This window comes from Phaeoacremonium minimum (assembly GCF_000392275.1).
Source record: "Phaeoacremonium minimum UCRPA7 unplaced genomic scaffold PA7_03_scaffold_154, whole genome shotgun sequence".
NCBI classification, from domain to species: domain Eukaryota; kingdom Fungi; phylum Ascomycota; class Sordariomycetes; order Togniniales; family Togniniaceae; genus Phaeoacremonium; species Phaeoacremonium minimum.
In genome coordinates this window covers 346-71,242 of record NW_006921061.1, presented here as the reverse complement: position 1 = coordinate 71,242, position 70,897 = coordinate 346, and the positions used below count along the sequence as shown (strand labels likewise).

General features: G+C 49.7%; 8 protein-coding genes across 8 annotated transcripts; 4 read left to right on the top strand and 4 right to left on the bottom strand.

The window, feature by feature from the left end:
• Positions 1–6,325: 6,325 nt before the first annotated feature.
• Positions 6,326–6,883, bottom strand: UCRPA7_2177 (putative bzip transcription factor protein; the record flags this gene model as incomplete). The annotated part of the gene is made up of 2 exons (XM_007914751.1): positions 6,326–6,494; positions 6,561–6,883. The coding sequence occupies 2 exons, from the start codon at positions 6,881–6,883 to the stop codon at positions 6,326–6,328; spliced, it is 492 nt and encodes a 163-aa protein (XP_007912942.1).
• Positions 6,884–14,047: 7,164 nt separating this feature from the next.
• UCRPA7_2176 (hypothetical protein) lies at positions 14,048–16,186 on the bottom strand (the record flags this gene model as incomplete). Its single annotated transcript, XM_007914750.1, has 7 exons — positions 14,048–14,422; positions 14,475–14,635; positions 14,698–15,203; positions 15,271–15,322; positions 15,378–15,424; positions 15,825–15,901; positions 16,151–16,186. The coding sequence occupies 7 exons, from the start codon at positions 16,184–16,186 to the stop codon at positions 14,048–14,050; spliced, it is 1,254 nt and encodes a 417-aa protein (XP_007912941.1).
• A 19,729-nt stretch (positions 16,187–35,915) lies between these two features.
• On the top strand, positions 35,916–37,210 carry UCRPA7_2175 (hypothetical protein; the record flags this gene model as incomplete). Its single annotated transcript, XM_007914749.1, has 2 exons — positions 35,916–36,902; positions 36,956–37,210. The coding sequence occupies 2 exons, from the start codon at positions 35,916–35,918 to the stop codon at positions 37,208–37,210; spliced, it is 1,242 nt and encodes a 413-aa protein (XP_007912940.1).
• Positions 37,211–43,622: 6,412 nt separating this feature from the next.
• UCRPA7_2174 (hypothetical protein) lies at positions 43,623–44,984 on the top strand (the record flags this gene model as incomplete). The annotated part of the gene is made up of 5 exons (XM_007914748.1): positions 43,623–43,703; positions 43,767–43,920; positions 43,974–44,494; positions 44,582–44,686; positions 44,742–44,984. The coding sequence occupies 5 exons, from the start codon at positions 43,623–43,625 to the stop codon at positions 44,982–44,984; spliced, it is 1,104 nt and encodes a 367-aa protein (XP_007912939.1).
• Positions 44,985–45,349: 365 nt separating this feature from the next.
• UCRPA7_2173 (hypothetical protein) lies at positions 45,350–45,857 on the bottom strand (the record flags this gene model as incomplete). The annotated part of the gene is made up of 3 exons (XM_007914747.1): positions 45,350–45,396; positions 45,461–45,567; positions 45,643–45,857. 3 exons carry the CDS (start codon positions 45,855–45,857, stop codon positions 45,350–45,352), a joined length of 369 nt encoding a protein of 122 aa, XP_007912938.1.
• A 547-nt stretch (positions 45,858–46,404) lies between these two features.
• On the bottom strand, positions 46,405–51,822 carry UCRPA7_2172 (putative helicase swr-1 protein; the record flags this gene model as incomplete). The annotated part of the gene is made up of 1 exon (XM_007914746.1): positions 46,405–51,822. The coding sequence occupies one exon, from the start codon at positions 51,820–51,822 to the stop codon at positions 46,405–46,407; it is 5,418 nt and encodes a 1,805-aa protein (XP_007912937.1).
• A 585-nt stretch (positions 51,823–52,407) lies between these two features.
• On the top strand, positions 52,408–53,084 carry UCRPA7_2171 (putative nadh:ubiquinone oxidoreductase subunit protein; the record flags this gene model as incomplete). Its single annotated transcript, XM_007914745.1, has 3 exons — positions 52,408–52,593; positions 52,661–52,972; positions 53,034–53,084. The coding sequence occupies 3 exons, from the start codon at positions 52,408–52,410 to the stop codon at positions 53,082–53,084; spliced, it is 549 nt and encodes a 182-aa protein (XP_007912936.1).
• An 815-nt stretch (positions 53,085–53,899) lies between these two features.
• UCRPA7_2170 (putative nadh dehydrogenase -like protein) lies at positions 53,900–54,585 on the top strand (the record flags this gene model as incomplete). Its single annotated transcript, XM_007914744.1, has 3 exons — positions 53,900–54,201; positions 54,275–54,312; positions 54,374–54,585. 3 exons carry the CDS (start codon positions 53,900–53,902, stop codon positions 54,583–54,585), a joined length of 552 nt encoding a protein of 183 aa, XP_007912935.1.
• Positions 54,586–70,897: the final 16,312 nt, after the last annotated feature.

Below are 70,897 nucleotides of genomic sequence, written 5' to 3'. Positions count from 1 at the left end.
GCTTTACAACGTGAGCTCGTACTTGCCCAAGCGGATGGCTGAGCACGGTATTCCTTTCGCTCTGACCCGGGATCATCCCGCTGAACATGGACAATGGCTAGCATATGAGGCCCAGATCGCACATCACTTTGGGCTTGATACCAACCACGCAATTTCTTCCGTCATCGGAGAACCGGCTCGGCTTATGGGACTTGATAACAGGTTCGTTCCGATACCACCAATATTGAAGCGTTGTAGTACAAGAGCTGACTGACCAACAGACTTGGATTCATACAGCCAGGTTATGATGCAGACCTCGTGGTTTGGGACCGACATCCCATGCGCGTTGGCGCCGCACCCCTGGAAGTGTACATTGACGGCAAAAGCGTGGTTCGTGCTTCTGATGACCTGTGGAACAAGTCGCGTGGAGAATTATATAGCAAACAAGCTCCCCCTTCGCGGTCAAGCACACAAATCGAGAACAGCTGCAGAGTCGGCCAGTCTGATGTAATCATTCGAGGGATCAAAAAGAGTTTCGTAGATTGTGATGGACTTCGAGGCGATGAGATTGAGGGAAAGAATCTGACAGCCGTTATACGGTCTGGACGAGTAGTATGTGTTGGGAGTGAGAAGTGTGAAACGGCTGCGAAAACGGCTGTCGCCGCTGGCGTAGCCTTGATAAATGTCAATGACGGATTTCTGGTCCCGGTAAGTTTGGGAATCGTCGCCACTTAGATATTCACCTCGCTAACAAAGATGCAAGGGTCTCACTATAGTGACGCGGCAACATGGTTTAGTCGAGATGCGCCAGGAGCCATCGACCACTGATGGAGCTTCGTCAGGCGACGTATACACTAAGCCGCTTGAAAGCAGATTTGGCATCAAATTCGACGGTGTCCATGTTCAAAGGGCATATCGCAGTGGTATCACTCGTATTGTAACACCTCCGATTACATCCGGATTCTTCCATGGCATCAGTACTAGGTTTCGGGCAGGAGCCACCAGTGGTATATGCACTTACTCTCAAATAAAAGCATGATTGACATGAGACTAATGTGACTTAGTGATCGATGATGGTGCCATTGCCGAGTTTAACGCAGCTATTCACTTTACAATCGGACACGACGGCAAAAGTAAGGTTGAATTGTATATTCACCGGCATAATCAAATTCTAATTGTCTTCCAATAGCGTCCCAAACACCTTCTATTACATCTCAGATAAGCGAATTACGCGATCTCCTTACGACGGAAAAGCATCTTCATCCGGTCTATCAGCGAGCTGCAGAAGGCGGGATTCCAGTCGTCGTTCATACTAACAACAAGGACGTCATTGCCCATATGATTGCACTCAAACGGGAAACTGGCGCACATATTGTTATCATGGGCGGTGCCGAAGCGCATCTTCTCGCAGTCGACCTCGCCACCGCTGAAATGCCTGTCATTGTCGCCCCTTTCTGGGGATGTGAGCCACTATTTTGGGACTCCCGCAACTGCCTCCCGGGCCCACCGCTTACGGATGCATTGGGGCCACAGGTTTTGATTGATGCGGGTGTCACTGTTGGAATTTCCAACTGGGATGACACGAACAACCACATTCGAAACAGTATATGGGAAGCGGCCTGGATATCCGGCCCCGGAAATCAGAGCCTGGCACTCGACTTGGTTTCCAAGAACATCGAGGACATACTAAAACTCTCACGTACAGAAGATATTGTTTTGTATGAAGGAAATCCATTTGAATTCGGTGCTCGAGTGGTTTTGAGTTTCGAAGAGGGCAAGGTGCGAAGCTGTAGTCCAGAGACTGACTAGGGTGTTGTGGCCTTTTCGTACCAATGACAGCAGACGTAGAGTATAAATAGCCTTGAGTTTAGAAAGCAAAACCGACAGTGAAAGTTGTCTGCATTTGTCTCCGTAGCACCTTTGAGCCGACCTTTTCCCAGTTCGCTCCGTGTCTATAATGAACCTGGGATATACTTGGAGCACTAGCAATCTAGCCTTCATGAGTCTGCTAGATTCCGGTTACGGATCTGAGCTACGTTTGATGTTGAAAATCGCAGCCGATTGAACCGAGTCAATTTTGTTGACACACACGTGCCTGAGAACATACTTATATTTCTTAAGTAGCCTGGATAAAGAGGAGAGGGCTGTTCAGTAGAGCAAAGATTTCAATATCATGCCATCGACTTTGAAGAAAGACACTTCATTTTTGTCTTGTTAGTCGCTGTGTTTCACCTTCTCGCTGCTTCCCCCAGTTGGTGGACACCATTTCAACGCAAGGCTAGTAATACACGATGGAGACTTGAAGAGCTCAAAAACTCTGACTCATCCTCCTCTGAAGTGTCCCCATCATCTGTATCATCATAGTCATCCTCGTCTGCATCTATAGAAACGCTCTGGATATAAGATATCCGCTGCTTCAGAGATTCTGTCTCCTCCTGAAGTTGATAACTCTCCACCTTCAGTTTGATATAAGAAAATGCGTGCTTCATCTGCCCAACCATCTCTCGCAGGCTATCAAAGTGCTTGACGGTGTCCTCGTTTTTACTCCTGAGCTGCCATAATTATCTACGGTCAGCATCCTCGACCATGGGGACCTAAGATGCAAATAAGAGTTATAATCTGTAGATGTCGATTATGGAATCAAATTCACAGCTCAGACTCACTTACCTGGGGTAATAGCTTCCGCGGGTGGCATCTTTGCGATTGACGAGGAGGTGCTACTGGCTCGACACTGCTAGTCATTGCTATGCAATCTTCAGAACTAGTCATGCCGCCGAGGATATTATCATGGTCTTCGTTGTCAGATGACTCCATGTTGTCGATTTCATTAGTATCAGCTTCACCATCAGAGTGAATGTTTGAACAGCGGGCTTTCCATCTTGTGAGGCCTAAAATAGATACCAAGAGTAGGATTACTCCAGCGATGACGACCAACATATAGCGGAAGCTCATATTGATCAAGTGACCTCCCTGCGAGCTGACCTTCTTCAACACTTTATGCATTGTAGTTTCCCTTCGGAATTGCTCATGTACAGGAAATACTGTCACGAACGGAGGTGGAGGTAACGGAACCGACAAGACTTGGTTGCATGATCTGGAGTCTATGCCTGTACCCTTCAAAAAGACAATCAGTATGCGAGCACCTATAGTCTGTCGGTACTTACTTCGACATCCCTACATTGTTCAATATAGTCCTTCAAAGTAGTCCATTCAGCCAGCCAGCTCAAGTGCCCTTTTGGACATGTCCTGGCCGCGAAAACCCGGTGCTAGGGAGACAATCGTGACCGCCAGTGTGATCACTCCCACCGCGCAGCCGATCACGCTCATCAGTCGTCTGTATCTCCTCTACTTCGCTTTCTCGGGTCTGCTAGAGACGACCCAGCAGCATTTCTTAACATTCCAGCCCCAGTCGTCGTCGTCGTCGTCGTCGTCGTCGTCCTAGATGATGATATTTTGCAATATCATGCATCTTGCAACATCCATACATCTCGTGGCCATCGTCAAAGAAGAAAAGTGAACAGAGAGACGAAACTATTATTTGCGAGTATTCGTCATCATTGTCCTTGATGGACAAGCCAAACGAAGCCTTACTGCGGGGTACGGAACGGCGCATAGTCTACAGCAAAACAGAAGTACAGAACATAGCTATTTGGCGTAGCACGACATCGCCAGATTTGGATGGTTACCTAGGTAGATTTGCTGTCTTCTGCTGCCTGATCTATATGGACAGTGGAGGTATGACTTTATAGTATATCTCAATGCTTGAGAACACCTGACTGTGTTAGATTGTCTACAGTGAACAGAGACAACGGCACTATGTTTCATTGTATATCTTAATTGTGCATGGGACAGAGTGATCTGGGTCGAATCTGGTTCAATAAAGAGTTTATTTCAAACAAGACACTGTACGAGCGAAGGTGCTGTTGCAAAGGTTTTGTGAACGGAGTTGCTGTGGCTTGAGTGGCTGGTTTGCGTTGGAGATTTGAAATCAGGGGTTGACGCTGCCCGGGGCATTCGGGGACTACTTTGCTGTCATATGGAGAACAGAGCCAATAATCCTGCTTCATTGACTTGTTTCGTTGATTGGTAGTCCCAAAAACTATAAAAACACTCATGTGATGTCAATTAGAAAAGCCGATTGATGGTAGACAACCTAAGGAAGCTTTGATTCATAATAACTGCAAGCTAACAAGACTACTCCTCTACTAGGACAGTAAATGTTAGTGCGGCAAGGATATCATTACCTTCCAACAGGGGATTACCATCTCGAGACAACTTGTTAGACCTGTACTAATAAACAGAACCTTCGAGATCTTAATAAGTATTAAACATTGAGCATATGCATCCTCCAAAAATCAATGTTTATCACCCTGGCTGAGAAGGTTGAAGCCTGTGGAGCACTAGAACTACAATACAGCAAGCTTGTATCTCTAGAAAGTACGATTCCTGAGGCATTCAGTGCCTGGGTGAGTGCCATTTGTGAAGCATGAATGCGCAGTCGTTGTGTGGTGTGAATCGTCCCAAAGAGGAAATGTGGATCCCTCCCTCCTGAGGCATGACAGGCCAGACAGACATTAACAGTTTGCAGCACCTGCAGCAATTAATCAACCAGCATTCAATCAATCAATCAGATCCAGGAATCCCAACTGCGAAGGAAAAAGGCCGCGCAGATCCCAAGATCCCAACAGGCGAACGGTGTGGTTCTTCCCTGCATCGAGTCTCGGCATAACCATGCACGTAACAGCGACCTAGCAAGTTTTCCACTGACGCAGCAGGGTCTTACTTTATTTTGCCCTGTCATGTTTTTGCCTCCGCCCCGTTTTACCTGACGGCGCTTGCTTGTCTGCCGGGTCTTGGTGTCTTGGTGTGTTGGGTATTGGTGTTGAGGCTGGTTTGATGCGCGCTTTGGCTGCCTGGGGGGCGGCGGCGGGCGTGCGCTGTGACGTCAGATGGGTTGGACCCTTTGTTTTTGCCCGCCTTGGCCCCTCACCTCTCCGTCCCTGCCGCCGTTGGACCCCCTTTTTCACTCATCCGTCTGAAGTACGAGTACGTAGCACAGAACTGTCATTTTGTCAGACACAAGATGCACTGTGACACTGCACTAATAGGTCCATAGTATAAGTCCGTCAGTCCGTCAGTCCGTCAGTTGGTGAAGGGCCGTTTGACAAAGTAGGTAGGTGGGTAGGTGGGTAGGTAGGTAGGTCGTCATCCCGCCTCCTTCCCTCGTATGAGCTCCGCTCTCCCCCAACAGCCACCGGTGTCCCGGAGGCGTCATTTGCAATAGCGTGTGTTCGATGGGGGGGTTGACTCGGTCCGGCGCACATGCGTCGTCATACCTTGGTCGTTGGTGCTTCACGCAGGTCGGTAGTGAAGCCTCTCACTCGGAAAGGGGGCAAATCTGAACATTCAGCACAAATCTCGACGTAATGCGATGTGCACGGTCACGAAACATCCGCTTTGCTTCCAGGTGATGTTTGTCTTAATTGTCATTTGAATTGTCCCTGGTAGGTAGAGGTAGAGGTAGTAGTAAGTAATAGCGAACCAATCCACGCCGGTCCCTATCCTATGTACACGTACACGTTGTTTGTCATCAGTAAAACAATGAAACGAAACGAAGCAGAGTGATAAAAAGAAATAGAGTATAGCACGCCGGAAACGCCAGGAGATGCCAGTGAGCTCGCCGGCCCAAGGTCCCGAATGCCTAGGCGTCAAAAAAAGGATTGCAAATGGAGAAGCCGACTCGATAGAGTATATGTGCTCCCCCCAGGTACCGAAATATCATAAACCGCAAAAGGTGTGCTACTGCTGATGACTTTGGTATAATGGAATTTTTTTCAGCCCCTAGAACACATGCCTCCGTACGCCGCCCATGATGATGGATGATGAGATTTGTTGATGAATGAGTCTCCGTGTCCGAAAGGACCCAGGTCGAGCCGAGGCTCGTATGTTCTGTAGTATTTTGTTGCTGTGTGTTTTGTATTGATTTTGTTGAGTGGACTGGGTGAAGCCAATGCGACTCGTCTTGGTATCGTATGGCGTTGCGGTCGTGAGCGAATGCTATTTTTGTTTCATGCCGCACCTTCACACCACCGTGATCCGTGAAAAGTATAATCGAAGGTGGTCCGACGAGATATCTTCTAAAGTTTCGGCCGTCATGCTAGATCCTCCCATGGCACGATGGTCCTCTTTGTTCGACAACAATGCAACTCAATGATGCCGTGAACCATCGTTAGCGAAGTGGAGGAGACCACGGCACAGCGTGTCGCAGTCCTCGTGAGGGCGCCAAATGGCGCCAACCACTGCTCTGACCAAACCACTAATCCCTGATTGTGGATGGTGCCGCGTTTCATTTCTTCCCCCTGCCTGACGTGGCCGTGATCTTGCTCGTGCTCATTAGGTCCCCGATATACTTCTGCAGGAACTTGTTGTTGCTGTCGAGCTTGTCATGCTCCTCCTTAACGGCCTCAATCCGGTTCAGAATAGTCAGGAGGGAGTCCTGAAGTGCTTTCGCGTGTCTTAGATGGAATGTTAGCATGGGATGTGTTCCCACATAATGGCACAATCGCGGCGGGAATGCTCACTTCTTCAGCTCGTCTCTGGCTTCCTTGCCAATCGCCTCGATGTCCTCGCTTGTCCTTCTCGGACTCATAGCGCGCACGTCGCCCGGTTCTATCCTCGTGTCGGCGGGTTCTGAGGCGGCGGCAGAGTCTCGAGGGACGATGATGGTGCCGCTGCTCTTGCGACTAGGTAGCCTAGGACGGCGGGGGACGGGTGCGTGAATCTGGATCTCGTGCTGGTCGTGCGGGTCTTGCTGCTGGTCGATGGAGGATGCGGATGACGAGTCTGAGCGCTCCATATGCGGCATCCTCGAGGGGATCTCTGAGTGGTGGTCGTCACCGTCCATACTGGGTGGGCGCGATGGTGTGGTGTGGTGTGGTGTGGGAATGGGAGAGGGTGGTATTGTTGTGTCGCAGCTGAACACAAACGAAGGCTCGAAGTGAAGTATTATGAGTTCAGGTAGGTTTGTATGATTAGGCAGGTATCGTAAAAGTAATACGTCGAAAGTGCAAGTCGTCAAGTCAGTTCAGTCAGTTTCAGCCAACTCCTCCGTCGCCTTGGCTCGTTCAAGACCCGAGAGTTGCCACCATTCACTGGTCCAGTGCTGTTGATGGTGGCGGCAGAAGGGAAACTGAAGAAGAGAAAGAAACTCGGTCGGCGGCGAGTCGGGCGGATGAACGGTGGGTGGTGGATGTGTGGTGGTTAAAAGAGGCGGTCGTGGGAAAGGAGAGCAAGACGAGCACGAGGAGAGGGAAGGCGTGTATATTTTGGGTGGGTGGTGGCAGGGAGGAGGGATGCGGTAGGTTAGCTAAGGTTGACGGCAGGTAGGGAAAGCCCAGGTAAATGGAAGGTACAACCCACAACACGGTGGGTGTGGGGGGCTGCTAGGTACTGACTGTCGTCTGTACTGGAAGGGAAATGGTCGTCGAGTCGAAATGTTAGGGGACCCACGGCCAGTGGAGGGGCTCCCAACGACTGTCCAAACAGTGGCTCGCACTCGCTGGCGGCTGCCCAGGTAGTTCGCACCAGAGGGGGTCTCAGCGATGTCAATCAGTGGCCGGGGGGGTGGTTCGTCATGTACGTACTCGAGTACTGCGTACTGTAGTGTACTCCTCCAAGTCACTGTGTATTGACCGGGCACTGCCTGTCTGCTGTCTGCAGGGGCAGCACTGACATGACATGAACGGGAAATCGACCCCACCGTACTCTACCGTACTGTACCGCCTCCCTGCTACGGAGTAGTGTACCTACTGTACTGTACTGTACTGTATGAAAGCACCGTATGACGAACGGTAACGGTGAGCTACTCTCGGTCCGGCAGTGTGCTACAGCGCCAGAATACAATACGGCAAGAACAGTGGAGCCGCCGCGACTTCAAAGAGGGAAAGGGCCATGGTGGCTCGGTGGGACTTGCAGATTGGGTCCCTTTCAATGCTGATTGATAGTCCTCGAAGAATCTGGGATATGGCAGATTTGCTGTGGATACTCCGTCAGTCAAGACTCAAAGACCAGCAAAGACTCACTCAGTCAATCAACACAAATCAATCAAAGCAGGCAGGCAGTTGGCGTCCTCGTCTGGGGCAACCGGGGGCTTCAACCAGTCCAGGCTACCTAAACCCGACACTGTCTCTCGAAATATCAAGAAATGCAGGGCGACAATCTGTCTATCAACTTGGTTTGCTTGCCTGTCAAACCGGTCCTGTCCTGCTCTATCCTGACTTTGCCTGTTTCGCAGCTTGTTATGATGAGCGTTATGGTGCCGTGATCGACAGACGACCTGCCTGCTAAATGGCAGTGACATTCTGGCAGACTAGCCGTCTCCGTAGGTCAGGGACACGGCTTGGTGAATCCCCAGAATTGAGAACCAACCCAGTGGCAGTTAGTGGACAGTTTGGCCCGGCTTGACCCCTAGGGTTACCACCAGAGCAGCGGTGGTGGATGACGATCCGAATGGACAGGGCATAGACAACAATTTTGCAATGCTTTTGTTGACGATGATAGGAGAATCGCTCTTGACCATTCAGCCGTCAATGGCACAGATTATCATAGCACAAGGCGGCAGTGAGCGGTCACAAGAGAGCTTTCAGGAATGCTAGCCTGGCCAGTATTGGCAAGGAGTGTCCCGACTACTTGGGCTTCGTCACTACTCATACTCGATGATGGTCAGTGGCTTGACAAACACGGGGCCTGGGACGGTGAGGCGTCCGTCTATAGACAACGATCAGAACGGACCGACAGTAAGATGCTGTAGCAAAAGCTCTGCCGATTTTTCCAGAAGCAACGCAGCAACGGCAGAGCTTCATTTCTCACATTCCTCGCGAACTTGAAACGGTCGGGCAGGTCTCTCTCCAGCCTGGCATCTCCCATCTGGCCCCAAGCTGTTCATGACCTGTCGAGATTGGGCCTAGTGTTGATCGCAATCACTCCAGTGCTTCCAGGCATTCTGCAGTCTAACCACGAAATTTCTACCGAATTACGCTATTCTGTCAATCTACCTTCATACAACAGAGAGACGCCAATAGACGCACGCCGCACGCCAGCCGAGAAGGACAAGCCACAAGCCAAACATCAAATAAGTCTAAATGAGAAAAGACGGCGATGGATGGGCATGTGTTACGCCGTGCCTTGCACAGGTCCTTCGCTCAGACAGTCGCTGAACCGTCTTCCATTGGCCAGCGTCCCGGTTTTGGTGGCCAGGGACGGAAGCTGGGTGGACAGGCGGACAGCGCTGTCTCGCTGTGTGGCAGGAGGCGAGCAGGGTTCTAGCAGGGGGTCACTTGATGATGAAATGCCATCCTGGCCATCCTGGCGCCCCAAATATGAAGGGGGAAGCAAAGCCGTCTCCAGCCTGAAAAGGGCAAAGCTCGGATGGGGATCCCAAGAAGGCCCGCCCTCTAGAAAGAAAGCCTACACGGCCTGCCGACCTCTGCCATGCTTTTTCTCCTCCAGTAAAAGGACAGATGCGCCGTTGCGACCTTATGCCCCCTCAAAGGAGCCCTCCTATCATAGTGAGCGTTTAAGGTGTCGTCTTACTCTCTGTGGCAGATGATGGCGTATATTTCTAGGACCCTGCATGGAAGGAGGTACCGCCCCAATCTGTGCTGCACTGTACACAGTGCTCTCCAAATAGGCTACGGCCCGAGATGACCCTCCCTACCGTCGAATCGCCTTCATTAGGTGATTAGGTGGCCTGCTCCTAAAAATCTCTTTTTCTAGATCTCACCTCCGTATGGGATTGTCTCAGGCGGTTGCCGTTTCTGCGAGTTGTGCCACCCCATGATGTGGTGGCCTCTTCAGCTTTTTCTCCTCTGACCAAAAATACGACTCGGGGCTTTCTGGCAGGAAGTACGCAGCCGCCCCCTCGAATCCAACGGAAGGGACATGACATCATCGGGCGCTTCCGCGCCGCGCCACGTGACGGGAGACGGCAAGGAAGAAATGGGGCTCATGTTCTCACAAATCAGGCTTTTGCTGGTCTACTCATTGTTAGCGAGTTCACTACAATGTAGTGTTGTGGTCACTGCAAATATGACGGAAATAACAACAGAGATGCGGGAAGTAGATACACGCATCCTTCAGCTAACCAACAAACGTCAAAAATTAAAACGGCCGTCGGTGGAACATTCCGTGTGCCCACGAGTAGAGTATGAGTCTACTTTCACGACGGGGCGCGACTTTGCTTGCTTGCTTGCTGCTGCTGCTGCTTGCATATGTATGCTCCAGGTTGAACAGGATTTCAAATCCCAGAGACCTGCTTGACAAGCAACCACTGTCCCCTCCCGTCCGCATCCCATAGGTCGCTTATCTCGAGCAGAAAATCTAAATGCATGCACGCGCTGCCACTGCGGGGAGGCTATCTTGTTGGATGTGGGTGGGCTTCACTCCTGCTGCACGACCCATTCTATTCGCGGTGTAGCGACTCATGATGCTCGAGTCCTATGCACTCCCGACCCTCTCAGGGTCCTGCGTCTCGTCTCGGAATGCCTACGGGATGCAACCCACTGCCGCCCGCCGTTGAAGCGAAGGCTTCTTCACTGCAGCATCCTGTGATAGTCGCTGACTCTAGTGTAGCGAAAGCAAAGATGCTTCTTGAAAACCCACACCCACCTGAACAATATGAAACTCGAACCATCTCACCGTTGTCTGTACTGAAATCACATCCGCTGCCTCCCTCGCTGCCAGGCTTGTGAGGGCTCGTCTTCTTTTGCCTTACGGCCCAGCATCGGTCACATACTGGTAAGTCCCTTCAGCTTTTCCTCCCGGGCTCCATCTGATACACCGGCGACCCACCGGCAAGCCGCCAGCATTATGTCATGATCTGCAGCCCGCCCCGACCTTCACCGTGCCAACTGCATTCCTGCACGTTCCCGGGGCCTCTGAAATCGTTGGTGATCTGTACTGTATACGGGCCCTGGGCATTATGACGATCCCCTCACATCCTCACACTTGCCAGAATTCCCACTCGCACCCCTTGACCGGCCAGATTTGATTCGGATGGTCCTCCCCGCTCATGGCCATTCATTCATTATTATCCCTCAACCCACACCCCTCACCGAGGGGCAATTGGGTTGGGTCAGGGAAAGAGAAAAAAAGGATGAACAAGAAACACAGACCAGGTGCAGGCTGAAATTACGAGACAAGACGCGCATCTTCTGACCGACACATCGTTACCCTCGACGGAAGGTGAGCAGCGCTTGACTGGGCACCAACCTGTCACGAAACTCTGTCACCTTGTCGCAGAGACTGGCCGCTCGTCATCCAAGCAGACTGGCTAGCCATCTGACTGGCGGGACGACTAGGAGGATCAGGTTCCGGTCGCGTTACTGCCTGGTGAAAGCCTCCAATCTGATGCGCTGGCCGTGAGGGCTCCGGAGCCGAGAGAGGCGCAAAAGAAAGGTTGTGGGACAGTTCCATCTGCTCTAGCTCACCGTGGATAGCAATAGCTGGGCAACGATGGGCAGGCAGACAAGAGTGGGCAACGGCGCGAATGAGATATGTCCTCCAAAAAGGCGGTGCTGCTCATATCCACGTACACGTACCGTACAGTAGAGAGAAGTAAGGTAGCTCGGTAGGTAGGGAGAAAGCGGGCGCGTTGCTCCTCCCAGTGAGAGCGACGACGATCCTCAGGCTCCGACGTCCGGAGAATGGGCGAGCGAAGATCACCATTCATGTGTGAGGTGTGTGTCGCGTATCACCGCACCGCTCCTCACTCACGACGATCTTGACAGATGCCACCAACCGAGGGATTCTCTTTCACACCATCTTTCTCTGCTTGTTCTGCGAGTCTCCTCCTCAACCCATACCAGCATCTGCACCTTTACCCGCAATGGCTGACGCCTTTTTCCAGAACCATAGAAGAAGGCACACCTCTCGAAAAGAGCGTCGCAGCCTCAATGAAGTTTAACTTTGTTTCATCTTGCGTGCAAAACGCCAGATCTGGTCGTCCCGGGTTCGATATGTGACGGGCGCTGTCTTTCGAGGAGGGGGACCACACGCCAGTGCGCAGAACAGAGTCATGAAACGGGGTGAGGGGGTACCCAGGAACCATTTACCTACGCCAAGACACCGCCAGAGATCGTCGGTAATGAAAGTACACACGCTTGACAAGGCATAATTTGCACTGTGTCGATCCCTTCTCAAGGGGTCCATCCAAGCCGACTTACCCGGCCAATGCCCTTCCGAGAATCAGTGGCCCACTGCGTAGTCGCGACTCCAGCCTTGATCATCAGGTCGCACAATGACAAGTCTCTCCTCAGCGCTGCTCAGCCGTAGCGCGATTGTCTCTCGTCGTCTGACACCTCCTGTTTTCCTCACCTTGCAAATCAGCCTGTCCGTTTCTGGTTCCCGTTGTTTGCCCGCCGCTGCTGTTGCGTCTTTGTTTTCCCAGCCGCGAATAACGTCAATCTAGCGGTCGAGGACAGGAAACCCGCCTGTCACACTCCTGCACTGCAGGGCCAAGCCACTGACTGGACGGCGCAGGTGAGCTGGGACCAATCGCTGCCGCTGCGCGTCGCCGGAGAATGGCCTCCCTAACTTAGCTTCCTTCCACGTGTCGCCTGTATCATCTCCCGGAGCGTGGCTTGACTTTCGAGCCTCTGCTACACAGATATGAGCGGACGCGACCTCCGGCTATGGGCTGTAAGGTCTCAAACCATTGACCTTTGATAGGTTCGTGGAGTCTAGCAAGGTCCGCCCCCTAAGGGAAGGGCTCGAATGTTTCGATAGGGACGGACCAAAACACAACACACTATCTCTTCATCTGCATCAATAGAAAGAAACTAATAAAAAAAGAACACCTGATTTGCATGCCCTAACGCAACTCTACCCATCTTAAATTTAAGACTATTTCGGCGCGTGCCCTACGATACTACAGATTTGCAGTAGGTGAATAGCAGATGAACAGAACTTTCCTCATCGTTGCCGCTTCGGGCCCGCACGCTTGCACCACACGGACGGAACTCGGCATGGCTGCCACTCTGCACAGGGTCCACCGCCCGACAGGACTAGGAGCCCGTAGTCTGTAGACCTTCTCCAGTAGCCCTACCGAAGAATGTCCAAAGTGCTCCTTAGGCGCGCGTAGCGTAGCAACCAGGCGGGAGAAGGGGGCCACCCATAATCCCATTCATTATACAGTATCATTCCGCTTGACACGGCATCTATGAAAGTGGAATCGGTGTGGATGAGTCTACTGCATGATGGATTTTCAAGCTTCTACAGTAGTGTCCATTCTCCGCTGCTGGTTCTTGATGCAGGGGAAGATTATAATCAGCGTGGTTTCCCTCCACGGCGTGCCCCCTCGTGACGGCCCAATTTTTTTTTTTTTTTTCCCCCTTCCTTCGGCCGCGGACGGCGGGAGTGGAAACTGGACACGCGGATGTTGTCTGGTATCGGGCCGGAATGGCTGGTTGTAGGGCTGAGCCGCAGCCTGCAACGGACAACTGTCGACCTTTATGCGTGTGTGTCAGTTTTCGGTTGTAAACAACTTTCGCATTTGGGCAGATGCGTTGGTCACTCGGTGTTTGCTATCGGGGCCGTGGCTCGCGCAGAGAAAGATGCCTCCCCTAGGCTCAACGACACCTGGCGTTGACTTTAAAGCCTTTGCCGCACTATCCGACCCACTCCCACAGACTCGTTGGACCTTGCAGTGCCTACTCATGTCTCGTTGGTATGTCTCTTTTGCCTATGCATCGACTGCCCTCGGAGGTTTGAAGTTAGCAACTTCTTCAGTCTTGAGGTGTCCTCATTTTACTTCATGCTGGTATTATTCTTACAATATGATATCAATGTTTACGGGAAAAGTTTCTATTAGTAAATGTACATGGACTGTGTCTCTATTTAGAATATTCGAGCCCTGGCAGTATATGCATGACAATCGTCAAGCCTAGAAAAGATAAAAGCGTTCTTAAGTACTGACACAAGAGAAGTGTTGCAAGTTGAAGTTGAAGTCCCTTACTGAAATGAGTGACTGGAGTTGACTATTATGAAGTCCGGGGTTGCTCGTAAGCTGCATTCACTCTGATGGCTTTGCAGCCTTGGCCTTCCTAATATCCTTCCAGCCCAAACCCCATGCAAAGCAAAAGGCACCAGCAGATAGCCCAATGCCCAGGTACATAACATTAACGACGCCGTCAGTATAGGCCTTCAGAACAGCAGGAAGCTGGTCACTTGTGACGACGCTCCTGATGCCCCTCGCGCCGGCTTGCACCACCGCATCGGGATTCACTCCCGCTGCATGTTTCTTAATAGAGCTGGTCAGGCTATTGGTGAAGACTGTCTGGGCGACTTCGAGCCAGAGGGCGCCGCCAAAGTTCTGACAGAAGACGAGAACTCCCATAGCAATGGGAATTTTCTCAGGGGCAACCAGGTTCTGCACGGCTATGAAAGACTGTATGCCTTGTTAGTTGTTTCCGTTGACTTCTTTAATGGATGGCTCTTACGATGGTTACTCCACTTCCACATCCAAGACCGAACAGGATCTGATATCCCACCCACTTCGCAGTTGGTGTTGATGGTGTTAGAAGTGATAGGAGACCATATGCAATTGTTGTCAGAGCGCTGCCCGCTAGAACCCAAGGAAGATAATAACCCAGTGTTTGAACTGCAGACAGGAATTAGTATTATAGTACATGATGGTTCGGTGTCCTTGAGACGTCAGCTTACCCATCACTCCTGAGACCATAGCTAGCAGTACTTGAGACAAAATCGTGGGTAGAATGTCCACACCGCTCATTGTTGGGCTGGCATTTTTGACGGCCTGAAAATATATAGGAAGGTAGTAATTCGAACAGAACAGGGCACCCAAGAAGAAGAACATCGTTACAGAAGCAGACCACAGGATCTTTTGAGAGATCATTGAGAACGGAATCATGGCATCATCTCCTTTACGGTATTCCCAGGACAAGAAAATGACGAAGGTGGCGGCAGCGCCACATAAGAGCCCGATCACCGTAGCACTGTTCCATGCGTATTCATTACCGCCGTATTGAAGAGCCAGCAAGAACATAATCGAGGCAGGGGCGAATATCGTGAAACCGACGAGGTCGAGAGATTCGATGGCTGTGCTAAGCACGGTACGCAAGGCTGGCTTTGTACCCCTTTCAGGGATGTAGATGAACACAAGCAGTGCGCCGACAACAGCACCAATTGGCAGATTGACATAGAAACACCTAACAAAAGTGAGCGATAGATTACTCCAATAGGGTTGATTAATCAGACCATCTCCAAGATGCATACTGAGTGAAGGCACCGCCTATGAGGGGTCCGAAAGCAATGCCCAGTTGTCCAACTGATTTTTATTAGTTGACCATCACAAGATGAATTCTCAACATGCCTGTACTCACTTGCAATCAAAACTCCCATAAGTGCTGTGAAAATTGTCAGCCAAATCCTACGAGCGTCTTAACAGAATCAATGTACCTGGCTGCTTAGGCACTGGTACACAGGCCGCGAAGATAGTAAATGCACCATTCATCAGTCCTGAAGCTCCCATTCCCGCGACTGCTCGCCCAACAATTAACATCGCGGAAGACGTAGCTACTGCACAAAGCAATGAACCGAGTTCAAAAAGAGCAAAGAATGATAGGAAGGACCACTGTTAGTTCCCAATTCAATTGTCAGCTATTGAACGTCATATAAGTTGCACGACAAGCTGTGAGAGTTGCTATACCTTGGTGGTGAAATATGTATATATCTTGCCACTCAGGGGCTGTAAAGATGCACTGATTCGACCGTCAACATTGAGTAGCTTCTCCGTCTCTCAGAATCCAACATCGGGCATTATCGCTTACTTTGCGAGCTGGTAGGCGCTTCCGTACCATCCGACATCGAGAAGGGAGTGAAACTGGGTCGTGATTTTAGGAATCGCCTGTCACGAGTTGTCAGTTAAGTCATAAACCTTATCCAGGTTCGAGCTTGATCTTTGTGGCTCATACCGTTGCTACTATTGAACCATCCAGCATGATGAGAAAATAGACGAGAGTCACAGCTGCCAAGATTAGAACTAGCTTGATTCCCGTCACATATTCGTGCTCGTCTGCTATGTTAGGACTATCTGCTGGAGATGCCTTTTCCGGATCTACGACATTACTCTGCTCAAAAGCTTCTGTTGCTGTACTTGATGTTCCAGGTTTTTTCTTGTCTTTGGTGTCATTTTCTATATCCAATGTTGAAGAAGCGCTACTCCGACTTTTAGTTGCCATGATTCCGGGACTAGAGATTAAAGGTATCGATAAATGAATAGGCAGTAAATCAAAACAATAAAGGACCAACACAGACAAATATGCATTCTTCTTAAAGGACCGTTTCATCGGGGCTGATGAGTCCGTAGGCCGCTGTTACTAGAGTCCTAGCCTCATCGGTAAGTCCTACAGCAGTGAATCTACACGCGTAATGAACGGCATCGGACACCGAAAACCGGTCCGGGCTGGGGTTAGGGATAAAAACACTCAATTGATTTGCTGATCTTACTAGAGTACATATTTGCCATGCAGGCCCACCACAGTCACTGCCATGGACAGAGATAATCGATTTGTGTTAGGCATATTGTTATTGCTCGTGTGTAGGAACCATTACTCTTGTAGCGTCTTTTATTCAGCTTGGGTATCCTGATGAAGTCTAATTCTGAAAACCAGAGAAGGAGAAAATGTCTCGTAGCCAGACAGAATCTGGATAGTCGAAAAGCGTTGGGTCCTGTAGGATTTGGAAGTCATCAACCGAGGGCGAAACGCGAGGATCGGCGCCCACGCCAGTGTAGCATCCCGTTTGAATACATCTCAAGAACTTCGCAGCCCGTACGATCATATCTTCATCAGCACTCTCGCCAATTTGGCTGCTAAGCCACTCCATATTGGTTGTGATTTGTTCCATCACACCAACAAGATCAATAGTATCCCGGACTATCTGCCTGTCCCAGGCCGGATCCTCCCAAGTCGAAAGCTTATATAGAACGACAATACATCGCATGAGCTGCACCCAAAACGTGAATGAAAGGCGAGCGTACTCTATGGGCGGAAATTTTAGAAAAATGTCCATCCAAGACTTCACGGCACCCAGGCACGCACAAAGACTCTCCAGGCGTTGGAAACCAGGATTGTCAAACGTTAAAGTGGCTTTGGACAAAGCCATTTCATGGATGCTGAGATCGGCATAATGCACACATGCCATAACAATATCTGGTATGCTATGAGCAACAGACTACAAGGTGGCGATGCTCTTGAACTTACCATTCTGTTGAATTTCGGTTGATAGTCCAGATTTGAGCTGCTGTAATTGTGATTGAACGGATTTCAAAAAGAATGCCGGAGGAATCATCGGCGAGTCGTTATTTTCGCTGTCTATGCCACCTGCAGACCAGCCCATCTGATTTGCTCTATGTAATAGCAATTGAATCCTTACTTGAAGTACAAGGACTACATCTGCGGGGCAGTCGTGGGTTTCGCTGAGAATATGAAGGCATTCTTCCATGTGCGGAGTCCATCGCATTGGATCTATCTGTGAGAAATAGGACGATACCCTGATAATCATCATTAGTTGCATATTAGTATATGAGATACACCGAGGTTGACTGGTACGCACATTGAGCTTAGAACAAAGCATGCTAAAACACTGCGTCGATGTTCTAAAGTTCGGCCCGTTTCCGCACGCCTCTTCTCGGATATCTCATGAGAACTGGACGCGAGCTTTGGAAGCATGTGAGCTTCGTTGTTGATCGGCTTGTTGAGACTGAGATCATAGACGACCGACATGGCAAATTGGGTCAATCTGGACAAATTCATCGTCTTGTTTAGAAATTGGTCATGGCTCCTAATAAGCGATTAATGTAAACATCACGCAAATAACTTGTAGAATATAGTACTAGCGGCTTACCATGATGAAAACACAAGAAGCCCCAGAAGGAGGTCAATACTGGCTTCATTTTCTATTACTAATCGTATCGCTAGCTCTTTTTTGATATTTCTTGACGCAACTATTCTCTGTTGAGTCGACGGTGTTGCGACGGCGGCAATGCATCGGAAGAGGAATGGGCGGTTGCTATAGAGCTGCTGGGCAGATACATCCGGTAACAGAGAAAAGAAAGGGAAATATTTCATCATTTGGTCGCGAAAGATGATAAGACGCTCTTCAGCCTCTTCATCAGACAAACCTAGAGTGTTGTTGAATGAAGTAGCTTGACTTTCCACCCTGAAATCGTCGCTCACCGACGCATTGGGGGTTATAGCAGAGCCGGGAGTGACCGCATGCAGTACTGTACCTTTTGAATTTGAAGAGATAGGGGTCAGGATAGTGTTTGTTCCCTGAGAAACTTGAGTAGCGGCGAATGCATCGTTGAGGGCAGTGCTTAAGGGTGCTGTCGATGCGGCTGACTGCGCCACTGACTGTAGTAAAGAAACAAGGCCATCCAATTTCTGTTCTAAGTGGGCAGTTCGCGCGGCACTGTCTTTGGAAGTACGCTTTCGGATTGATTCAGAGGGAATGCACTGCTTCTTGAGTCGAAAACACCTGGTAATGACGATTAGCTTGTTGTAATGAGTACTGTTATTCATGTGAGATTCGACTACCTCTGACAGCCGTCACCATCGGTCCGGCTGATGCACTTGCATTTGGATTTGAAACAGTTGATGCAGGCTCGGCCATACGGCGCTGCTGTCGCTTCCATAGCCAGTGAGCCAAGCAGACCTAGCAAGGAGAGATGTGTAGTAGACGGACTTCGGGACGGCACTGCAAATGCTGGGACTTTTCGGCCGATACAGTCTTATGTCCCGTATAACTCACGCTGCGGAAACTCGGTGTGAATGCCCGTAAATAATTCTGTCACGATTAGCTTTCAAGTATGGTATGAGAAGGAAGGGAAATGGTGGAAAGGGTCTTGACCGGACTTCGGTGTCCGCCTCACCGAATGATAGCTGACCCACTGAGTTGGCCGCGTCGGATTTCGGGCTCAATATCCGATCCGGAAGACGCGGGTTAGGGTTACCTCACATGCAATGCGTCCTTTTGCGCCCTGTTGGGCCGCTACATTGAATAGGTTCCTTCTAAACCTGGGTTATACCTAGCACTGAGGTATGCGGGATGGCCTTATCAAATTTCAGTACAGTATCCCGTCTTCTAAGAATAAGTTCTGAGCTAGAGGCATGATCCCTTTATCGGCACGTCTCAATAACTCGTCTAGCTGTGTGAACGATCCATCAAGGACATCTTCAAAAATAGCTTTGCTAGTTTTATACCATATAAGATTGACTAGCAATGAATTCCATAAGGGCAATCTTTCTTTTCGATATTATAGCTAGAACGATGATATCATGACAATTCCGAGCGCTCATACAGCCTTCTGACTCATTCCACTTATTTCAAGTAACAACCCTCCGTCGAATTTCCTTAGGACCAAGTAACAGGCATATTTCCTGGCAACTCCGTCAACCATCCATCAATATTCTCATTCACTGTAACTTTCGCTTTGCATTGATTGCCCGTTTGTATTGACTGAGTCTTCAGCTGCGGGCAATTTATATTACAATTCGAGTCCATTGCTTTCTGGAGAGCGTCACCTTTCCAGCCAAAGACATAATCGCCATGGGCTCCGTACCCGGTTGGATCGCCGTAACTCCATACAAAAGGCTGCGTTCCGTCCGTAGGCCAGAGGCTCTTGTCATTGAATTGCCGAGTGTCCCAGATGACTTCATAGAAGACTTGGGGAATTTTTACTGGATGAGTCGACGGGCAGGGGCCACCGCTCTCAAATGTTCCGCTCGAAGGATAGGAAACATGGCTAGAGTGATCAGGACTGTCTAGATTGACGCCGTCCCAGCAGGTAGGGAAGCGAACATTTGACATAATACCAGCCGGGCACGGCTGCTTGGGCATGTTCATCGTCTCACCGGTTCTTGTGCCTGCATTCTGCAAGCAAGTATAGGTAAGTTGCCGATATTTTGATGCTTGCTGCGCGTTGCGGTACATCGGGTTGCCCACAATCATTCGAAACCCGGGCTTGAATGCTGTGACTTTGTTCTGCTGATATGTCGGCGTGTAGTACACAGTCATACCTCCTTGGGCAGCTTCGAAGCCAATATTTGGCATTTGAGGAACGCGTTTGAAGGTGCCATTCTGAGCACGGAAGTACAAAACAGCGGTCCAGTAGTTGGAAAAGTCTTCAGCAAATGTGCAAGTAGTACATGAAGCTGTGCTCGGAATATCTTGGATCATAGAGACGTTGAAAGCATTTCCTCCGACAATTTGATGAACATGAGTGGATGGGACTTGGCCCGGAAACACGAGGCTATAGAGGGTTAGATAACTGCACAAGAAAACAATGGAGCGTTTTGTAACTTACGGATCAAGGCGCTCAGTCACCAGTTGGGAACAAGAGAACCGAAGCAACGCCTGGGCGTGAGCCGCAAGTAGTGCGACTGCCGTAGCGAGCGAAGCAAAATGCATTGTTGCAACCTCGGTACTCGGCACGAAGCGGATCGACAGAAATCTTTATGAGGCTTGGGAAATTCGTGTTCGATTAACGACCGGGAGATAGGTGTGCTTTATCTATTCACAATCTTGGCTTTATCAGAGACCAGTACCATCAATCCTGAAGTGAGTGGCAATGGGTTCCATCACAGCTCAACTTTTCTTATCCAGCTGTGACAGATTGTGCACAATTCTGTGGTGATGTTATCAATACTAACGCGTACCACGGCGTTTGGTCCAGCGTGTAGTATTGTCGGGTCTATCGTGATGGTAGGACCTATGAGAGGTATCGAGAGCAAGTGTTATATTAACCGGAGTGGTTTCGAGTTCTGGTTGACTGGGGTGGTACGTTCTGGCTGAATTGACAGCGCCGATCTCGAAAGTCCTGCAGGGGTTTACTCCGCATCTGCTGTCACATTAGGGGGCGCTTTGCCGAACTAAGCTGAACTGCCGGGTTCCAAACCTGGAAATTAATATAAAATTTCACTGACCTTGTCTTGGCTGTGACAAACAAAGGTAGATGATAATTAAAAAGCTTGCTTGCCACAGCGAGACGGAATCTGGGGCCCCAGCTTTGTTCCTCGGCTAAGTAGCCAAGACTCCGTATCGAGACGAACATTTGATAGCATATTGTCATGAGGAGTGGCAGCTAGCTGGCAGCAAAGACATTTTATAGAGCCTTTCCTCTTATAGCATCTTCCGTGTCGTCCTTCTTTAGACTGGGGGTGAACCTTAGAGTTGCATTCTAAGATTTGATCGAGAACCTGACGTACAGTATATTATCGTTGACCGTTTGCTTGACTCAAAATGGCTTTCGGCGTATTTTATGTTACCGAGAGAAGTGATCAGAACGGCAATGTGGCAGCCTGTGAATCCGGCGTCTTGGTGAGAAGACCTTATTTGGGTTGACTCCGACCATTCAACCGATGACAAATAATGCAACACTTCGTACCGTACAAATGGATCTAGGGACCAGGGAATGAAACTATGGATGTGGAAACGAAATGTAAATTACAGTAGAGACAACGTTGATGTTGGCATCTCAGGGCATTCTCTAGATTTCTACAGCAGTATCCTGTTCAAGAAGGCCAGAATCACTAGAACGTAGACAATGCACTCGAACGAGGTCTGAAGCTGCGTCAATTTTAAGAAGGTGCCAAGCTCTCACACGGTCTTACAATTCAAGTGGTACCTGGTCGCTCTCTATTGAAGATAGTAAGATTTGTAACGACTGTATTTCTACTCATCATCTAGTTAATGACGCTTCTATGGACAGTATTTAGAGAAGCTGAGTGTTTACTCAGCTGTAAGGGTATGTAGCCTTTCCTCGCACTTAGTTGTACTAGAACTACTATAATACAACTTTGCATAAGCCACACTGAGGTCCACCAGCCCATTAGGTCCTGAAGTCATGAAATGCTTGTCTTCCGAAAGGCACACAGTTGTCTCCTTGTTATTCTTGAGATGTCCAAGGCACATGCGTTTTCCGTTGTTTTGTTAGTAGTGGGATTTATTCTTCGGAAAAGTAGTAGGTTTTGAGGAATAATACTGTACGCGGTAATATGGCTCATTAGGCTCCACTTGCACCTGGCTGCACCCGGCGATTGCAATCGAGTCCTCAGCGTTTTACTAATCCTCCTGCATCAAGAATAGTTGACTCAGTTAAGATGGGAATTGGATTAGAAGTGGGTATTGCTGCTAGTTTATCTGAAATAGACTGAGCCTATGTCATATGGGAGAAAATATTGAAGGTAACTCATTTGCAATCTGTTTGTAGGTAAAATAGCGTTGTTGAGCGAGGGGAAGGCAAGGATGCTATAACGCGGTGGTTCTCAGCTGAAGATCTAGCGAGACCCTCATCGAATTCACCTCTTCAGCGCAATCTGTGCAAACATTTATCGTACCGCTGTGATGGATCTTCTTTGCACCCCGGATGAACCAGCAATACAGGCAGAGCGCGCTCTGTGTGTCTGTCGAGAGTACTGGGATGGTGGCCCCTTCCTAACATATGCCCAACGGAAAGGCCAGCTCCGGCTCGTGTCGCCTCACTTGAGACACGGCGTAGCCACTGGCTCAGAGATGGACGAGCCGTATAGCGAGATATTATATGCTGCACCCCAGGAAGATGTCGAAAGCTTCTGTCAGACATGGCTCTTCTTCGGGTTACTGGCCGAAGTCCCTGGCCTCAACGAGTCGCCCACAGGGCAGCCTTTTGTTCTTGGTGCTCAAGCTGGCCGGGACATTGCAGCAATGTATAGGGGTAGCATTGTCGAAGAGGACGGTGTGAGGTATATCACCGGTTCGCTGGTGCTCCAGAGCGTGCCTCAGAAACTGGAAAGAATCCAGCAGGCTCCGGACCTGCCACAGCGAGCGCTGCATCTCGCGGAATGCATGACCTTTACTTGCAATTTTCTAAGTTCTATTCAGTCCTTTTTCAGCCAGGAGATAAATGTCTCTATAGCAGCTCTAGGTGAGCATCTCACTGTTGTCATTCGTGCTGCCCTATCTAAGGGCCCAAAAAAAGGTTTAATACCCGTCATGGGATATCCATGGCACAGAGGATACCTTGCTGCTGGCGGACATCTCGAGGGGGCGATGCTTAACGGGGGCTGGTGCATAAGCGAAGTTGAGAAGATCCGAGTCCTGTGCCAGGAGCTTAACACAAGACATTTCCTTAGTCGACTCAAAAGTCCAACCCCATATCGAGACCACACGGCCTCCTCGCGCAACAGCTGCGTAGCGTTCTAACTAGATCCTATGACATATCGTCCTGCCCACGTATCGAAAGGCTGCTCATGTGAGCATGTCAGTGTCAATATAGAAGTCGTGATGGATATCTTGAACCGGACGCAAACATTCCTTGTCCTTTGCGTAAGCATCGGAGATGGGACTTTACAGAATCCGGCTGTATCCGTGGAAGAACATCAACCCAATATCCCATATGTGGCGCTATCTCATGTAGGTCAATCTTTAAAGGAATATGTGATATCGTTCTGAGCTTACTGTGTCCTTTTTGGTCTGGGCGGATGGCTTAGGCAATCCAGAAGCAAACTCGTTACATCGGTGCCAAGTTGCCAGAGTTGCGCGATTAGTCATGCATCTTCAGCTCAAAGACAAAGACCCCAGCTCGCAAAGCGCAGTAGAAAGTACTTATAGGATTTGGGCCGACACTTTCTGCTGTCCTGTGGAGCTTGTGACGAAGAAGATTGCTCTCACTAGGATTGCTGACATTTACCGCAAAGCGACTGATATTCTTGTGATTGATAAATCCATTCCAATGTTCGCATCTGAGGGAAAACACCCAGCCGAATTGCTTCTCAGAATCGTTGTTTGCTCAGCGTGGATGAGGAGGTTATGGACGCTCCAAGGTGAGTCCTTGATTCTAGTCACAAGTTACTAATAAAGGTCTACGAAAAGGCCGAAGAAAAGCTCCTAGCGATGACCTAGAACCAACAGCAGCGTTTCCTTACCGAGTATTGGGTTCAATGCTTCTTTAAATGACCCTCTGCTGAGTCTTAAACTGTTGTGGGATGGCTCATTTTCTATGTGGTCTTCGATCAGAAAAAGGTCCAAGTTCTTGGATACGGTCTTTTTGGCGCGAGGGTCGGTGAGCAGGGCACATTCATTGGCCGCTCGCTGGGAAAATAAGCGCGGGGCTAAGGTACCTACCGAAAGTGTGCGCTGCCTGAGTTCACCATCATACCAACTCAACGATCCAAGCTCCCTCAACTTCCGTCCAACCTCATCAACAACAGCTTTAGTGAACCTCCTTCATATCATTCACCAAGCCGTGGGTTTTGAGCGTCTACACAATGTCACTTTCCGGTTCGTGGCCCTCTGCGCCAGGATTTCACAATTGCTGACTTTCTTTTGTCCAGATGACGACGATGACGGATTTCCGGTTGTTCTTTCTAGGCAATCTGGAGCAGTGATCACAGAAATCGGACCTGGATATGTTAACAAGAGAGGGAGGCGAGTCAAAAGAAATGAAGCTGCTGCCATGAGGCTCGTGAAAGATCACACAAATGTCCCTGTTCCCTCGGTATTTAGTGCGGTCTTTTATAAGGTTGGGGACGAGGAGAATGGTGTTATTTCGATGGAGAAAGTAGATGATATAACCCTTGAGACAGCTTGGGGGGGTTATGATGAAGTGGCTAAGGCTCATACATGTCAAGAGATACAGCATATCGTTGAGCAGCTACAGGGCATCCCCAAGCCACCTGAGTTCTCACATCTCTATCAATGTGGTGCCGATGGCTCCTCTAGCATCGACGTCCTTCTCAAAGATTTGCAGAGCCCGCCAAAGCCGCTCTTGGACGACGATACGCTATAAGCAAGAATATATGAGCGCTACTATCACTTTTGGGGGCGCCTATATGAAGGCACTCTGCCTACAATGCTCCCACGGTCTACTGTCTCCATCTTTACACACAGGGATCTAACCCCAAGAAATATCATAGTCAATCAGGATAGTATCACTGGGGTGGTGGATTGGGAGACAGCAGGTTGGTTCCCGGACTATTGGGAGTATGCGAATATAATGAAGCCCTCACGAGACAGGGACTGGATGCAATGGATGGACAGGACAAAGCCGACATAGTGGGACATCTCAGCCATTACTAAAGCGATAAAAGTTCTGTTCTAGCCTTCAGAAAATCATTTATTTAATTTTGAGGCCTCGCAATCAAGTGCAGATTTTCAATTTTGAACGTATATAAGAGTATTGCTAGCTTTTATGTCATATCAAATATTGACTTACACGAACACCGAGGTTACTGCTCGAATATGTGGCGCCAATTTCCCCCGTTCGCTAAGCTCCCACTTTCCCATATTTCGCTCAGCCTAGTTGCAGAAGATCCATCAGTCAGATTCATCTTGTTTGGCATTCTTGGCTAGTATCATGTTAACTCGTCCCATCCGTGGCGACCCTGAGATGTCTTGTTGCGCCACTATTCTAGCGATTTTTTGGTCGGCCATCAGACTCAAAAGTTCAGCTCGCATAATATTGAACTTATTGAGCTAGACCATGAAACTACTTGGATCGTTGACTAGCCCTTCGTATTCAAATAAATATGCTAACAATGAATAAAATGGGAGTTGTATCAGGCTCGAATACCTATGCAACAGGTATGTTATACAAATCTGAATTCACCATCAATATACAAAAATGTATACAGAGCTGGCGCAACCCTTAACGGCGGAGTCCATTTACGATAGTCTGCTTGGCATGCAGGAAGTAGCAGATCTGCGGTTCAAAACCATTGACAGGCTAAAGCTCGAGCTAGCTGTTGCATTACCCTCACCCTTTCCTTCGGTATGCTACTTATAGTGTTTCCCGCTCCCATATTTACCCAAGAAGGAGAGAAGCAAATAATGTTATTAGCCAATCGGCAAATACTATCAAAGGGGGTACGCACCTACGCCGGCAATTGAAAAACTTACGAGCATGAACCATATAATACCTTTATACCAGTAAGTGGTTTAGCTACTTCATTGACAGTTGCTAGGTACGAGCCTGGCAGATCTCTCCTCTACATACTCCAAATAATCGAGGTTATGTTCACCGCCAATGTTATCGGCCTTACTGCGGTCGCAATATTTCTATCTGGAGCAACGGCGAGGTCTGTCGGAACTGAATCTAAAGTCGCAGTTCGACGAGCTGAACAGACACTGAACACGCTTGTCGTGACTCCGAATTATGTGCCTCTTAGAAGAGCCTCAGTAAAGCCGCATCAAGGAAACCTCCACGGCAATCGCGATGCCAGGGCTGATCCTCACAAACCTACGTTATTGAGAAACATTCGTGATATTTATTATATCATTGATATCGAGGTCGGCAACCAAACCATCCCAGTCAGTGTCGACACAGGGTCTAGCGATACTTGGTTCATTCAACAACCATTCCAATGTGTTGATTTCTTCTATGAGACTGTGCCGGTAACTATGTCTTTGATTTTGAAATCTCCATGATTACGCTAAGCCCTAGCAGGAAGAGAAGTGTGGGTTTGGGACAGGATTTCAAGGCAACTTTTCTGGAGGACGAGTCGAGAACAGAACATTTGCGAGAGCTTACGGTGATGGAACTTTCGTATCTGGATTCTTTGGTTTTGACGACGTGACTATTGGTGGTGTTTCTGCAAAACATCAGCAGTTGGCTATGGTAAGCTATACCTACTGGTATGGTGATAGCTTGACCGCCGGCCTCCTCGGATTGGCCTACCCGCTTATGACCGGCATTGATGGCTATGTTGAGGAGTACGACCCTGTGTTCACAACCATGTGGAAGACCAATGCCACCTCCCCCCTGTTCAGCATGGCCTTGTCTCGTGAACATGGTAATACAAGCAGTACGCTAGACGAGAGCTATCTTGCTTTTGGCGGACTTCCTCCAGTTGAATATGACGACTCCACGTGGGCGAGAATTCCAATTCTGTCTATGGACAAACTCCCAGAATGGGGAGTCGAGCAGCCAGTTCACGGCCTGTACGCGATCTCAGCCGATGCGTACGTTTACGGAAAACAGGCCGCCCCAGACAGGCCAGCCAACATCACGGCAAACACAACTCAGTTCCCGATCCTCATCGATGCTGGATCAACATTGACGAGACTCCCAGTTGGTATGTTCTCATGCACCTCCTTATTGTTTGTCGTGATGACCGCGGCGAATCCTTAAGTGAACTGACGGCGAATAGACTTGGCCAATGCCGTGTTCAACTCATTTGATCCTCCCGCAGCATACAGCTACCCGGACGGAGCGTGGTATGCGCAGTGCAACTCTACCGTGCCAAGCTTCGGGGTGAAGCTAGGTAGCCAGACGTTCTACATCAGCCCCGAGGACTTGCTTCGTCAAAGCGCAAGAGACCAAGAAACTGGGACACTGTGCCGCGTGGGCCTCATGGATAGTGATTTCGGACCGCACGTCCTTGGAGTTACTTTCCTCACCAACGTGTTGGCGGTATTCGATGTTGGAAACAATGAGATGCGTTTTGCAGCGCGGAAGAGCTACTACTAGCATAAAGCCGTCTCAGCTACTTGTCATAAACCTCGGGCTAAGGAAAGATGGCACAGAAAAAGGATTGCATCAGCAATTGAAAACTCGTGAGACAGGCTCGGGCTTGGGACTATGTCAGAACATATATTTTTGCATGCATATTGAGAAGTGCCTACACAGCCCTCTCCGACGAGCATTTATATTATGGCCAGTAAAATAGCACAGATTGAAATGAGGGTTAAGGCAGTACTCGATAACTCGCTCGCAGCGTTCGGTGTGGCAGACGGTGTACCTGATGTGGTGGTAGCGGCGGTCGACGTTCCTGCTGTGGTGGTAGAGCCACTCGGCGTATCTGATGCCGTGGTAGTTGCTGATGATAAACTGGTAGTTGAAGCAATCTGAGATCCTGGCGAAGGCCGGAATGGGGCCGAGAAAACGGCAGTTGTTTGTGTAGACACCCCCGAAGCCGTCGTAGAACCAGAGCCGCCATTGATTTCATTCCATGAAGGATACGTGACTCCAGGACAGGCCGCGATGCATTCGTACGTAGACTTGACAGCAGTATCCCAGTTTGCATCATCCATGTTCTCCGGATACCATTTCTCATTGCAGTCCCGCGTACATTTCAAGGCCGTGCAAGGGACGTTGTCTGCATCTGCCAGGGTCGTTCCGGCTAGCTCTGCTTGGCTCCAGGTACCCGTGCCGCCGTCCAATGTGAACTCATTGCTGTACTCAAACCCAGATGGACCGTCGAGGTTCGGATCGTCGTTGAATTCCATCGTTGTCACCATTAAATCTGTCCTGTCAGGCACTACTGAGGCTGGTATGGCAACCTTCAAGCTCGTGACTTCAATAGCACTCGAATTAACGAGGTAGCAGGATGGCCCCCATCCCCAACCCGGGGGGCTAGTCGAGAGATAGAGTCTGTACTTCTCAAAGCCGGCATCAAAGGAGTCCGATCCATCATCGAGATCATTCGTAATCGTCACGGTGGTATCTTCACCCGCCGAGACAGTGTCAGCGATGCGGATTTTGTCAAATGCCCATGCGCTGGAGAAAAGCGCCAGAGCCGATGCTAAAGCGGGGAGCATCAAGCGAGCCATGCTCAATGACAAGAAACCAAACGAATGGAAGAGAAAGAAAGCGACATCCACGACTCGGCCGACAACTGAGGGAGCATTGTCCTGGCGTCAAAGGGGTGTCGAATCCTTCAAATACGAGTTGCAAATATGAGACTGGGGCAGCGCTAATTACAATTAGCAATCTCGGAAAGGCGTTCGACAGTGCTTCCTTAGTGCCATCGGTAAGGCAAGATCTAGACCTAATCTTGCTAATCCACCAGGTTGTGAGCCTCTTTCGGCCCTAAAGGTTCGCTAAAGCTGACACCCTGGGATAACTCAAATCAACTGAAACATCTCTTATTGGCCCCTACCGGACGGATGCCTAGACTCATGAGCAAGCGCGACTTCTGAATCCAGCATCCTCGTGTTGACTTCTAGATCTTGTCGAGCGTATTGTTTGCCAAAGTATTTTCTCCATTCAAACCCAAAGACGGCTATTGAGACCGCTAGGAGGCCCAGGACCACTCCAATGATTATCACAACGGCGATTCCAATCGAAAGGCCCTTTCCACTATCGAAAATCGATCTCTTCGTGTTTCTGTGCATGGTTTCGAGACCAACATATCTGCGCTGGACGGTATACATCCGTTGAGCGAGCGGGGACGCAATGACGGCTTCGAGGACTAGAGTTATAACAGCCAAAGAAAATGCTAGATAATTAGTCATTCTGAGCTAGAGGGTCGTTACTGATTGACAACGATGCCAACTTCTCCTCGCTGTGTGACGATGGCTGCAGAGATTTCAGTCAAGGTAAATATGCGGACTGAAAGAGATTGGTCAAAGTGAAAGCGAGAATATGACACGACATCGTAACATGAGAAGAATGGGGCATGGTATGGCATTTCAATACCAACATGGCTGAACTCTTGAATAGGATTTTAGGCATTGGATATTGTTGGAATGACACGCCGCAAAACCAACATGCAGTCTAGTAGAGGTCGACATAGCAGGACCAATGCATACTCTCTAAAGGTTACACTCTTCATTGGACGCTGCGGAATCTGCACCCATTTTTGGTTGGCGGGATCGGGGCTTGGAGAGTAGTTATATCTGATTGGCAAGTCCTCTTGTAATAACAAACCTTGACGGGCCTTGACTGGTAGCACTGGTGAGGCGTAGCCTCAAACAACATCGATGTTGGTAAAGAAGTCTAATCATGACTGGGCTGTGCTGAGTACGGCCGCCTTGAAACCGGCACATAGAAGGATCGTTGAATTGCTTACTGCGTATGTGGTCAAGCTATGCCAATGAGTACAGCATAAGTCCGACCGTCTCCGGAGCGCAATCACCGTGAAAGCGCCTGTAAAGGCTTATTGACAGACGTGATGGCTCAAGAGGCAGAGGGGCTTTTCAGCGCTGTGCTTAGCATGGATCCGGCAGTTGCCGGTCGTGGGGCAAGTTCGGGCAGTCATTAGTGTATGTTATGACCAACCTCAACGTCTATGGTGGTGCTGTACCCTAAGCTAAGCCCGCTATGGCGCTCCGAATTCCTCTCTCCTCTAACTCCTCATTCTTAAATTGAAGCAATGAAGCACTCAAGCGGCACGGAGATACTCATCTTCGATGGCGGCCTAGGTACATCTCTCGAGGACAAGTATAACGTCCACTTCTCTGAATCGACGCCGCTTTGGTCTTCGCATCTCCTCGTCAGTGACCAGAAGACGCTCGTTGCGTGCCAAGCAGACTTTGCGCCGCATGTCAACGTCATCCAGACCCCGACGTATCAAATATCTATTGAAGGCTTCGAAGCTACAAAGACTGAACAGCGGCCCAATGGCTTTGATCGGTCCGAGATAGTCTCCTATCTCGAAGATGCACTCCTCGTCGCCGAGCAAGCAAGGGGTGATGGCCATGCTCAACTATCGCTGTCGATAGGGCCGTATGGTGCGTGCATGGTGCCGAGTCAGGAGTACTCGGGCAAATACGACGCAGCGCATGACGGTCTTGAGGCATTGTATAAATGGCACTGCGAACGATTTCGACTCTTTGCAAGTGTCGATCGTGTCTTTAGCCGCGTTAGCTACATAGCCTTCGAGACCATCCCGCGAGTAGACGAGATCATCGCAGTGAGGAAGCTGGTGAAGAAGCCCATCGACATTGACAAAGGGTTGGTAACTAGTCTTCAGCAGACACCACACTGGATATCATGTCTGTTCCCCGGAGAGGGAAATACATTGCCTGATGGGAGCTCAGTGCAGCAGGTGGTCGAAGCGATGCTGAGCCCTGAGATCTCTGACGTTGTTCCATGGGGCATTGGAATTAATTGCACCAAGATTGCGAAGATTGCATCATTGGTTACCGAGTACGAAGCTGTTGTCAAGCATCTAGTTGATAATAGACGACTTGAAGAATGGCCGAGCTTGGTATTGTACCCGGATGGTACAAACGGGGAGGTATATAACACTACAACTCAACGTTGGGAGCTGCCAGCTGGTCAGACGAAGCCGAAGGTGAGAGGGATTCTTCTCTCTGCATATTGTCCTCACTTATAGCACCCGTTTCGTGTGATCCGACTAATCCCTGTCCTTAATTTAGACATCTTGGGAAACTCAGCTCGCTGATATCGTTGAAAATGCTGCAAAGCGTCGAAATTGGCGGTCCATCCTCGTTGGAGGCTGCTGTAAGACCTCGCATGTGGATATCGCCAACCTAAGAAACGCCATTCAAAGACATATTTAACCCTTTTGGATTGTCTTTGTGTATTCATAATCTCGGGTTAGACGATATAATAGAATCCCGATTTTAATTTGTAAATCTGGCAAAGTCGACAGAAGTGCCATTGCAGTCAGCCCCCACCATAAGTGGCAGGGTCCTTCCAAGTTTAGGTGCGAAGCTTATCTAGACGCTGATGTCAAGTAAAAGGCGTAGCGACCAACTATGTCCGATTTCAGAGCAGCTCTTCATTTCTGCATGCCGCGCTCATCACAAGGCAATTGTTTTCACTAGAGAATTCTCGAATATGGCGAGCGGACCGTCAATTACCACGGCGATCGAGCTCGGCCGAGTCGATGCGCCGCACAGCACCATCAACCAGCGCGACAATGCCGCCGCCGCCCAGAGAGCATCTTCCGACTCTTCAGTCGCCGATCCGATCCTCGAAGCATCGCGTCTCGCCGACTCTACCGTGCCGGACGGCGGGTATGGCTGGGTAGCCGTTGCCGGCTGCGCTGTTGTGGCCTGGTGGTTCGTCGGCACTAGTTATAGCTGGGGTGTCATCCAGGGCGCTTTGGTGGAGGAAGGTCTGTCATCACCCGCCATCTTGTCCTTTGTCGGCTCGCTCTCGGCGGCGCTCATCTCGGCTTTTGCCATTGTAAATGCCCGGGTGACCCGTGCCCTTGGACCACGGAAGACGGGCATGCTTGGCGTGGCGTTTTTGGGCTTAGCAGAGATCCTGAGCAGCTTTGCGGTGCGCAATATCGCCGGGCTGTTTATAACGAGCGGAGTTATTCTCGGGCTCGGAATGAGTCTTTGTTTTATGACAGTCTCGGTCATACCAGCGCAGTACTTCAGCCGGAGGAGGGGCCTTGCAAACGGCATCGTTTTTGCGGGCGGTGGACTCGGTGGTGCAGTGACCAGCTTCGGCCTTGACACCCTCATCCAGCGCTTCGGTCCCGCCTGGACATATCGCATCCTTGGGCTTGCAACACTCAGTACGGGCCTGCCAGCCTCATGGCTGATAAAAGAGCGAACACCCATTCGGACCGCAGGGTTCATTGAATGGCGTCTCTTCAAGGACTTCAGCTTCTTGATCATCTTCATCGCAGGGGCCATTGCAACATTCCCTCTCCTTGTCCCGCCGTTCTTTCTGCCTCTTTACAGTAGATCACTCGGGTTGTCGTCAAGTACCGGCGCTGGTCTGCTTGCCGGATTCAACTTCTCGTCGGCCGTTGGCCGAATCCTCTGTGGCTTCCTTTGCGACAAATTTGGGCCGCTCAACACACTCTTCAGCGCTCTGCTGCTTAGCGCTGTGAGCATGCTGGCTCTTTGGCCTGCGTCCACAACTCTGGCGCCTCTTGCTGTCTTCGTCGTGATCAATGGCACAGCTAACGGAGGTTTCTTCGCCACTATGCCAACCGTTGTGGGCAACATTTTTGGGTCACAGAGAGTTTCCGTTGCCATGGGAATGATTGTGACTAGCTGGGGTGGAGGATATCTCCTGGTAAATCCAAATGGCGATGATTTCTAAATGTTCGGTCGGCACTAATACGAGGAATTACAGGGCGCGCCCATTGCAGGATACCTGCTTGATGCTTACGGCGGTGCTGAAGAAGGGCTTCAGGCTTATCGGCCGGCCATGTTTTATGCGGGATCTATGGCGCTCGGTGCAGCGTGCCTTGTAGCGCTCATGAGACTGCGCATTAGCAAGTCACCTCTGGCAAAGCTCTGAGCTACACACGATAGATGGCAGAATTCACTTTCCAAGCGTTTTTGCACTCACGCCCCTGGCTAGAAAGGTCGATCGCGGCCACTATATAGGTAACGTGAATCGTACAGGGCAGACTACGTTCCTGCAAGTCGCGTATTCTCCGGCAAATGAAGCCGCCGATTGCATGTGGGCTATGCCAGAGATAGATATACCGCTCGTATGGTAATGCTGACGAGCTCTGATGAGGTAGCATCTAGATTCCGCGAAATGGAAAATGCTCGTTCGTACCATCCTAACGACAGGGGTGCTGACTTCCCACCCAAAATTAGTGCTTATCGCTATATCCTCTGGTAGCCTACTGTGATAAAGATCAATTACGACTGCTTGATGATTGTACAAATACCTAAGTACGCCTCGCGATACAGAGATCTTGAAGCATTGTCAATATCTTGTAGATTCAGTCTAACATGGCAAAGTGGTTTAGTGTGGCTGGAGCGCTGGCAGCGATAACGGTGGCCATACTCGCAGCTAGTCCGCCGCCACTGCCCCAGCAGGTGCTGTCACTATTCTCTGGCTATCCTGACTCCGAGCGATTACAATGTCGCCCATTTTTGCCTTCACAAATCTTTCTTAACTATCCTCCGCGCGAAGTTGATGCAGCTATCAGCAATGCGTCCAATGAACTTCGTCGGCTTCTCGACAAGCTTGAACGAAATGGTGGCTTTGAGACGCTTGCTGTTGCTATCACAACTGCCGAGGGGCCAATCTTCCTTGATACTCGAGGAAGACTTCGTAGCAACGAGACAAGCTCCCTGTCTGTGACGCCACACAGCCAGTATCGGATTGCATCAGTCTCAAAACTCACCCCTATATTCATTGGTTGGCTCTTCCAGGAAAAGGGGATTATCTCTTGGTAAGCCCTATAGCTGATGGAATGCATCACTTAACTGACTTATTCAGGGATGACCATGTAGTGGACTATCTCCCGGGCCTTTCAGGATATTGGGGAGACACGACAATCTATGACCTTGCAACTCATATGTCTGGAATAGGAAGAGACTGGCCTCCAGGCGTGGTCTCGGATTGGCCTTTCTCTACCGAAGGGGGAGGTCCTCCACCGTACAATGGCCATGACTTCCCTACAGTAGAGGAACTGATACAGAGCCTCTCTGAAAATAGAGCAGTCACTCCACCGTGGACGGAACCCACCTATTCAGATACCGGCACTGGTCTTTTGGGGGTCGTCTTATTGAAAGCAGCACAGCGTCACTTCGGTCCTCAAGCTCCCAAGTCATTTTCTGCGTTGGCTCAGAAGATGGTATTCAACCCATTGAAAATGGATGGAAGCCACTTTCTGGCCACCGATGACAATAAGAAACATATTGTTGTACCGAGTTTTATGTCTGATGTCACCGTGAGTGCCGCCACTATTCTCACATTGGAGCAAACTTATTTACTGGTGCTTGACTAGGATCAAGATTTTACTGACACCATGAATTCAGCTGGTGGTCAATTTTCCTCACTAACTGATCTGACCAAGCTCGCGCAATTCTTGTTGAACCCAGGCAGCATAGATGGTCTGCTTAAGCGCAAGACTGTAGACAGGTGGCTCAAGCCCATCGTATCATTTGAAGAAGATGATCTAACAGAACTGGGGATGATGTGGGAGATATTGAAACACCCAGATGCCAACCAGCGCCTCAGGCGTATTTACCAAAAGCGTATTATCATGTGCCTCTCAGACCGACTGTCTCGCTAACTTGCTTGCTAGTCGGTCTCATGCTCGCGTTTGGTAGCTGCTTTTCTCTGCAACCAAGTTCGGGTTACGGCATTGTCGTGCTCATGACAGGAGGTTTTCCTGATGCAGGAGGTATCTGCTGGGAGGCATTGCGTATCTTCCAGCCAGCAATCGACAGTGTCCTAGCTGAAAAAGCCACCCAGTTGTACGTCGGTGAATGGTCTAGCAGCGATGGTCTGACAAAGGCAGCCGTTTCTCTTCACAGAGGAACGCTATTCATTGACCGACTCGAGTACAACCATACAAACGTTTTGGCAACGTTTCCAGTCGATGGCCAGCTTGCCCTAAGATCAGCTTACAGGAAAGACGAGTTTAGGTAATCTGCTCTATTTCCTAGACCTCGAAAACGGCCCTAATCGTGTGATTAGAATTGATACCGGATTCCCTGGTGGATTCAACGGCAAGCCTCATATGGGCTGTTACGTTTATTGGAATGGCAAAGACGACTGGGGCATAAAGAATGGCTATTCGATCAATCTCATAACGTTTGAAGGAGGTTTAGAAAACCGATCTTTACAAATCCCTTCTCTCGGTATAACTCTACGTCGTTGATGCGGATCGACTTGCTTGAAAAAGAATCTGCTCTTCGGTTCTCGGCAGGTTGAAGGTCAAGGTGCTTAGCATTTCCACAAAGGGAAACCATGGGGATCGTCCCCCATGCCTCGTAAATTCGTTCGCAATGAGAGTCCGGCGATTTCAGTTGACTAGCTTGCAGTTTGTTCCCTGTCTGAAGCTTCAGCATCCAAAAGCTAGAATGAACTTGGGAAAGGTAAGTCACTAAAGTCTAGACGAGAATGTCAAATGTGCAGTCGACCCCGCAAATCTCACCCACAAGCTCCAATTTACCCCGAACCCCATTTGAAGCTATTCCCGTTATTCGCTAGAGGGTTGTCCTGGCTCCAGTAGATCCTATCCAGGTCCTCGGGTCAATGTGACATATTTCTCCGTCTGTGCCGTACTTGATTTAATGATGCAACTTGCTTCAATTCCCCCGCATTACTCCAACAATACGGTTCCAGCTCCTCCGGGCGATAAAGGTGGTCCGACCTCCCACCATGAGGCAAATTCGACAGGCGTTATTGATCATAGTTGGATGGAAAGATGGGTTTCTTCAAGTCACGGCTCTGTCGCTTGGTGACACTGTTTCAAATGGTCTCGAAGGGTATTGCGGCATGGACAGTACCTCCCGAGTACGCCATCATCCCATCTCCGGATGGCCACTTCTTCCAACAGTCGGACGGCACTCCATTCTTCTGGCAGGCTGACACAGCATGGCTTTTATTTCATCGGCTGAACTACTCCGAGTGTGAGACATATCTGTCGGATCGAGCAAGCAAAGGCTTCAACATGGTACTTGCCGTGGGCTTCACTCAGATCGGGATCGACAGTCCAAACCGCAATGGAGATCTCACATTTATTGACCTCGATCCTACTAAGCCCAATGAGCCGTATTGGGCATACATTGATTCTATTGTCGAGTTAGCTTGGAGAAAGGGCATTCGCATCGCTATGGTACCGGCGTGGGGCCAGTACATTCACGGCAGCACAAACACAGGGTCGTATATTAACGAGACGACAGCCAAAGATTTTGGCACATTCATTGGCCAGCGATACCCATACCTGCCAAAGCTTCTTGTTGCAGACACAAATCCGTATTGGACCAACAAGACCGCGGTCAAGGCAGACTACGCCGTCGGTGGTGTCCCTCAAGTATACACATACACGGACTGGGGCCCAATCTATGACGACCTTGCCTATGGCATTGTGAATGGAGAGCGAACTGCTACAGGCAAGAATGACTGGTGGCCATTGATGACCATTCATCCCACAAATCAGTGGTTCTCTGGCGGCCCAATCGCCCTTGCCAGCGCGTTCATGGGAGACCGAGACTGGCTGACGTTTGATGCCAGCCAATCTGGTCATGCTGACATTATTCCAAACGCACCAATTCCATGGTGGAATGCCCGAAGGGGCTGGGAGCCAGTTGAACTAATGTGGACAGTAGGAGAGACTACGCCAGGAAAGAAGCGACCTGCGCTCGACAACGAGGCTCATTACGAGGCGAGATATAACAATGGAAACAAATCATACTTCTACTGGAATGCTAGCGATGTGCGGATTGGAAGCTGGCAAGCAGTGAGTGCATGCTTCAAAATGGAAGTTCCTTATGCGGTGCTAACTTGAGGAAGGCATTTTCCGGAGCTGCTGGTATCACTTACGGAGCTGACAATGTTATGCAAATGTATATACCTGGTCTCTTCGATCCTGCAGGAAGTGGTCCTGCTCGCGCCTGGTCTGAGGACATTGGCCTGCCTGGTGCGGCCCAGATGCAATATATTCAAAAAGCGATTTTGGATCGCGGCAACTCAAGTTATTATACAAGAATTCCCGCCCAAGAGATCATCGTTGGCAATGCCGGTAAGTCCACCCGTGTATTCTCCTAGCTCACTGAGTATTAATAAATCCTTGAAGGTGGTGATGATCAACGAGTTACAGCTACTCGAGACTCAAAGGGTACTTGGATCATGGTTTTCAGTCCGACAGGAAAGTCCTTTTCACTGGACACAAAGACACTATCGGGGTGCAAAATCGAGGCGAGCTGGTATAATCCATTAGATGGGACGTATGCCTCTTTCAACTTTACGAATGGATCAAGCTCTGGGACTGTGAGAGAATTCAGTCCGCCTCCAGGAGATGAACACACAGATTGGCTCCTAGTATTAGAAGCCGCTTCAGGTAAAGGACGTAGATATATCTAATCGCAAACATGATATCTAAAACATAGCGCCTTAAATTATGATGAAGTGAAATGAGCATGTTGCGGCTGATCTAGGATCAAGGGGCATTTACGCTCTGTGATTTGAACGGAAATACTCCCATGACGAATACGGGTTTCATTCCCGCACATGTCTTGGGAAGCTTAGCCCTAGTTCTCTGTGCAGCCGTCGGGCATAGTAAATCCATGTTCGCCACGATCTCCGGGTTGTGGGGATCCTCTGGCTCTTGAATAGTGGAACACTTTTGGCATCAAAAGTACACGGCCTGGGCAATTTAATCAGCTAGGAAACTTAGTTGGTCTAGATTCATTATCTAGTGAGAATCCTCGGATATCTTGAACACCTAACATACCATTTGGGACTAACTATGTGATTGATTAAGGTGGTGTGGGGTATTGGGTTGGTTGATGGTGAATTGCGCCATTGCACCCAATTCCACGCAACAAATTGTCGGGATACTCCTCAATGATAACGTCTCGGTGCTCCAACAAACATCCAGTTCGGCTTTACACAGAAGGCTGCCACGTTTGAGTCCATAATTGGAACCCAAGCGAGCGTTTTCCAATCTGCATAGATCGCACTCGTGCCCAAGAGCCACAAACATGCCTTCCGTTGTTGAGCCTGCCAAGCCCCTACCAGTGTATTACATTGGTCATGCTGGAGTAGGCTTGCTGTTTGATGAATCGCCGCGAAATCGCATTGTTCAAGACAATTTGAGGGCTATTGGAGAAGAGATTTTAGCACTTTCGCCCCGTCCCAAAGCGATAATCACTTTCAGCGGACATTTCGAGGCTGGTGAAATTCATGGGCCGGGAGTAATAGAAGGTAAATTCTTCAATGCCGTTGACATCATAGTTCTATCGTATCTCAGGACTGACAGACCTATAGTGAATGTCAAGAGGGGAACCCATATCCAGGTTTGTCAAAAGCTTTCGCTGCTTGGAGATGGGAACAAGCCTAGCTTAATACTAATACCTACATTAGCATGATTTTGTCAACGATTTTCATGATTCAAAGCCCTTTGTTTACGAATACGAGTGGCCTCACAATGACTCGCCGGAACTTGCAACAGAAGTCTGGCGACACTTAACTAAAGCCGGGATCAAAGCAAAGAGAGTCGAACGTGGTGTAGATCACGGTGTCTGGGTTCCTTTCAAGCTGATGTTCCCGCCCGAAAACCCCCTAGATATACCGATCATTCAAGTTTCGACATTCTATGGTTATAACCTCGAGAGTCAAATCCGGTTGGGAGAGATATTACAGTCATTACGGTAAAGTAGATTCATGGACTGAGACTCAGAAAAAGACTAACAAGGATGCATAGTAATGAAGGCTACCTCATCGTGAGTTCTGGCATGGCTGTCCATTCATTCGCTTCTATCGGAGAGATTTTTGCGGCGCCAAATGAAGAAGAGCGACAAGCTATAAGAGAAAAAGTTCTTCAAGAATCAAGAACCTTTGATACGGAGCTTAGGAATGCCGTCACAAAGAAGGACGCAGCAGAAAGAAAGAAAGAACTGCTAGCGCTGGAGTCCTTGTATGAATTCAAACGGTCGCACCCAACCGTGGAGGTAAGTAAGCTCAAACGTCCTGCACTTTCATCTCAGGAGGCTTCGCAGATAAATCTAACTTTTCAACTTCAGCATTTCACACCGATCCTTGTAGCAGCTGGCGCGGCCGGAGAGGCAATTGTAGAACCCTTGGGCGTTGACGTCGTTGAGCCTGGCATGTCATATCTCAATGTGCGCTTCACGTGAGAGAAACAGTAGAACGCTGGATATCAACAGTCAGTTTATTGGACTTCATGAACGCTTTTCAGAACCAATGATGTATATCAATAACAATTCAATGAAACCGAGAATGACCCATGCGTTGTTGCGTAATCAATATGATAAAACGAACGAGAAGCAATAATCAACGTCGGATGCTATGACATACGATACGTTATGAAAACAATATCGATAGACGCTTGATTTCTAATCCATCGAATGGGCCTCAGATCCACGTGGTTCTCCGCTCACGGGCTTCAGGGGCGTATACTCTACCCCACCTTCATGATCCCTGAGTGTCACTATTCCTGCAGAACGGGTCTAATTCTGCAATGGTCTCTCTCGGGTTTTTTCATAGCGGAGCCCTTGAACAGTGGAAACAAGCACGTATTGCTCGGACTACCGACGGTGATACATGTAACTAGAAGGGTTTAAAACGCGCACACTGGAAATGAAGATCCAGTGCTGTCTACCAGATCTCATTTCACCTCGTCCATGAGAGGCTGAGTCTTGAGTCGCAACAAGGAGGTCTAGTGCTTCTTCTACTAACTGCAAACGGATTTGCCATTTTCATACGAGTAACAGACTTCTTTCGTCATGAAAGGATTTGCACTATCATGGTCGAGAATTACAGCGGTCGTCGGATTGTGGGAGACATCGCGTCGGAGTTTGGGAGGCGACTAACACCCAACGTGGCGCCCCACTCTCGTGACGACATCAACAGGGCCAAAGACGACATTAAATAGAATAACTCAGATTGGACGGTGAGGTACTCGACACAAGGACACTGTCATTATCGCAAGCTTTAGTGTTAGAATGGAGATAATACATCGGAACTAATAACCGAAGGAGGTTGAAGCTACTGCACTTTTGGAGCACACTTCGACATGTCAGGACAAAACGATCCACATCTGCCGGCTGCCGGTCTGTACTTCACATTCGACATTGGCAGGCGCGATGGCGAACAGCGACGAGTCCCAAGAGAATGGAACGGGCTGGGCCTTCTGCATGCATGTTTTAAAAGGCGGCTCATTGGCACATGGCCCTCTTGCCGGGCAAAGCACGTTCCTCTACTGATCCAGGCCATTTAAGTTCTTCGTGTCAATATCATGGCATCTCGAGCTACTGAAACGTTTGCTGCTGCTGCATCAGCATTGCCCGCAGTGTCCAGGATTGGCACTGCCGAGGAGAAGGCAGATCGTCATGATCTACCAGCCTCAACTGTGAAGCCCCACGACGGATCCGAAACACCATCGGAAGACCTGGAAAATCTCCAGAGTGGCGTATTTCATCAATATATTCAAAAGAATGGCCAAAACTTTCTTGTCACCTGGACGAAAGACGAGGAAAGGAAAATCGTCCGAAAAGCTGATTTTCTTTTTTTACCTATATTCGCTGTAAGCCCGCCATGGCATTTGCTCTCATACTAAGAGACCATCTTTATTAACCCTTAGATTTCTAGTTGATGTTTACGTGGATGGCTATCGACCGCACCAATGTTTCTGGTGTTCTAACTTCGACTTTCCTTAAGGATACTGGGATGACTAGAGACCAAGCCAACACTGGTGTTTCTCTCCTTTGGCTCGGCATCGTTCTGCTTGAGATTCCTTCGAATGTACGAAATGGTTTCCGTGACTCATACAAAAGCATTCGGTTCTTGTTCTGACAAGATTTTGTAACAGATAGTTTTACACCGGATAGGGGCTCACTACTGGATCCCCGCTCAAGTCGTCGTTTGGGGCTTGATAGAAGTACTGCAGAGCTTCGTTACAAACGCCAGCGGTTGGTATGCAGCACGACTGTTCCTCGGCCTTGCAGAGAGTGGTTTCATCCCAGGAGGTCTTTACACACTTTCCAGATGGTACACGCAAGATGAGCTGGCAAAGCGCACGACAATCTTCTTCTTCGGCCCATCAATTTCAGCGGCTTTTGGGTCTTTGATTTCCGCTGGATCATTACGTATTGCAGGGGAAGGAGGTCTTAAGGGATGGCAATGGTAAGCACTCTCGCTGACTCCTTAAGTATGACTTCGACCTGACTGGTTAATAGGATTTTCATCATCTGCGGCGTCTCAACCATAGGTAAAAGCAATTCGAATGCGTGCTATTGATAGGATTTGCTAACAGCCACTCCCCTAAAGCTACTGGCCTCTTGGCTTTCATAGTTGTTCCTAAATCGCCATACCACACCGGACGCATTCTCGGGGGTCTCATCCCAAGCCATGGATGGCTCTCGGAACGTGAGGCTGATGTATTCGTTGCTCGAATCATCCGTGCGGATCCAAATAAGGGACAGGCAGCCACACTCCGTATCGGTTTCAAGGATATGTAAGTCTGATAGACTCCTGGGTGATACATGATAAGAATGCGTCTAACAGTCTACGATATAGAACCGATGTTCTCCTCAGCTGGAAGACATGGCCCTACCTCATTGTCTGTCTCAGTGGTCTCCAGTCTGTCGGCGGTCTTTCAACTTGGGGAGCCACTATAATCCAATCCCTTGGCTTCACCAGCATCAAGGCCAATTTGCTGAACGCGCCTGGACCGATCTTGGCTTCCCTATTTGGTCTTACGATCTCAGCATTTGTGGATCGGTATAAGCGTTTTGGCTATCCCATTATGTTTACTGGCGTGTGGACAATTGCCGGACTGATTGCTTTATATGTAAGTCATCCGCACCCTTGATAATAGCTCATGCCAACTTTTGGTGAAGCATCTACCTGTCAAGACGAAAGCTTCGTGGTCTTTCTACGCTGCTTATCTCGTTACACAGAGTGCTCCGTAAGTCAGCCAGTTATAGTCACCACGAGCAAGGCAATTGATATCTTCTACAGCTCCTGGCAGCCAATCAATGTGACCTGGCTCTCTTTGAACCAGAAGACACCCCAGCAGCGAGCTGTTGCATATGCTGTTTACAGTGAGTTGAACCCGCTTGTGTCTTGTCTCAAGTATTGTCTCTAACCAGTTCATAGTCGGGTGCTCTAATCTCGGTGGCACGTATGGAAATCAGGTCTTTCGTGGCGTGAGTATTCCTGGGATATATCCTGATAGGTGATAGAGACTAACTCATTCCTGATAGTCCGACGCACCTCTTTACCGTAAGGCTTGGGCGGCGTGTCTCTCGCTAGGTGCCGTGTGGCTGGCTACTATCATCATTCAAACCATTGCTTTCAAATGGGGGAATAGACGCTATGCGAAAAAGTTGGCCGCCGAGCCCGAACTTGAATCAAGATCACTTTACAGTGATTCGCGCGGCCGGAAGTTTCTCTACTACTGGTAGATGTATTTGTGAGGATGAAGATCTGTGGACATGAGCTCGAATGGCTTTAACCCCGCCAATTGTTAAATATGAAGCATTAGAATATTCTCTTGTACGCATAATAACCCAGATATATCTCTGAGCCCCACCGAATTGATTATCACCATTCAATCCAGCCTGCCTGTCTCGATGGTTGATGTGCTCCTGTTTCATAACTACGGTACGGTTTGAACAACGCAGTCTATCTAGACCGAGGTGCCAGATATTTATTGAAGATATCGTAATGTTTGTACTTGAAGAGTAGTCGTCCTCCTCAGAGTCATATCACGGCAGGGTGGAGTCCACCGAGGCTGGTGGGGAATGAAGAATGCCGGGAATTGTCCGGCATCGGGAGTCGTCGAACTAGGAGTCTCGGCTCTGAGGGCGCTGCCACCCTTCCGGGTCGACTTGCCCAAAACAGTGCTGAAAGTCGGACACGCAACATACCTATGTGTCAATGCAAGTCGGGCGGGGGATTCAACAACAGATGCATCGTTATATCGTCCGCATGACATGGTATCGAATGTTACTGTCTGGATTAAAATACTGCATCATCAACCGTAAAAGAGGCGATGCATCAGTATGTTGGCAGTGCTTTTGATGATCTTTGGGATGCGAACATCCAGTGGGAGAGGGCGCCATCCATGAGTCTTTTGAGTTTCAATGCCTCCGTCCTCTGCCCTGCCAGCAGGACAACGGGCTGTTAGTGTTAGTCATATGCTAGTCTGGCAGAAGCCACTATCAAAATGGCCTGTTTGTGGTTTTACGTACCAGAGACAGAATAACCACGCGATAGAAAGATAGGGAGCCCACCAATCCGCGCGGCGGACACATCTACCGCCAACAGCACACTGGGCGCTACATGACTAAACCTATCTTGGTTTATCTATGCGTGTACCGTACTCTCTCCCCCATGATTTCATCTCCAACTTGGCCACCTTCGAGCACTTACATCTGTTGTCTCTTTCTTTCTAGTTCATAGTTATAACATCATTCCTTTAATATACCAAAAAATGGCTTTAATCAGCGTTGTGTTGTTTCTTGCGGTCGTCGCAATTGTGGTTGGGTGGAAGTACGGGATTGAGCGGCGTCCAGTGAGTTCTCGTTCCAAATACTGCGGGGATGATTGATAGGATGCGTCCCTAACGCCATCAAAGCACCGTGATGCTTCGCCGGCTCTCGAGAAGGCTGAAGATGCCAAAGCCCCTCCGGTTCCTGACATGACCATCGAGCCCCTGGAGGGCTTCGATTGGAAGGCTACCGAGCCTGTCAAGATTCGGCCATTCAAGCCAGTCTTCCACATCACAATGGGTATGAGTGGCGGCTTGCTGCGACATGATCAGATTGGCTGACAATAATACCAGCTCTTCAAAGCACAGCACCGTCAGACTTGATAGTCATGGATTACAACTATAAGGAGCGCGTGCTGGGACGGAGAGAACTAATTGCTGAGCACACATCAACTGTGTCTGGATTTATTCCTATGGGCGTTTCGGCAGTCGAAGAGGCATACTCTTATCTCCTGACGGATTATCTCCCGGTTCGGTTTCCCACTATGTTCACACTCTCAGAAGACCGCAAGACCTTCAACAATCTCGTCACGGAGGTCTCATGGCCTACCACGCCGCCCGCCGATACGCTCGAGGCTTTGAAGATCCTGGGCGAGACCGTCGAGGACGACATTTTCCTACTGCACAAGACCGATCGCGGGCACCTGGCTGTTGCGTTTGTGTGCTGCTATTCGTCTGGGTTCGACCCCTCGTCAAAGTTGGGAAAGATTCTCGAGGAGATTCATGCGCCGGTGCCATCGTACAACAAGATCGGAGCAAGTATGGAGAGGTTCTTCAGCCGACTGGAGGTTGGAAAGAATGTCAAGCGTGTTAACGTAAGCCGGCCGTTGATGCATTTCACTTGAGCCCCAAATTAGTGCCTAGGTTTTAGGTAATGAATGCCCGCTGACATGCATGATTAGTGGTCCATCACCCCCGAAGCGACGCTTTTCAACACTGCCGGAAATCATGTCCACGAAGAGGATCTGGAGTGGATCAAGCAAGACGACGAAATCGATATGGATAAGGTCAGTGCCAGCATGGTTTGATCTAGGAGGAAGATCGCTAACTTTGCAAACGTAGGCCCGCATGAGGATGGAGCTTCAGACCCTGAGCAGGTTTCCAAAGACGCAAGCTATCATGTTCTCATTCAAGACACTACTTTATCCGGTGAAGGATGCCGTTGCAGAAGGTTTAGGGCCTCAGTTAGCAGATGCAATTGAGGGACTTCCTAAAGGCAATGCGCCCGGCATGTGGACTTACAAAGGCGGTATCCGCTGGGGCAAGAGTGTTTTGAACTATTTGAGAGCCCAACCACAGCCATAAGCACTTTATTCAAACTTGGCACGACGAAGTGGCGTTTGACTAGCGATTATGGGATATTCCGGGAATAGGGGCTGTATCCGAATGTCGGCGGGCTGATCAGGGTTGGTTGCTTACTCACCTAATGGTACTGGATGAGGCAGCAGTCCGTATAGACATCCTAGCAAAACTAAAATGATGGGTTTCTTGTCCGAAACAAGTCGCAAAAGTAACAGTATGAAAATCGACATTAGGTCACTTGTATGTGAGTTTGGTTTCCGGCATACAGATCACATCACCCTCAACTTCGGAACTGGACTGAGTGTACTTTGCTGCTTTTTTACTAGAGCAACTATCTGCCGAATGCATGGTAGCCTCCTTGGTATTGTTTAGACAACGCAAACCAGCTTTCCGTCGTCGTTGCCAACCTTTTCATCTAACGCCATGTGTTAAAAGAGCTCAAGTCAACGTGAACAAGATCTTCTGGAAGGACCACTCACTAAGATCGATTGAGGTAGTGCGCCTCAAGCCCTTGCCAGTTGCACACTGACAGCTGAGCACCGTTCCATCCAGACGGCAGGGTTCGCAAGATTTGAGGCCGTCGCCACTGTCCCAACAGACGTTTAGTCATGCGTCCATCACTGTCGTATGGACGTGATCATTTGATCGAGGGGAAGCTTACTTGCGGGCCCACTGGAACTGTCCGGCGTTGTCCTTGAGACAGATGTTCATGTTGAGGGAATTCGTGAACTCATAACCAGATCTCCTCTTGCACGTGCCCACAATATATGACTTGTCGAATGGGTTGATGTAGTAGTGACGACAGCTGTCTGCGAAGCCACCAGCTAAGACCTGACTGGCCAAGGATAAGGTGAGAGACAACACGGGTATCTTCATTGTTAACGTGTTTCGTCGGAGACTTAGGTGAAGACAGTCGGAAAACTCGATCCCTGGTGTAGTAAGGGGCGAGAAGAAGGGTTGAGCAGGAAGGGTAGGGTAGGAAGGGGAGAGTAGGAAGACTCCGACGTCAATTCGGGACAAATGAAAACAAGCTTAGCATAGCAATGGCAGATGGATGTTGTGTGAGACTGAGGTGAGATTTAACCACCACATGGGATGAAAAAGGGATGGGGATGCATACGCTAGGTCTGGATTGCCGTATAGTAAAGGTCGAGGGATATATCACAGCAAAAAATCATTGAAAACACAACGATGAACTCCATTTTATTAACCGCAGGCAGGCATCTGCCTTGATAACGCCATCCCAGAACACACCAGCAACGCCTGAGATGCCGTTGTTGCCCTAATTCCGGTCTACATGCAGTATGCCAAGGCCTGTCTATGTTGCCTGTGTCCCATTTCGCCGCGCCGGCCGTGAGAAGAGTTCCGTCAATATAGTACAACAACCATTATAATCAAGACACAAGTAACCCCACTCACAAGCTCAACGCTTGCGTGTATCCTTTCCTTTCTTCTTGCTCTTCTTCTTATCCTTAGGTAGCTCCAGCGGAGTACCTGCTAGCTGCGCGGCCATGATCTTGAGCATGTAGTCGTCAATGGTTTGTAGAGGCTCGCCGAAAGCATTGTATTCGACTTCGACTTCCTCAGCCTTCAAGACATCGTCAGCAGATTCAGCGAAGAGGCCCAGACCCGATTTGCCAAGTGTCGCGGGTGCCATCGAGCCTTCTCTTGGCGTTCCTTGACGAACGCTGGATACACCAGATCCACCACCAGACTTTTCTTGGAAGTCAGCATCATCTTGCTGGATTTCCTTTTCAGCGGCTCGAGCAGCGATTACGTCCTCAGTGTCTTCAGCTTGTTCTAGGGCTCTGCCAGCGGTTTTCTGGTCTGTGGTTTCGACTCCTCCCAGAACCCGATCCATAGCCTCGTTCGCGACTGCATCGCTTTCACCAAGGAGACCTCCTTGATCGGCACCACCGAGAACATCGTGAACCGATAGCTTGTTGAAGTAATCAGTAGTGAATTCTCCTTCCTGAATGACAACATCGTCGAGCATCTGCTTCTGGCTGGCTTTCCGGAGAATGTTGGCCTCAATAGTATGCTCACTGACGAGTCGGTAAATGTGCACGTCTCTCGTCTGGCCAATACGATGGCATCGATCCTGACATTGCTTGTCCATGGCGGGATTCCAGTCTTGGTCATAGAAGATGACAGTATCCGCGCCAGTGAGATTGAGACCCAAGCCACCAGAACGTGTAGACAAGATGAAGCAGAGTATGCGATTGTCTACGTTAAATCGGTCTGTGAGGATCTGTCGTTGCTCGACCTTCGTAGAACCGTCAAGGCGGAGATACTTGTGGCCATGGATATTGAGGAATCGCTCGAGAATATCTAAAACCTTAGTCATTTGAGTGAAGATTAGAGCACGATGGCCGCCAGCTTGCAGCTTGCGTAGAAGCTTGTCAAGTGCCTGCAACTTTCCGCAATCATATTGAAGCAGGCGCTTGTCCGGGAACTGGATTGACAATCGCATGCGTGCTTCGTGCCAAGGATCCAAGGGCGGCTGCCGGGGAATAAAAGGCAGGGTCTTGACCGGTGCAGACAGTTTGAGATCAACCTCTTCAAGCTCTGTGATCAATTTTGTACCCAACAAGTATTGATTCAGATCCCTAGTCACAACAGCTGGCGTGACACATGCAAATTTCGTGATCAGGTTCTCCATAGATGCGGCTCGTTGGCTGATGGTCGGAATCATTGTGCGGAGAATGAACGAGTCTTCTTCGAACCATGTCATGATTTCTCTCGGTACACGAGGACGTGGTTTGTATGGCCGCTGGTCAACTCCAATCGTGAGAAAGTCTCGGAGGCCCTTGCCGTAGATTGGCTTCTGCTGACGACGCAAGGCATTGAGGTAGACACAATGTTGCAGCTCCTCGAAACGGCCCCATCTTGCAGCGCTCTCAAGGTAAACGATGTTTGATTTTGCGGTTGCTGGGTCAAGAGCAAGGTATGCATTGTTGGCGCGTGTCTTCTGGTTTTCTCGGAGGTCCATAAGGGCCCTGTGGGAACTTAATTGGAAGATTCTTTCTGCGACTTGCTTCGACAGATCCTCGTGCTCTGTTGGAACTAAGTTAAGAAAGCCCAAGCTGACGCTGCTCATTGGCGTCTTCGCGGTCAGCTTGTTGCGAATTAGCTGTTCCGTGAATCCGAAATCTGCTGCGACTGACTTATTCATCCGCAGCGATGTCATGATCGGCCTGTCGATGAACAGATCCGGATGATTACACACTTTGCGTAGTTGCATGAGACAGTTAATTATTGACAAATAATTGCCAGAGGACAGAGTCTCTCGTGTCTCGGTCCGTGCTAGGAATCCATCGTAGAGCTCACGCTGTCGTTTAGAAAGTCGGCAGAACTCCACATGCTCATGCTTCGCAGGCATCTGCTTCTCCACATCTGCTTTCAATCGACGAAGAAGGTAGGGCCGCAGCACCTTGTGGAGCTTTGAGATGATGGCGCGGGCCTCTTCGTCCATCTGCTCTCTCCCGCTCTCCAGAATTTGGGACTCTGGTTTGTGAAACCAATCATGAAACTCTCGTAGATCTGCAAATCCACCAACCCCGTTCTCGGAGGGCATCAAGAAAAAGAGGAGTGACCACAGCTCCGTCAGATTGTTCTGTAGTGGTGTGCCAGTCAAGAGCAACCTTGAGTGAGTATTGAAGCCCAGAAGAGTCTGCCATCTCTGAGATCTGAAGTTCTTGATGTTGTGTGCCTCATCCAAGATCATATAGTGCCAACGGCGTCGTTTGAAGACTTGTTGATCCTGTAGGACAATCTGATAAGATGTAATGCACACATTCCAAATATCATCGTTCGTCCAGCCTTGACGTTTCCTCTTGCGCTCCTCTTGCGTACCATAGTAGGTGAGTATCTTGAAGCCAGGACACCACTTCTTGAACTCCATCTCCCAGTTCAACATAACACTAGTAGGGACAATAACGAGATGCGGTCCCCATACTTCATGATGGCAGGCAAGATGGGCGAGCAGCGCAATTGTCTGAATAGTCTTTCCGAGACCCATTTCGTCAGCCAGGATTCCATTTGTATTATTGGCATACAGCCCTGCGAGCCAGTCGAGACCGTCATGTTGGTATTCTCGAAGTGTGCCGCGCAGCAAGAACGGGATCTCAGTCTTGGTGGATGGCTGAGGAGATGTCGACCGGCTGGCATCCTTAAGAACACTAAGATGCTCCACAGAAGATGCAGTGTCGACCTCTGATGGCTTTGTTTCTGATGTCCTGGGAGACTGGCTAGGATCTGGGCTAACGACATTGGTCACAGCGTCAGTCTCAGGACTAGTCTGTTTCGCGGCAGACACGGGGGCCGTGATCTCGACCTCCGGAACCGAATTATTCTCTTCGATGGCTTGGTCTTGCGGTGCATCGATCATAGAAACATCCTGGCTGGCAGCTAACTCTTGTTGAATAGGCCGAGAGTCGGGGGCGGAATTCTCGGCTTCGGTGGTCGTCAGGCCTTCTTGCTTCTCTAGTAGGACTACGCTGCTACCGTCCGTTCGAGAAGTGTGGTCTAGTAAGTTAGATGATGTCTCTGGAGGATTCGTGCTCGAAGTTGCGTTTTGAGGTCTATCATCTGCAACATCGAGCTGTGGCTGAGCCAGCGCAGTGTCAGCAGACAGTGCCTGCTCGATGTTATAATTACTAGTGTCCTCTTGCTCGGTTTGCTGTTCATCCTTGGAGTCATGTTGCTTGTCTTGTTCGTCTGCATCAGTCTTCGGTTCTTGGTTTAGAGGCGGCTGAGTGTCAACATCATTGAGCATTGCCGTGTCCCCATCCCCATCCACGCCTGGCGTCTCTGTAGCATCTGGTGTGGCCTCCTCTTGCATTTTCTTCAACTCCTTCTTTCCGAAAAACAGACCAAGAAGCCCCGATGGCTCTTCATCAGCCTCATCAGAGTCCTCAATATCTTCGTCAGAGCCATCTTCATCTTCGCTGTCCATATCTGTCGAGCCCAAATCATCATCCATATCGACAGACTCGTCACTTGTGTCATCATCGTTCGAGTTGAGCGCGAGTGCTTCAAGATCGCTGCCTGGCGTTCCCTCGTCGCCTTTCTCGTTAGACTCTAAGGCAGGAAGATTTGCGTATTTTTCTCGTAACTGGTCCTGGGTGAGGCCCTCATCGGATGCTACAGACTTCCTGTCTTCATCTTCGTCTGAAGACGAAGACATGTTGTCTTCATCAGCTCCGGATTCGGCGTCGGAATCTATTTCCACGTCAGAGTCAGAACTTAGATCCGCATCCTCGCCCAACTCGTCTCCGATCTCCAACTCGTCATCCTCGTCATCCGTAAGTCCCTCAGAGTCGGCATGCGCTTGTCTTGCTAGGAGCTTCTGCTCGGAGAGATTGACGGCTTCTTGTAGAGCTGCCTTAACACGTTTCTGCTCCGCAGCTTCCCATTCCTCAAGACGTCGACGGTTGATCTCGGCTTTGACATTTTCCCAGGTTCCAAAGAGAGACTTGACCACAAGACGGTATCGCCCGATCCACATTATTCTGGCTTCCTGTTCAAGCTGCTCGGCGCTCTTTGGTTGCCTTCGAATCCACTCATCGCGGCAGGCCTCGGCCAGCTTTTTAGCAGCTGCTCGATGGCGTTGATGTTCCATGAACATGAGCTTGCGGAAGTTCGTCATCGCCTTGGTCAGATGATCCATGTGCGCCCATTGCCTCGGGGGCTCCTCTGCAGGCTCAGGCTCAAAGGCGGAGCACCGTTCCTCAGAGAGGAGACCTCCAGGACCAACCTCATCCTCAATTCTCAGTATAGACCTGGCCTCTTTCAAGGCCATATCCTCTGTAAGTTGCGGTCCATCTTCAGAAGCCAGTTGACCACCACTCTCGACAGGGATCTCAGCAGCCTGAACAAAGTAATCTTCAAAACTACTGCCAATTTTTGGCCGCATCTTGGTTTGTTCGGGGTGGACTATAGGCAGCTCCGTCAAGGGCAGACGCATGCGTAGCTTGATTCGAGGTGTGACTCGGACGGGTGCTCCATTACGAGCATCGTGACTTGGCGTCGAGGCAGCGTGTTTCGCATCTGTGCTTTCTCTTCGATTACGCGAGCTTCGTCGGGTTCGGGCGGAAGCTCTGGGAGGGGTGGTCGTGGCTGTGGGTGAGGATGATCTTCGACGAGTTCGAGCACTGGATCTTGTCTCTTGGACTGGTTTCTTATTCGAAGATTTGGATGTTGTTGTGGCCTTCGAGGGAGCGGGCTTCCCAGACGAGACTGGCCGCTTGGAAGGTTGCGTGGGGGCAACATGGCCGTTCGGGGCTGCGGTCTTGTTCTTCGTCGCCGGGCTGCCTTGTGCATGAAGGGATCTCCTAGTTATCCTCTTATCACCGCGCTGCAGCTCCAGTGGGACGGTGTTGATGCGACCGGACTTGCGCAAACCGTTCTCGCGAAAAGTTGATGGACCCTCGGCCTCGATGCGCTTCCAAGGCGGAGATTCGACCTTTTTACGCGGCGCGCTGTTGGGAGGTGGAGTGGTGTCTCGGACTCGTCGACGCTTGGCAGGTCTCTCGTCACCATGCAGATCGACATCGTCGATGTGTCCGTTTGTGTCCTCGTCCTTCGCATGGCCGTTCGTTTTCGGTGCGGGCTGATCAACATCCTGGGCTGGTGATGATGACTCTTGTTGTTGCTGGTCAAGGGCTGATTCGTCGTCTATTTGCAGCTCGGGGGTTTCCGACTTGACCCTCTTGAGAATCTCGTCCGCGTCGGATAGTGGACTCGATGGTGGCTGGTCATCGACGTGGCCATCGCCGTTGTTGAGGTGGGCAGCCGAGATGTCGTGTGTTGGGTTTTCGGGCGACGCGGTCCCTGTCATAGCGATCTGGGCGGTCGGAAAGAGGGAAGGGAGGCCGCGATCTCGACAGAATTGGCATTTGGGGGGACAAAAAGTGCGTCGGGCAAATGGTAAGAACTTAGGCTATGTCGTCATGGAGTTTGCGCATGATCAGAGCCCGTGGAGGCTGGCTGCGATGCAAACTGTGTGAAAAAGTGCTCTTGTCAGCCAAAACTTTTGGGATGGGCGAAAACTCACGGACGTGTCGCCTGCCCGCATTCTGTGCTGAGCCTTAGCTAACCCACCACTACCACCACCAAGACAAATTCGCGCCTTGCCTCGCTAGTGAGAATCCCCGTTCCCATATTGACCACGCCTTAAATGTTAGGCATGCATGATTTTCCCGCACCAAGATCGCAGCCTCAGGCATCGACAAGCTTCACCCGACATCCTCCACAACCATCATCGAATCGCAACACCTCAATTGTCGATTACCTACAGCACAATCAACACCTCTAATTGCCTCCCAGTTCGACTGCGTCACGGCCAGACATCTAGCCAAGGTACCTGATTCCCCTCTACTAAACACCTGACCGAGCTCCAGGACCTCAATTGACGCCTCTGCGCATGCAGATGCTCCCCAGTCGAATTGTCCGGGCATCGCCCTTTCGATCAACCACCCTCGCGGCAGCTCGACGACTACCGATCGTCCAGCAGCGAAGCTTCATTCCCCCCTCGATCAATTCTAAGGCCCTTACTGAGGAGAAGTATCCGGATCCTGAGACTCTGACCGAGGCTGAGGATCCAGGCCAGGTGGGTGTTTTCTTCGGCGACGAAAACATCGGCTTAAGCGCAATAGCAAGCTAATGGGCACGTTTAGAACGGCGGTTACATCAACCCGCCCCGGATCAAGCGACAGTTCCGTGACCCCCATGCCGACTGGTGGGACAAGCAGGAGAGGAGGAACTATGGCGAGCCGGTGCACGAGGATCACGATATCCTGGGAATGTTCTCGCCATACGAGTACACGTGGATCTCTCCCGGCAAGGGACTATTGCAGATCGGCGCCTTCATTGTGACCGTGTTCGGACTTCTATTTGTTGTCAAGGCTACATATCCCGACCGACCGTCGTACCCGCGGGAGTTTGAGGGAGGTCTGCAAAAGGAGCTGGGCGGGTTGGGAGCCATCGGGGTAAGATTGACCACTTCGTGAACACTGCTACTGAGAAAGCAGGGCTAACATTTCCTTACAGGCGAGGAAAATAGGCGACCCGGAGCCCTTCCAAGAAGAGGAGCAGGAATAATGGATACAAATCTGTACATTACGATAGATCCATGTGTCAATGGAGAGCAGCCGAAGGCATGCTTGTATCAAGCCAATATTGATCGAGTCGGATAGTCTAGATAATGTGTCATGCACTTGACGCATGCTTTGTTTTGTCAAGCCCGTGTCTCAATTGTCCTGCATTCACACGACACGCTCTTGCCCTCAAGTTCCCTGCCAATCCGCCGATGAAGCGACTTCCTCTGATACCACCCTCAAAATCCACAATCTGCTCACTTGCGGCAAGTTCTTGCAGCGACGTCCATACCTCCTAGCAAAGCGAGACTCTGCTATGTTATAGGTTAACGCAGGAGCATGCACGAATGAGGTATGCAGCATTCACCCCATTGGCCCGGTAAGCGAATATCATCCATCACCGTGAACCTCTACCATGGTTAAAGATGGCCACAATCGCAGACTATGCCACTAAACAGCTAGCGGCGACCGCCTGCTGTGAATTACACGGTTATATAAGTTATCACAGAGAAGGAACACAAAGTTTCCAGACTAAGAAGGGAAGGAATGATGGTCAACTCGTCAGGGTGGGCAAGAACACAAATGTCTTCTAGTTCCTCGGTTTACTCTCCTTAAGTACCCAGGTAGCTTCCATCTGATCTCTGCTTTTGAAGAGACGATGTTGATTCAGTCATTCTCCAACTCGCTATGCTCTCCTTGATTGTCTGATAGCTGCTTGGTTTCCTACTAATACCGCGAGTCGATTCCAGCAACACTCGGCACTGCGGTCGGGGCCACATCCCAGGCAAAATTAGCTCGCGTGCCTCGCCAACCTCGACCATGCGCTACGGAGACTGGGACATTCTGTTGTTCCCCTCGGGGAAGGACTCCAAGGTTCCCGTGAAGGAATTCAGAATTGCCTGCCAAGTCGTCCCGGACATTGAACTTGCAAACAACCCTGGCTCCTTCGGCCTTCCCGTGATGACTTGCTTCATCCCTGGTCTACCTCATGGCTCGCCATTCCATATTTCTGTCCATAGCTGGAAGGCGCCGGAGATCAGCCAGTTCACCAAGAACTACAGCAAGCACAGCGAGCTCGTCAAGTTTGAAGCTCGTGTTCTCGTCGACGGACGTCTAGTGTCGTAAGTATTTTGCCTAGTTGTATCGAATACAACAGCATTGACTCGAATCTTGCAGTTCTACTTCTTTTGATAGGGTGGGCCAATGGCCGCACCTGATCAACAGCACCTTTGGTAATACTCCTCCCTACCACGCATACTTTTCCCTACTGCAAGCTGACATCGACCTTCACAGAGATGAGCAAGCAAGGCGAGCTCGAACCTCTGAAGTTCCCATTGTTTCGACGGGAGCTGCTGTACGAGAATCACTGGAACCCCGGCGATGACATCGGTCGGATTAAGGTCGTGATTAGCGAAGGCTTTCCTCGCGATTCCCTGTCCGTGCCGATTGAGCGAGTGAAAAATGTCGTTGTGTTCTCCTTTCAACATGCTCCACTAGGTAGGTGATCCCTGGCCCGCTCGACTTAATATTACAGTCTTTGCTGATACAAATAAGAAATCCTCGAGAACAATGGCATCGCATGGCCCAACCCGCAGATGTGGCATCGTCCTCTCTGTGAGCCTTCAATGGCGGTCCCGACTTTTCACCCAGAAGATGGCGCCGATTCTCACTCGCACTCTCCACGACGGCGTTCTCTCCTCAATAGAGTATCTGCCAGCCAAGGCTTCCCAATGCCGTTTATGCCTAGCTTAATCACATCGCAAGCTGCGCCATTCAACAACGCTGTCTACCAGCAGCCAATGCCACTGCTACAGAGGAACACACTGCCCTCCGGGTCGGCATATCCCGACCTTTTCACCGAGACAGCCTACCTTGAATGGGTCAACTCATTGGGACTGTCTCAGAATACTGACGTTGGTGAGTCTCGAGGCGTTATACCGACAACCTTTCCCAGGAACCCAAGCAAGCAATCCAGCACCGACATCAGCATGCCGGACTACATGTCCTCTTATAGCGGGCATAACATGATGCCTGAATCAGTACACATGTCTGGCACGAGCCTGGATGATGACGGTCAGACAGGCTCCTTGAAGGTGCCAACAAACACACCCACTGGCGGTCCGAATGAAAGCGCCGTAAGCTTTGGTACGTTTGAGTTTGCAAATTTGCTATCAATTTGTTGTTTCTCACACTTGAACAGAACCTTTCACTTTCAACATTCCGAATCCTGCCATTTCTGCGGAGCTAGCAACGAGTCTCACAGCATCCCTCTTGAATCAGCCACACCCGCTTCCAATCCCGACTCATCAAATCCCTCTCCCTGCACCTGAGATCAAAGGTCGCAAAGAAAACCGTCACTTGACGTCGACGGCCACAAGGTCACCGGCGTCAGCTTCATCCACACCCGGCGAATCACAGATGCGAAAAGTCTCGCGTACCAACTCTGCATTTGCCGTTCCTGGGGAAGGCAAGGACCGCGCAGAGTCCTCCAGTACTGGGCCATCATTCAGCAGGAACCCGTCTCTGGGAGAATTCGGTGCGAATATCACAAACATGACTGATCATATCCAAGGTTCTCGGGGAAGGCTTGTTCCTGGAACCGGGAGTGAGAAGGGTACAAAGCGAGCACGAAATTTAACGCCTGCCAGCACGAAAGCCATTGACGAAGAAGACGAGCCCAAACGACTGAGCCCACATGTACGGCCCGCACAAGACAGTAGACTTGAGGACTGAGCCAGACGACAAGTAAATCATATACCTGAATGACTTAACACATTTGCTCCTTGCTTTTCTTTTGCTAGGCTGCGGAGACATATTCTCACGGAACAGTCAAAAGGTTTACTGGTGTCACGATAGCGATCGCCTCCTCTAAATGCGTTTTTCATCAATATTAGGACCGGTAAGCTTCCGCCGGACTCGCGTGTATTCTGTGTACATCCGATGGATCACATACAATAGTCATCATGTCCTTACTCTTCCGGCCAGCGCATCAATATCAAACACGCGGAGTATTACTCAGAAGATGGTGTAACTCATAGCTTCAGTCATAAGTAGTTCTATATAAAGTTTTGGCGACTCTATTGCCGCCTTCCTGGCTTTTTCCGCTACCCAAACACCCATCTGTAGGACAACTACACTAAGCGACCTGTTAAAGTTTTGTGCCTTTGTCTATTCCATTCGGCAAAACAACATCGATTTACGGAAAGCTTTCCTATTCATGCCCTAATTTATCTTCGAAAGGTTGAAACGATATTTCTATTGATCACTGATGGATGGAGATAGCAACATGGTCTTCAACATACTTCTTTTACTAACTGTGCCATGGTTAGCAGCAGGCATTCAACCTCCATCTGCTCTAGGTCACAGCTTCTTTGACACCAACACCTATGTGCACCCTGGTGAGGCTAGTAAGTGTCCTCAGTGGGGTGGAAAGAGTTGTGGCTTTAGTGATCTTTGCGAGTGGAATTTGGACAGCAGTGTCTTGAACACATCCAGTCTAATAAGTGGCGAATATGACCCCTTTTTGTCGATTGTGGCTAGCTGTGCCAACAGCCCCCGCCGGGACACTTTCACACTTTCCAAGTTGCCGCTCAACAGCTGTGTCTGGAATCATGACGGGATACTTGACTGGGGCAGACAGTACGCCAAGCTCGGTTTGTGATCACTCTCGATGCTGACAATGAATCTTAGTGGCCATGGATTGAATACTTGCGACAGAGTTGCCTGCCAGGTGAACTACGACCCGAACACACTTTCGTGTCATTGCAACATTAACCATACGCATTCAATTGATACGACACTCCAACTTGGTAGATATCCTCAATGACCTCTCGTATCCACCCGTACCATGTGCAATGAAGACACTAATTAGAATCTCAGACAATGGAATCGGTACCACAAACGGCGTACTCTCTTGCAATGACATCTTGGGCGAAGTAACCGGCCATGCTGGTTTTAACAGTGTATGCAACTGGACTGTCTTCATCCCGCCGTCGATTCTGTCTGCAAGTTGCCCGACTCAACTACATAACAAGACATCGCCACTTGTGAGGAGTTCATTGGACCTCAATCATTGTTTGCACAACCGCAATGGCCAGTTAATACCACAGAACGGGTGCTCTATTCATCTCCTATCAACACTTGGTTACATGATATGTGATAGCTAATACAATGATTCTGACAGAGGAAATGCTTTTGACACCTGCACGAACACTACTATTCGTCCGGGCTACCAGCTCGAGACTACATGTCGCTATCCGGGTGGTAGATCACGTCGGGCATTCGCTGACTTGGGTAAGTAAATGACAAGATATCCCTTACCGCCATTGCATAACTGATGGCCGTATAAAGGTTCTTTTGTCGGAGTGTGGCCCCAGAATGGTACATTGGCGTGTTTTAAACAATCTTCATTTCTTCACTAACCCTCCGCTCAATCAAGCGGACAAGCATCCGATGGGGCTAGGAGAAGAAAACAAGACAGTGATTGGAGATGGAAATAGTGAAGATTGTATTTAGTGATATCCCATCACGCGAGCCTGATATCTTGAAATTGATATTAAATAGCCACATACAAAAGAAGCAGAAAGATGTATCAGGAGTTATGTCGTAGTGAAACGCTTCTCTACTTCAGGAGGACTCAGAGGTCCCAGTGTGTACGCAGATCCTGTACCTCGTGCGTCAGCGAGGAAGAAGGACGTCCTTGAATGCCGGTCGAGATGTTAACGAGTAATGCATCTTCAAATGCTTGCCGCGGGAAATTTTCGAGTCGTTATTATTCTTGTCTACACCAACGTAACCCAAAGATGCTATATAGACAAATTAATGGAAATCGACGATGTTAGTAATACTGTGCAGAAGCTTCCCTACGCTGTATTCCCTAACAGTCCGCCTAAGTCTTTTTGGCTGTAGCTCTCTGAGGCACAGTGTTAATTACATAGGGCAACTACTACATGTCTGGTGCCTTAGCAATGGCCCATGTTTCGAGTCAGGGGTTAACCGTTTGTCAGCGGTGCATTTACGAGCCACTTACACACAAGACAAATTATTTCCCCAGATAGTGTTAGTAATTTTGACCATGGATATGTCTATATTTGGACACAGCAACGACTTATCTTTAGCTGTACCAACTGGGGTCACATATATTATACCTACATATCCAGACCTGGCCCGTATGGACGAAACTGAAGAACTAGATATCCGGGCGGATCAAAAGATTGGTTATAGACATTGACAAACTCGTTGAGAATTTGGCAGCTCGGGCTATTGTCTTGGACCAGTGCCAGGAATACGAAAGTTAGGTGTAGATGAAGCTATCAGAGCGTCCATCATCGCCGATATAAAATGACGACATTGACGTTCCTCCATAGTTGAGTTTTGAAATCTACTCTCTCATTTCACTACCTTGTCGACGTTTAGGAACAGCCCACTGCAACACGCACATCCTACCTAGGTATAATGCTGCGGTCCGGAGGCGCTCCGATCCAGGCGGAGACGGCGGGGCTCCTCGGCAGCCCCAGCCGGCTAAATACGATACCCACATCGAGGGCATTCATCCGGTCGCTATAAGTGTTTCTGATCACGACAGTCCACGACAGTCATAAGAAGTTGCCAGTTACTCAAAATACCAGTCAAATCAATCATTCCCAAAGCCAAGTATCAACCCACGGTTCCAACTATTGGAGTTCTTGGGTGCAATCAACCAACATGCCCCCAATCCGCAACCCTATCTTGCCGGGGTTCAACGCAGACCCATCCATTCTTCGAGTCGGTGACGACTACTACATCGCTACATCGACGTTTGAATGGTACCCCGGAGTTCAGATACATCACTCAAAAGATCTCGCGAATTGGGAGCTCGTCACCCGACCTCTAACTCGCAAAAGCCAGCTTGACATGAGAGGCGACCCGGACAGTTGTGGAGTTTGGGCACCCTGTCTCACCCACGATGGCGAAAAGTTTTGGCTCGTCTACACTGATGTGAAGCGCAAGGACGGTTCATTCAAGGATACGCACAACTACATCATCAATGCACCAGCAATAGAAGGACCCTGGTCAGATCCCGTTTATGCCAATTCGTCTGGATTTGACCCCTCCCTCTTTCACGATGACGATGGCAAGAAATGGTTCGTCAACATGATATGGGATCATCGGCGTAGGCCTCTTCTCTTTGCGGGGATAATGTTACAGGAATTTGACCCCGTGGCTGGTGAGCTTGTGGGCCCAAGAAAGAACGTCTACCAAGGGACAGATTTGGAACTTGTCGAAGGGCCGCATCTCTACAAACGAAATGGATGGTACTATCTGCTCACTGCGGAAGGTGGCACGGGATATGACCACGCCTGCACACTCGCGCGGTCTAGGCACATATGGGGACCCTACGAGACGCATCCGCAGAAGCACATTCTCACTTCGAAGGACACGCCCTTTGCCGCACTCCAGCGCGCTGGACATGGCGACATTGTGGAGACCTCTGAAGGTAAGACATATCTCGTGCATCTCACGGGTCGACCTACAACACAGCTTCGCCGGTGTGTGCTTGGCCGTGAGACGGCCATCCAAGAGGCATATTGGGGTGAAGATGATTGGCTGTATGTGAAGAATGGGCCAATACCGTCTCTATACGTTGATGTCCCAGGAACTCGTGACGATTCAGTTTATTGGGAGGAGAAGCACTATACTTTCAACAATGGTCTACACAAAGATTTTCAATGGCTTCGAACCCCGGAAACAAATAGAATATTTTCTGTTGGAGACGGAAAGCTGACTCTGTACGGACGTGAGGCCATCGGCTCATGGTTTGAGCAGGCTCTTGTGGCACGAAGACAGACGCATTTCTCTTGTGATGCCGAAACTATCATCGACTTTAGTCCATCTGATGAACGGCAATTTGCCGGTATAGTGGCATACTACTGTCGCTTCAATTTCTTCTATCTCACCGTCACGGCACATTCAGATGGACATCGAGAGCTACTATTAATGAGCTCGGAAGCTTCATGGCCAGATGGCGCGTTGAAGACCCCATTTCCAGAGCCAGTGCAGATTCCTAACGAGGGAAAGGTGAAGCTCGCATTGGAAATACGCGGGCGAGATCTCCAGTTCTACTATGCCCTGGAGGGAGAGGAGCTGCGCAAGATAGGTCCTCTTTTTGATGCTTCTATAATCTCTGATGAGTGTGGAGGTCACAAAGAACATGGAAGCTTCACCGGAGCCTTTCTTGGAGTGGCCGCGTCTGATCTCAATGGACTCGCAATCCCTGCGAAATTTGACTATTTCAAGTATCGACCGGCGCATCACGAGACTGACCGGTACGAAATTCAGTCAAGTCACTGAGAGGGGATCTGGATAGCAGAATGTATGTTATAATTAATACTCTTCAAATCAGAGCATGGAAGCCTCGTTCGCATAGCCAGTTTGAAGCGTCGCTGACATTGCCGCTTCCATCATACACCGCTTTCTCTGGCCAAGGGCAAATTGGTCGCTGAGCCAAAACCCCTGAGGAGGCGTTGATTGGGTTAGTCCAAGTAGTTGCAATAATAGAATCTGGTGCATCGCCCTTTTCCACCCAGTCTACCAACGCTAGTAGTGCGTCATGCCTGGAGTCTCTGAATCCTGGTACAGACCATGTGTTGGTGCCCAGCAAACCAGCCTGGAATGCGCCACCGAAGTTCCAAGGCGCGTCTACTGTTGTGCTGAAACAGTGTTGCATTCCGGGGACCAGGAAGAAACGAAAGAAATCTTGGACGTTTCCCAAGCCCCCCATCACATCCAAGGTATTATTGTAGTACCATTTAGTCCCCCGCGTCGGCACCAAGCCATCTGCCATGCCGTGATACATTATAATTTTACCGCCACGAGCCTTGAAGTCAGAGATATCATATTCAGCAGCAGTGGCATTTCCAGCATCCTTTGCGTCAGAGTAGTACAGAACGCTGTCATTATATGTTCTCCAGTCCCAATTAGGGTCATCGAAGACGAAGTAGCGTGTATAACCAACACCGAATGGGCTCGGCTCTGTACCTGAAAGCAAGATGTACCACTGATCCTCCGAGCTATAGTCCAACCCGGTATATGAAAGCTCGCCGGTAGCCGAGTAGTAGTCGCCATAGACATTCTTTGCCGTTTGAATTTGAGGGGCTGTCAGGCAGGCGGTAGGATCAACACCAGGATTTCCGCATAGTATCTTGTTGAAGTCAAATTTACACACCTCTGGTGCGCTAATAATGCCATCCTGAACGCCGTCGTCGCTATCACACTGGCGGTTCACCTCGGCGCCGAGAACTCCAAATAGGTTAATTGGTATGTGTTTGGGATCATCGACTGGTAGATTATACAGTCCCATCTTGGTGACGAAAACATTAAGACGCCGAGTGTACCATGCCGGCGCGCCAACCAACGCTCCGTCGAAGCTGTCCGGTGATATTTGTACTTCTTTCAAGCCTTGACGGCCACCTGTCGAGCATCCGCTATAATACGAATACTTGATGGGCGTTCCATAATATGCCGCCGTCAATTTCTTTCCCAGTTCGACGGTCTCGTGGAGGGCACGCCAGCCCCAGTCTGTCCGCTCCTCGGGCTTGTTCAAGGCCCAAGTCACATCGGTAGTGGTTGCATTGTGGCCTGTATCGGTTGACACTGTCGCGAAGCCGTAATGTGGCCCCGGCGCCATATCGAGCCAATTGATCCCACCAGCAAAGCCGCCATTTCCAACTGCAAGAAATTTTGAGTTCCAGGCTTTGGGCAAGAACAGACCAAACCTAAAGCTGGACGTTGGAGATGAGGTAATTCTGACGGTCAGGGCACAGAGCGCAGGGAGCCCAGTCGGATTCGTTGGATATGCAATATCTTTGGCACCTTCGCCGTAACTGCCGCCCTCCGGAACTGTTGCAACCGCTTCAATCACCGCGCCTTTGGGAAGAAGAGGTTCAAAAGTAGCGACAGAGCAAGCAGCCCGGCAGGGTTTGTGTGTCGAATCCTTGTCACCTTTAGCCAATGCCAAGAGACACAAGCTCAAGGCATTAACAAGAGCGAAGCGATACATGGCGCCGAGATCTCAAGGAGGGAAGAGTTTCAATTAAACAATTAATTAAACGTCTTCTGCAGATTTAAGAGGGTATCTGCAGCTCCTCTCCTATATACGGTAGAGACTTCCAGCATAAGCCAGACAAACCTGGTTCTCACGGGTCTCGCTCACCCTTTCACGCTAAAGCGCAAAGTCCGAGGTCCCATCATCAGTCACACATATTCTAACTACTTGTGGATATTGCTCGACTGGCCATCTGGCCTGGGTGTCAGTAATGTTCCAATTGGATTATGGCCAGTGGCACGGTGCATTTTTTGACCGAAATTTTGAAGCCGTCTCATGGGTTACACAATTAGTTTTGACCTGCCAACCCAGGGTATAGGTGTTGCGTGCAGTGTCGGTCATACGCTTGGACTCACATACGACCCTTGTCTGTTGACCCGACCAGGTGGATTGGGGTCTGGCTTTTCGCCATCCCAATATTGCAACCTTCCAAGTGGAGAGCCAAGAGATTTCTCCAATCCCAAGAAAGCGGGATGCATAAGTCTGGGGAAGCTCGTTGTGTGACCGGTCATAGAACTCTTAGTGTGTGCTCCGTTCCCTCTAGCTTCCGGTGGGATCTAACCTGCTAGACCCTGACATGCAAGTAGCTTGTTGGGAGTTGTGGCCATATCCCCCTCCTGACAACGGCCCCAATCATGACAGGATGGCCGGATGACAGAATGAAGACTCAGCAAGCTGAGAAAAGCCCGGCTACGCGTCACGTAGCGACACAACGTTGATATTGTGAGACTTGCCGTTTCGGGAAGGTGTTCACCACGTTTCTGGGGCTGCCAGAGACATGCTGCCATGACCCAGTTTCTGGTACCGAACATCAAACTCACAATATTCTGATATCACACTTGACAGGCGAGGCTCGAAATTATTGCGGTCACCAAACCCTTCTTCTTGGGTCTGGTTGCGGCTAATTCTTGGCAGGAGAAATTGCATCTGAGTTGATTGATTGATAGAGACCAGATTTGCCAAAGCTATGATATTTGCAAGCTCAATCTACCTATCTTTACGAATTATAAGGATTCCCCATTTATGACCGACGAGCTATCAAGCTTAACTTTTGATGAAGAACGGAATTTGTCCGAAACATACTCATTCATCACAGCCTAAACAGTCTCACATTGCCGTCGGGATGCTCGCGTAAGAGCTGCTTGTTCTTCCAGCCATAAAAGAGTCGGAGCCCAATTGCACCAAGGGCTACTGCAAAAAGCATTCCCGTGTTTGTCCAATGCCCAGTAGGATAGCCTTGCTTTGCTTCATCTGCCTTGTAGATCCACACGCCAGGAATTTGTCCGCCACCAGCACCGATGCCAACGTTAAGCGCAATTGCGAGGCCAGTCGCTGCCGTCGAGTACACGTTGGAGGTGAGCCACCCTAGCATAGGTGGAATACATGCAAAAGCACCGGCAGCGCCCATGATCAGGCATCCGTATCTCGAGGTATAATGGTCGGCTGGAAGGACGGCTGAGCAAAGGAACCCAAGAGCTCCGATGGTAGCGAATGCAGCCGAGTGAAAGCCGCGGGCATTGAAGTGATCAGATGACCACGCTACTAGAATCTGAGTCACTGTAAAGTTGTAATTAGTGACCTGCACTAAAAATAGCAGATTTTGACTTGCCATATGCAACAGCGTAGGGAGGTACAGTCATCAATTGTGCTCTGAGATCGTGATAGCCAAGACCTGCGGTGATGGATGGCGTAAAGAGCGACAGAGAACTGAATGGCGTCGAGACACAGAAATAGATGAAGTAATGCCCATAAAGACGCCAGTCGAGTAGTGTTGATTTCGCGTCATGCCAAGTCATGCTGGCATGATGGCTCTTGCTCCCTTCAAGATGCAAGCGAGCGGTAGCCAGATCTCTTTCTTTCGTGCTAAGTCTCGACCACTCCTCTGGATAGTCAGGAAGGAAGAACCAGACCAGAAATGCAGATAAACAAGACGGGAGGCCCTCAAGAATGAACAGCCATCTCCATGCGGAGAGGCCATGCGTCTGATTCATATGACCAATACCGTAGGCGATAGCTCCACCGAAAGCGCCAGCCAACGTCGCCGAGGCGAGAATGAATGCCACCCGGATGCTTCGCTCATCATTCTTATACCAGAAAGTCAAGTAATAGACTAGTCCGGGGAAAAGACCTGCCTCGAAAGTTCCGAGCAAGAACCGAATTCCAACAATCTGAGAGAAATTATGAGTACCCCCGAGTCCCATTGTGATGGCACCCCATGAAAACATGAGGAATGCAATCCATCGAGATGGGCGTAACTTCTTCAACAGGATGTTGGACGGGACCTCGAATATAGCGTATGCAACAAGAAAAATCATAAGAGCAATGGTAAATTGATAGCTTGTCGTGTGAGTTTCCGATTGCATGTCATTATGAGTTGACGAATTCAGGATTTTCGCATTCCCGATGTTCGATCTATCAAGATAGCATAGGAGGTAGATGAAAGCAGACAGAGGAATAATGGCGGTGTCCTGTTTCCAGACGAGAGCTTTCTCCTCGGCTCGCGAGTAAGGAAGGATTGCACCTGTGCCCTGTATATGTGTCAATGATGTCCTTCAGCTAGCTAGGAAGTTGGTCTAACCTCAACATGTGCTTGCGATTCAAGCTTGTCTAGTTGCTCCAGCTTCTCTTTTTCAAGATCTGCATCTTTTAAAGAGCTGGTAGCCATGGCGGACGCACGTTATCAACGTCTTTGAATATCTTTTGAGCGGAGATATGATTTGAGAGACAAGACAGACTAGAGAAATCAATGAGTGGAAAACGAGGGGGTATTATTGTTTTCCTTTGCAATATAAGTGAAGGGCAGACAGTCTGACCATGAGGTGTGCCGAGAATACGGGGAAGCTGCCTACCCCATTGAGAAGCTAGGATTCGTGGGGTCATTGTCATGGGCTTGTGCGACCCTGTTAATCTCCATCTTCATTGCATGGAGGTCCCGTGGGCCACAAACACGTCTTCCAACCTTCTTGAAGCGTAAGGTGGGGATTGCCCATGCCTGTATGTCAGCTTGGCATAGTGAACCAATATTCCAGACGAGAGGATTTGCTGCACGTCGACAATCATGAGGGGTGCCATGTGAACTTCCGGTGGATGGATTCCGGTGGAAGGTAGTTGCGCCGCAGACATGCCGCTCTAGGGTGTGTGGCCTCGCCTGGTGACTGGTTCCGGCCACTGCTTGACAGGTAGTTTGTGACGGTCAAAGCGACACAATTGCACTAACAACGGAGAGGCTCGCAGACCTGGTCCAGGTGCTGCTAGCTGTCGATCCTTTCGCTAGCGCGCGTCGTGCCGGCAGTGTCCAGCGGCCAACAATTCGAACTCAGACGGTAGCGTTCCAGAATTTGTGAGTAATACGACCTACAGCGTTGGAGAGGTTCTAACAAATATCCAAGATCGAAAGTATCTGATCTCGAGACACGAGCTATGGTGATCAAACCTAGGTGAGTTCCCCAAATAACATTGGGCGTGCGGATGTCATCATACGCACTCTTTTGCCGGCTGCTATTTAGAATGTTTAGAGCCCTGAAGAGCGCCTCTACTATTTTGAGATTCCCAGCTAGAACTCAAGCTACAGACGGATCTGATGCTATGGACATATCCGTTTCATCAAATGCCTTCTAGACTTGATAGGCAAAGTCGTCGTTTATTAAGACTTCCAAAGCTACAGCTGCCATAGACTTCCCTTGAGACAATGTTTTGAGATGCGCATCTTGGTCCTTGCAGTAGCCGCGAAGGTATGCACACCTCCATCTGGACTCTCGATCACAAACGTGGGATGAATACTCGGGACCACGTAAGTCACATTTCCCATGTCGGTGCTGTAGCAATCTTTCTCCATTTTCTGTTCGAAAGGAGTCTTGAGAGACACTCCTAGCTTTTCCATATGTTCGACATACTTTCCTGCAAGGACCTCATTTGAGCGAATGTCCCAGTAGGCTGGAAGCCAGGTAGTGCGCAACTCACACCCGGTAGCTAGCGCCGCAGCTTCCAAGCAGTTGATGAACTTTTGCTTGAGAACTTTGTAGCGTTCTATACTCGCTGATCGGACGCAGTATCTAGCCTTTGCGTGCACCGGAATGATACCAGAGCGCTCCCCTGCGCTTAGAATCACACCTCTTATTCGGTCAGAAGGCATGATCTGTTGTCGCAGGAGACCGATGCTGGTCTGAAGCAGTTATCAGCGGCAAGAAATCCGACAAGTCGGGCAGTTAACGAGTAATGCCGAAAGAAGTAACTGACCAGCTGCTAAACTGGAGCTCGATACACCTCTAACTCGTGGGAAAGCCATATGATTTATCCTTGTGAATTTGGGTACTTGCGGAATGAACTCATCCCAATTTCTTGACACGGTGATTATGTATTAGTGTTATTCTGATATGCAATGTAATCCCTACGCTATAGCGGCCAGTCTGATCCTCCTCGCCCGAGATCCCATTTTGAGTACCCAAATGCATTTTGTTGTTCCCAGTCGTCAAGTAAGATGCTCTTCTGCAGGCATGCCTTTCTCCTTCATCATTTTTTGCTTCCTTAGCACTTTGATTTCAGGTGCTTCCCCACTCTCAGTGTCCTACAAGCAATTAGCAACGCTGCTGATGTCAACGCTGAGGCGCCGACCCAAGCCTGGGATCCCGTGAATTTGCCCCCGGCTGCCGATTGAATGGCTCCTCCAATTGACGGACCCGTCAGTGACGCTATCGACAACACGCCAAAGCACATGCCCAGCCTTGTGCCCACGGTATCTAGGCGTTTCGTGATGCTAGCTACGGTGGTGGGCATGAGACTCTGAATGGCCCCGGACACGAAGCCGAATATGATAGTGAAAACATAGTAGCCTGGTATATTGTTCACCGCTAGCCAGCAGAAGAGGACGATGGGACAACATATCATCATCATGGTAATGACATTGAGTGGACCGATCCGGTCAGCAATTATAGGAATGGCCACCCGCGCAGGCAGACCAGCACCATTGACGATGATAACAAGGATAGAAGAAGCACTGTATGATAAACCTAGACGTTGGATGCCGTAGGAACCAATCTGCACAATTGTTAGGGTTTTTCTTGTTTTAAAAACAAAGAGACAAGCTTGGCAATGCCCAGATGACATTAGTATCTTGGCAGGTGTACTTACATAGTAAAATGTGTAATAATTAGACCACGAAAAGAAGAACATTGCAAAGACGTATGCCACATAGACTCCTTCTTTGAACGCTGTCACATCGATCAAAGGCCCGGACCGGCGCGGGGGAAGCCTCGACCGCATGATCGCGAGAGCCGTGCCAAGGCACGCAAGATTCACAAAACCCAGCGTGCGCGCTGTCCAGGCAAAACCCACACGCGGTATGAGTTGCCTCACAATAAGAGGGTAGATGATGCCTCCTGAAGAATTTCCTGTGGTCGCTAAGCCAATAGCCAACCCACGGTGCTTGTCAAACCATGTTGCCACGAGGGCCAGGCTCGGCGTGAAGAGAATACCACCTCCAAGACCTGTTAACACGCCTTGAGTGAGCATCAATTGCCAGTATTTAGGCTGTTCCAAGGCACTCATTGCAAAAATCCCAGCAAGTTGAATCACCGCCCCAACGATGTAGGTGGGAATGAACAGTCCAGCATCGAGCAGCCGACCGGTGAAGGCGCCAACGGCAGTTGTGAGGCATGCTTGTACGCCGCCAATCCATGAAATTGAGGATGCTGATTGATACGGAAGGGCGGTAGTTGTATAGTATGACTGGAACGCGCCAAACGAATTGATGTATCCCCAGGTAGAAAAAAGCACTAGCCAGCCAGCTGCTGCTTGACTCCAGGCCCGAAGACCGCCATCCGGAGGCGGAGGGAGAGCCGAGATTGTGCGGGAAAAGGAACGAGTAGAGGCAAGGCGACCAACAGCAGTGAGGCCATCGTCATCGTCGTCCGTGGATGCTTCGTCCTCGTCACCCAATTGCACAGAGGGAGCAGAAGGTCTCTGTCTGGGAGAGGGGCGAACCTCCTCCCGGTGAGGTTTCTCGCCGTTCCGGCTATCGGAGCCGGATGTGGGGAGCTGGCTCTCCGGGTCACGGTTGCCAAGCGGTGGTGTAGGCTGCTTCTCTTCAGATTCTGGCGCCATGATGTACGCCTGTATGTGATGCCGTTATCAACACCCGCTTTTGACCCATAGGAACTGATTGAAAATAATTGAAGATATTGAAGCCGGTGAAATTGAACCCGAAACCGGCGACTAGATGTTTTGAAGTCTTCCGTGTGGGGATAATGTGGGCTTGGTTAGAAACCGGGAATAGTCTGCTCGTTCCTCCGGGAATTTCTGCCATTAGCGTCAACAAATCAAGCCGCAACTAGCTCCGATCATATTTAGTGGCGGCAACAATGGGGCAACTTGCGGAGGACCGGTCTTGCTTGGCTGAAGGCTTCTTTAAATGTTCCAGTGACGCTTGTTTGTAAGAGTTGTAGCAGTTAGACGCTTGAGGGTTCGAGGTTTCAACCGGTTTCCAAGTGCAACGTGAGATGCCGGTATCCCTTATCCTCAACAACAATCATTTAGTAGGCACGCGACATCGGCACAGCGTGCCTGAAGATGGAAACGTTCTTCTATTTATCGAGCTTCATCTACAGCACATATTGTACAAAACCCGCTCCCAAATCGCCGTTTCAAGGTCGTCTCCAGTATGTATCAAAATCTCGCAAGCAAAATTTCAAGATAAGACAAAATTCTCAAAAAAATTTCATTCCCGCATTGCTGACGGCCATGGCCCTTTGCCATCAGGACCTCCAGGACGACCACGGAATCCCCCCCAGTAGTTCTCACCATCTCTATCCTGTGTTCCATTTGTGCAACGGGGAGTAGTATAATCCTCGATCGTACCGAAGGGCCACATGGGGATGAGGCATACTTCATCGACTGCGCATGCAGGACACCTCTTGAATCGAGCCCATCCCAAGGTGGTTATCAGAGATCGCAATAATTCGATAGCAGAAGCGAGAGAAGTACCATCGGCAAGGGCATCAGAGGCAACAAGGTCTCGAACTTCAAATAGTGTCGAGCATATCTTTGTCGTCACAGATTCGAAAGCAGCGTGAATTAGATCATCAGCCTCTGTCTCCGGTGTAATCGATCGAAGATAGAAATTTGTGCAACGCTCGATGGCGGCTGAGATGCGCGCATCCTCTTGCTTCTCCGAATAGTCTATGAAGACGTCCAACAGAAAACTCACTTCACTTGACATTTTACTAATTGAGTGAATCTTCTCTGCCATAAACTCCAGTCTGTCTGCATATCGACCAACGATAAGATCGCTGACATCTTGCCAGTCGATAGTGCGTTGCGGCTTTTCACGGCGCTCCTCAATCACGTTTGTGAGGTATGACTTTATGGCAGAAAGTTCAGAGTCCACGAGGTTTGAAAGTCGGGGCAAATCCGGTCTCTTCGGATTGGGGTTTGTAAGGTTTGCCGGAAAGAAGAATGCCGACACCATGGATGAGTAGTCGATGATCGTTCGTGTCGAGCCAATGCCTTGATATCTTTCTGCGAGACCTCGCATAAACTCAAGATTTCCAAGCTCACCGCGTCTGTCTGGTCCCGAGTCCGGTCGCTGCAATACTTGAATTTGGTCCAGGCCATCGGCGAAATCGCATTTAATGATTTCAAAGCCAGCTTCCATGCGAATAACCCCCTGTAGCTGCCAGTCTTTACAAAGTTTGCAAAGATCGATAGCACGCTGTTGCTCATCCATAGGCCCACCAGGCGCTCTCTTGTTGCCGACGGTGTCTGCTCTTATAGCGCCCACACCACGGAGGAGATAATCCTGTGAATCGAGGGTGCCCATATTCGTTTTCCCGCCCCCCATTCCATCGACATACAGAAACCTGAGAGGTTGCTTGGTCCTATACACGTGTAGATATCCATGCACTTCTTCTTGCATGTGCGTCTTTTCGTGGTCTCCAATGACTTGTTGGGGGCCATCACCTTCGAATATCTCCAACTGCGACACTTCCTCGAAGTTTGGCGGGCTGGGCGGTTTCCCACCGTCAGGTGGTCCTCCACCTCCAGGAGGGCGTCCCATGCGACCCCGAGCGAAACCTTCAGCGTGCTCGATTTCATAGGCAAGCCAGTCCGGGTCGGTGGGAGACTCTATCCTGCTGTTGCCATGGTGGAAGAGCACGCCTTCCGGGACAGTTGCGAGGAAGTAAGACATGCCATTGTGATGAAGTGAAGAGCCCCATTGGCGCATAGCGTTGTGAACAGCGTTGAAAATCTGTGGGCCGCGTTCGGCGGCTACATCGTGACTGGGTCTGAATTCCTCAGGACTGGCCGAGCGGGCCAGCGCAGGGGACACGGCCGAGACGGCGCATGCCGCCAGGAACGTGAATGCACGAACGGTCATGATTTAGCTTGGTGCCCGCTCCCAAGCACAGCAGTAACACAACGGTTTCCAGGTTGATTCAGACGACGCGGGCCAGCTCATTCAAAAAAGTTCAATCAAGGGATGGTCGTTGACCGTTGCCGTGCGCTGATCCTACATACCAGGCGACGCGCGGCGCTCTCGATCGATAAGATAAGATCGTCCGCGCGTCTTTACGGGATTGGCTGGTGCGTATTGCCGAGACCGGCCCCTGGCCCACCAAGGATACAGCCGCTCGGTATACGAAGCGTTGTCTATCAAGTTTTGTCAACCAACGATAATTCACTTCAAAAGACAAGATGGTCTGTAGATGAAAAATTTATTACAAGAGTGCAGGAGAAGTTTC